The 72,089-nt window shown below is 36.2% G+C and overlaps 2 protein-coding genes across 2 annotated transcripts; one reads left to right on the top strand and one right to left on the bottom strand.

Annotated features, from left to right (window-relative positions):
• The first annotated feature begins 17,561 nt into the window (after positions 1-17,561).
• On the top strand, positions 17,562-46,288 carry LOC108666052 (transcription factor LBX1). The gene is made up of 3 exons (XM_018152857.2): positions 17,562-18,596; positions 45,321-45,505; positions 46,086-46,288. Exons 1-3 carry the CDS (start codon positions 17,843-17,845, stop codon positions 46,263-46,265), a joined length of 1,119 nt encoding a protein of 372 aa, XP_018008346.1. The 5' UTR covers positions 17,562-17,842; the 3' UTR covers positions 46,266-46,288.
• Positions 46,289-53,454: 7,166 nt separating this feature from the next.
• Positions 53,455-65,534, bottom strand: LOC108666044. The gene is made up of 10 exons (XM_018152850.2): positions 65,479-65,534; positions 65,230-65,391; positions 62,515-62,702; positions 61,983-62,090; positions 60,983-61,110; positions 60,346-60,514; positions 58,914-59,058; positions 57,574-57,695; positions 55,879-56,036; positions 53,455-55,492 (listed from the first exon to the last, which is right to left on the bottom strand). The coding sequence occupies exons 2-10, from the start codon at positions 65,328-65,330 to the stop codon at positions 54,959-54,961; spliced, it is 1,653 nt and encodes a 550-aa protein (XP_018008339.1). The 5' UTR covers positions 65,331-65,391; positions 65,479-65,534; the 3' UTR covers positions 53,455-54,958.
• Positions 65,535-72,089: the final 6,555 nt, after the last annotated feature.

The raw sequence follows: 72,089 nt of genomic DNA, 5'->3' as shown, positions 1-72,089 counted from the left end.
CCAAAAACTTATCTGACACTCATACTGTTTGAGCTAAAAGTTAATTTCCTGTTACAATCAATCTCAATGGAAATTCGCTTCAAGATGCTTCCAAAAGGAGAATTATAAAAAATATATTTATTTCACATCAAACTTGTTACATGAATAATGCCAGTCCGTCTAATTCAAGCTCCTCTCCTTTGCCAGCCATGAACCAAGGTTATCCGTCACCGACGAGACAGAATAATACGAGGTTGTTTCAATAACTGCTTTAGGATTACTGCTACTTGAGCCGTTGATCATCACCATCTGTCTCATAATCGAGGGCAGATTAACACCACATGACTGATACTCTACACCAGATTATCACTAGCTTACTAATGCACTATTGCTCGTTGCACGCAAGTGCCTGATGCTTGACGTCAATCAATTAAAATTTCTAATTAATTTAGTTTATTACAAGTTGATATGCCGAGACTTAGTGTTACTCAGCTACTTCTCCGGAGCTGATTAGCTCTTCAATACTGTTATGAAAAATTTACCCTATTAAGAGAAACTAAATACATGAGGTAAATTTCCACCAATTAACTCATCATTATTTGTGTGGTAACTATAAGAGTAACTTAGTAACAATTGAGTGTCAATTGACACAGTCCATGCTGAATTTCGTGACTATATCGGTTTCATATAAGACATTAAAAATTATACAATCATAACCCTCTGCGTAATATTTCGATTTGTATTAACACTGCATCACGTGCGTGTTATAAACACTTGGACTGAACAGACCTTATATGTTCAATGCGGAGGACATCGAAGTGGACATCGAACCCCCAGACAAACACCACCATAAACAAGCTCACTGATACCAAAACGAGGTAGCTACGACAATTCTTTCGATTTGAAGTCACATCCAAGTCAAACAGACAACTTTTAAACTTCAACAATTCAGACCCACTACCGCGGGCTCTAAATGTATCCGCGATCTACGTTCATCAATGTAATCACAACACGGTAAACGGCTCAGGGTCTGTATTTTCACCAGTAAATCTAGTATATAGTATTTCTAGTATCTAGTATATAGTTCTTTGCCCTAAATAACTGAATACAAACTAAAATTTGCATTACGGACCATCACATCTAGATGGCGAATTTGCCATGCGCCGCTCTATTTAATTCTGCACGTGTCAACAATTCCATTTTCTGTTATAATTTTCACAGATGAATTAAAGATGTTTTCATAAGTTTGGCCAGCTATTCTTCACATTTGATTTGTAGCGGCATTTTTAATGAATCATTAAAGAGAAAGTCATCGGCACGTGTACGTTGGTGCTCTCGAATATATATAATGAGTATGTCTATAATGAGTATGTCTGAACACATGAACCTTTCAATTATGCAACTGGAGCGCCACTAATAACATTTATATTTTCTAAATTAAAGTTTATTGAACTTAACAAATGTGATATAAAACTGCAATTGTTGAAATGTTGCTCGTTGTTCCTCACGTACTTGCTCTAATTTTCGGGCTTAATTGACTGTTGTTGTTCACTGAAATTCATTATTCATCCGGCAATTTTTTTTCCTTTCCGCGCCGAGTTTTTGTGCCAAATTAACCATATGCAAATTTTACCACATTTCTTAATTAATGACGCTATAATGGCGCATTGTCGCTTCATCACTTGACATGCAACGACATTTTTTAAGTCAGTTTATTCGAACTTCGAATTTATCGTCTTTTATCACATCAACATAAATTTTATTCAAGGCTGAGAACTATGAGAATTACTGTGTCTTAAATAATAAATTATAAAGAGCGAGAAAATTCTGCTGGTATTCTTCATACAGTCACTGTCAGTCCTAATATAAATATAAAGCTACTGATTGTATGATAATGAACTAAAATTTAAATATCAGTACTACATATACCTCTCAAATGGGCGCCTGAAAGTTTGCATTTCATCCAGCACGCGCATTGTTACTTGATGTTAACTAATTGAACAACTTTGCTTTTAATGTTATAAATACTAATACAAATATTACTTTATTATCTTAATACTAAGCATTAGCGTGATAAGGAGAGCACAGTAAAATTTCTCCCCGAATGAATGCCGGGCAAATTTATTCCGTGATACCCACGGCGCTCAGGTCCCATGTTCAATGGAGCCTCACAATCGAGCAGAGGCGTCGATTGCTGTCATATATTGAGTGTAATAAAGGACAGCCAGAGACCTGGCGTCAATTTATGGCCCAGCCAGACTGACACATCCTTGCTCTCGAGAAATATGAGCCCAGCGTCCTCCTGCTCTCAACAATTAGTACCAAGAATAAAGAATGGATCCTCTGCAGGCGCCATTGCGCTGATAAATTATCGCCGTATAATTGAAAGAAATCAACCGTGGTCAATATATAGCATCCTGCGTTCCTGCTCTTGCATAAGATTGTTCAAATCGATCGAATGGTCCAGAAATTTATGTGTTCAGTTGATCTTTGTGAGTCATCCAAGATATTATTAAAAAACTACAGTGAATTGAATTCTGGCTACAAAATTCTGAACTCGCTTATAACATATGGGCCTTTTGAACAGCAGAAAATAATATTTATTTTAGTCTTTTCTGGTTGGTTCTCAAATTCGTTTCAGTAATTTGGATGATTTTCATTATTTTGTTATCCGATAAATTGGTTGGACATGCTGTGCGAGTTCATCATCACGATTATCGCATCATGAAACATCGGTATAATCTAAAATTAACGAAGAACTATGCCGAAGAATCTAATAAATTTCAATCTCCTTTTTTGAATACACCGACCAAACCTCAATGCATTGCTTGAAGATCGTCGTAAAAATTATATATATAATAATTATCATATCATGTTGACTTGGCTTGTGCTTCTCGCTCCTTATATCAATTGTGCTGCTCTTTCCCTCATGCGCAAATATCATTTTCCTTATATTGTAATTCACACAAAAACTAAAACGATAAAGAATCTTGGTCAATATAGGCAATACTTACAACTACTTCTGTATTATTAATTTGAGAAATTAATGTAGCGGAAGTGTATGTGTATAATAACAATTGTGATTGATAACCTCGAAAGAGCCCCTTAAGAGTTATTAACAAATTATTTACTGCTCTGCGTAGAAATCAAAACTAAACCACACATTCCTTTCTTCAATTTTTGTATGTACAACATCTCTCAACCAGAGATTCAAAAATTGTCTATACCAACACAAAACTCGCCAGTTCCGCGAGGCCAAAAAAAACATAGACCAGAAGCTCGTAAAAATTATCGCTTAGATGCGGATCGCTGCGGCGCGGACAGAAGTGCGAAGTCCGGCGTATTGCGTCCGCCCCGCAGTTTGGGTAATGGTTACTCATTTCCTGTCGTTAGAACCGCTGCTGCGATACCTCGGATGTGAGAGTGTCACTATAGGTCGGCTAATTGCTTTATTAGGAGCAGCGGATGGTGTACGCGCTACAGCTATGGATAGTGTGTGGCTGAGGCCGCTGGTGCTGTTGTTGGTGGTGTAGCTCATGCTGGAGCAACACTTGTGATTGTTTTCACGTCGTGTCCAAGACGTGAGTGTTAGTGTGTTTTAGTGTTAGTGTAAATAAAATGTTGTTATATGAATTATGTTGAGAGACTTTAAATGCTACTCTACAGTAGATTTTGTCTGCTACTGTATCTGATAGATTGTGTTGGATACCTGTTTATATTACTCGTGCTCGTGCTGCTGAGTAGGAGAATAGAACGATTATTGCCACAGTGACTGTAACTGCACCTAATGTTGTTACTCCATGAAGTTTCAGCTTCTAATGTTGCCTTTACTCGGGCTATAGCACCTCATTAAAATCACGGAGAAGGGCAATCGCTGGCTTTACTTTTATGGAATTAGTTCGCCAATACAAATGATAGTAGTAGCCAATTTACACTTTATTTTGGTATCTCCATTTAAAAAGCAAAAAACATGTCTTCTTAAAATTAAGAATAGTGGCTTTATTTATGTTGATCCAGCTGAGGGAAATGAAGTTATCCGATCAGATATTGGAGCTCATTATCTGATTGAAGCAATCACGGTGAAAATATAAAAACCTATTTTAAAAAGAGCATTTTTTCTATTATGTGTATTAATACACCAGACTAATTTACTGAAAATCATGTTGCATTGTTTTCTTTAAGATAAGCCTACCATGCTAAATTTTCCCTGCCCAAAACATATGAATAGCTATGTTTTCACTTCTGAGGGGATCAATAAAAAAGTTAATTGGGAAGTTTTCTACAGAAGAATTTTTATCATTGATACAAGCAAGGCATGGATAAATTAAATTTTTGTTGCATTGTGCCATCTATCGTCACTATGGAGTGACACCTTCATATTGTCATCGACAAGACTTGGTGCAGGAATAACCCGAATTCTCCGTAATTGTTATTCTTCATAATTCAATAATACAACATGTTTATTCACGTCCAATATCAACATTTTATTTTCGACAAAATTTTGTACAATAAGATTGCAAATTTTATACAGTAACCTTATAATTTTCGATTATATATATCTCTATCCAAACAAATCTATCCGTAACCTTTATGCATCTTTACGTATGTATCAGCTGTCTCTGTTATGTATTTTTGCGTATATGGATCCTTATATGGTACATGCCCTTACGTATGCATATGTATCCTTCATGTATCCGTCCGTATGTATCCCTACGTGTGTAAACATATCCGTAATGTATCCGTATCCGTAAATATGTGTGTATAGCGTATCCATAGCGGCACCGAAAGATCCAGAGGCAGGCGGAGACGCGCCACGTGCTTGGCTCTCTTCATTTGTTATTGCTACCGCAGTCACGTGGACGAGCTTCCTCCCGCGCTCTCCTGGGCACAATTAAAACTACGCCGCCCTTCCTGCTAACAATGCTGCTCACCTTACCCTTCCCGAGCACTACTTATTCTGTGCTCTTTGTGAAGAAAGAACGTCTTTCTTCACGGATCAATTGCTGTTCGTGGAGTGGATTTGTCCGAAAATCGTGTTCGGACTAGTTCGAAACCCGGCTACTTGTTTTACGAAACGAACTTGGAACAATTTCGCACATTTTCTCCATATTAATTTAATAGTAAAACGTGATTCAGAAATTTTATACAAATTCAGAAAGTTCCCATGTATCAAACAATGTCGTCTAAACACGTTCAAATATATCTGACAGCTCGCGAGGAAATATTGTGTTATTATTTAGGCTTAGGCGAGGGACAAAGACAAGTACATTAATGTCTTCGTACTTATATTTTGATATTCTGTTTCTCAATTAAATCTAAATGAATACACTTATAATGATCAAATTCATACGATTAAGGTTCAAGAAACGGTAGAAAATAACGGTTGTATTAGTATCATAGGCACGACACAAAATACACAATTTATTTAAAATTGTAGGTACTTCATTTTCGCTCCTACCCGATTATCAAATTTATCAACAAGCTAATCGAACCTAACATCGACTACCTTACAAAAGGTCTCTCAAACGTAATCTCTTTGCTATTCATTTCAAATGATTTAGTAGCTATGAATTCACCATGTCTGAAATTAAATCAATTATGTATTTCTAATATAATTTCTGATCATATATGCACTGCTCTGCGGTTTCTCGTGATGTTAAAACCAATGTTAGTCCTCTAATAATGTTACAAAAAATGTAATTCTTCTTCGCTCAAACATGTGGCTTTTTTAAACTATCTTTATTTTCAAATGGTAGCATATGGAAGATCCAGTAGGAGCTAGCACCATGCAATTAAAGAAGTAAATTTTGTTTTCCTTGTGGGAGACGAATTTGGTCTTCAAATAATCGCAGGTAAAAGAGGTATTAAAGAAGTGCCTTGGATCGCCCTGCATCTTAACATCGGTGCGTGCGTAAAAAATGGGTCTCAGATTTGACCTACTGTTGTGTTTGTACTGAAAGCTGTTCACACTGATAACTGTTTCCACTGCCAACTGTTTCCACTGATAACTGTTTCCACTGATAACTGTTTCCACCGATAACTGTTTCCACTAATAACTGTTTCCACTGATAACTGTTTCCACTGCCAACTGTTTCCACCGATAACTGTTTCTACTGATAACTGTTTCCACTAATAACTGTTTCCATTGATAACTGTTTCCATTGATAACTGTTTCCACTGCAACTGTTTCCACTGATAACTGTTTCCACTGCCAACTGTTTCCGCTGATAACTGTTTCCGCTGATAACTGTTTCCACTGATAACTGCTTCCACTGATAACTGTTTCCACTGATAACTGTTTCCACTGATGGCTGTTTCCACTGATAACTGTTTCCACTGATGGCTGTTTCCACTGATGGCTGTTTCCACTGATGGCTGTTTCCACTAATAGCTGGTATAATTTACTCCATAGGTGGAATCAGCAGACGATTGCATATGGAATCTCGTCTGCTGATTACATATGTGAAATCAGCAGACGAGAAAAATCGTTTTATGTCCAGGAATTTCTCCACGATATTACTCTCCATGAATTTCTTCAGGATGTTCACATACCATTCAACCATTGTCAAGCATTGTTCTGGAGTAGATTTTAGATAACAAACCTTTACTTGGATTTGCATTAAGGGAGTTTAATTTATAAGAATATTTGTTATTAATTCAGCAAGATAATTCTTATTTAAATTTTTCATATTTATTTTGGAATTCAGTTCGTGGGTTACTCCATACTAATAATAAATTAGATATTTATCACTAGAGATAACATAGATGAAGCTAATTTAGACGCCACGTTGTAATAACGCCGTGGGCCTGTCGCTCCGCTATGACGGCATCTGCCTCCATCAGCGACGGCCAATATTGCGCCCTTGTTGTTCACTTCAATAATATTCAGGAGCCTGCGCGGCCGCACCGAGAAAACGCGGAGTGCGTGGGCAACGAAAAAAAAATGTTCGTAACTATACTAGAATTATAGCCGGATCACTCTATTTATCACAGAACGGGATTGGTACTTGTGAAGTGAAGCTGAAAAGATAAATAAACTGAAAAATGAAAAGATAAATGAAATTATGCTCGTTATAAAGACAATATTTGTGTTACGAACAAATGTTTTAAAAGAATTGTCTGGTTGCAAGATTTGACTAATTTGAATTAAAAATGTGTATATATTTTTATTCCTCTCAAATGGAATAGCACGTTTCGATTGCCAAAATCACGCTTCTTTTATTGACTTTACAGCAGATTTATACCTGATGTCTCTTGGTGTCTCTTACATTCAGCAAACACGCCATCCGTGAAAAACTGTCCTTAAAAACACTACGATTTCCTGCTCTGCGAATAAAGAGAGCATGAATTTCATGCTCTCCTTGTGCCGCATGAATTTCATCTCTCGTAGGTGTGAAGTGCGCCACGGCTTCCTGTTATCCGTTCGGTCCCCAGGGTGACTTCAAGGCAGACCGAGCTTACCTTTGCCGGCGTCGGGACGAAACGTTTTAAGAACATCTTTTGTTACTAACAATCTATTGACTTATCCTATAAAAATCTTATGTTAAAAACGTAAGAAAATCTTATATAATTGTGTTTTGTAATAGTGAAAATCTAATATTTTTGAAAACTATTCATCCATTGGTATTAAATTCACAAGAACCCTACTTTGCATCATACCTCACGAAAACAAAATTATCGTGTACCCACGAACACATTAGGTGTTTTACTTACAAAGAAAAACCGCTTATATGTTTTTCGTGTACTCGAGGAAATCGAGTGGATACCCGTCCTCTCTACATGTGTTTCGTGAAGGTTTTTCTCTCATACGAAAATAGGTATTTCGTGCGCGTGAACTTTATAGATTGCATGGGAAACCTATTTGGTATTCAATTAAAAAAGTATGCAATGAATGGCTATGATTTAGGTGATGATACCAGTCATAATAATGATGGTAAAGATTATATAAAACCTAATAACATCTTTTGGAGCATCTGAGCATTTTATAATATATCCATGCAGGAGGAAGATTTCGCGCAAGAAATTTCTTGTGTTAAGAAATTGCAAATTGTCAACTTCTATCCATTATTTGTAAAATAGAAAGTTACATGCATGTTAAATCAAATTTCACAACATCATGTAGTATATTTGCATGTTATTGCATCAGAAAGTGTATTTTTGTCCTCTAACGTTTATTAATGACCGAATAATGAAACTTCATGCCCAGTTTTCCGTCACCATGCTATTTACTAAACCTAATCATGCAATACTTTTCCGCCCAGCACCTTATCTAACTGTTACCACACCATACACTATATCTCAGACCATAATTAATTATGGTACCCTACTCCACTGTCTGCCGTTCCACACCACACCACGTCATATCATACTGGTATTCAACCATTCAACTTATCAAGCTATCCATCACCATGTTATACCATACTTTTCCTTACTATAACATGCCAAACTATGCCCAGTCATGTCATGTGCTACTATATCATTCCTTGTATATATGTCTTATCGCTTCTATACTGCAGATCGTAATATCTGACGTTTGTACACTGAGAGCTGTACAGCTATACAGGAAACGCAAATTGTAAGCAATTGTAACAACCGAAACGTTTCCGAAATACTTTCAATGTTTACGACAGAGTGGCGCCATGGTGTGAATTTTTTCATGGTGAACAGAGTAGCGCTCACAGACACTAGCTTATTCATGAATATAAATTAATCATTTCGCTTAAACATTGTGTAGCTTTTTGGGGACTAAGGTTTCAAAAATCAGGTTTATTTTTCGCCCCGGGTCCTGTTTGTAGTGTGGCGCGTGTGTGTCTGAGCACACTTGCTCTGAAGCAGCGTCCCAGGGTGACCATAAGGAAGCGGTCTCGAGATCAAGAAAAATACAAGGCAACAATGCGGCCTAGCCTCGAGGCTCGCATCCGCGGCGCCCTTCACAGCTCTGTTGTTCTAAGCGATGGAAATTAATCCGCTTCTTATTTGTGCTGGGTTCAGATCTTCATAATAATGAATTCAGATCTTCATAATAATGTTCAGATTTTCATAATAATGAATGGTTTAGTTATAGGATACTATTTATATACATTTATACCATAATAGAAATACATTTACACGTATATATACTTATACATGTATGTAAATGTTATATACTTTTATGCAAGCCTTTTGTATCATAATATAAATTTTATGTGGGATCTAGAGGATATATTCTCCTGCTGGAAACTCATTATAAATAACAGAAAAAGTTATATTCAATGTGTCACTCACCCTACATTTCCGAAATTGAATTGAAAATTTGTAATTCGACGAAAGATTTGTTAGATAAAAAATAAATAAATCGTTCCTCATGGACACGCCTTCAGAGTGAACCTTAAGCTTAATATTCAATGTTAGATATAATTGCAATCAAAATAATGCGCAAATAGTTTGTTTGATTTCACAACGATTCTTCCTGATATCTTAGGCAAAGCATTTGATCAAAATTTCAATGTCTACATTATCGTAATCAATATTTTCAATTTTCATGAAGGCAATACATGCATAATGGCATACGTGTGTGTAATGTCATTCTTCGTCCTCTTTCCACAACTCATGAAATCAGTGGAGCTGCCTATTTTATAATCAAATCATATTTACTTTTAGAGAGAAACGCCAACCTTCAGCAACAACAAAAATTACTAAATATCGAAAAACGTGCTACAATGTTCTATAAGTGAGTAAACCATCAACATCCAAAAGAAAAACTCTTTTTTCCATTTCCTTTCTAACAGAATTGAAAATTTTTTAATGTTGTGATATATATCATTTACTCTGTATTTACTCTCTGCCTAAGCAGCAAGCAGTATCGGTGCCTCATCTTCTTTTTAACTCATAGTCGGAGTAGATCTGATGGTGATCAAAGGACGTCTCTCAGTCGTTCTTTATAATAAAAAAGTGAAGTGAATTTATATCATTCGAACTTATATTTTTCCAATGACGTTGAAATCATTGTATTTCCGTTGACATTAAACCGTTAATCCCACCATCAAATTTCAAGACATTTACGGGACCAGTCGTTCTTTGATCACTATACTTCGATCTCGGGATTAACGTTTTTTTTCGACCCAATTCATTTTTGTCATTGAGACTTTGCTGGCACGGCGGGCAGTCACCAAGCACACATGAGCAACAAAAGCTCCGGTGCTAACATGGTGGTGGCTTGACAACCAATACCTATCGCAAACTACATCCATCTCCATCACCAAACAAACCTTCCAATCACACTGCTTAACGCGCAATGTCAACAAAATCACCCATCCTGATGACTTCAAAAACTCATCGGTGACACCGAACTGGTTTGGAATTTAACCAGTTTTGCGAGTTTGCCTTATGGTAAATTTTCACGCGCAGTATATATTTCATTTCAAGTAAACTTAAATTTATTTGTTCATATTCCTTTGAATGATAATTAGTTCGTTTTCCGAGGACTTCATTGCCAATTCAATTTCAAACTCAATTGAAGCTTGTAATATTCTTAGAAATTTTTACCTCTTTTTCGGTTGACTCTAAGCATACAAAGTTCTAGTGTAGTACATGTACTTCTTACATCTGAAGGCGGCAAATCTCAGTATTATTTCTGCACAAAAATTTTGCAGTGTCTTTTTAAGGCTATTTCAAAACGTTATTATATCAAAAACTTTAAAAAAGAAAAAAATTAAACCTAAACTAACTAAAACTTGACAACCTCAGACTTTCGGAGATCGGTTCACAATTCCTACATATTTAGGTTCAACTGATTTTGAATTCGTACTCAGCACAAAATTCACGGCTCCGAACCACACGGCTCCGTATTCCCAACATTACGGCCAAGCACGGCTCCGTACTCCCTACATTACGGCCAAGCACGGCTCCGTATTCCCAACATTACGGCCAAGTATTCCCTACATTACGGCCAAGCACGGCTCCGTATTCCCAACATTACGGTCCCAACATTACGGCCAAGCACGGCTCCGTACTCCCTACATTACGGCCAAGCACGGCTCCGTATTCCCAACATTACGGCCAAGCACGGCTCCGTATTCCCAACATTACGGCCGAGCACGGCTCCGTATTTACTCGACCGCGTCTCGAGTCCCACAACTCGTGCCTATTTACTGACTTGCACTGAACCAATGACTCTCATTTCGCCTGAGGTTGAGAGAGAAGAAAACAGTGAGGTCAAAGCTTCATTAGTGTTGAGTTGGGACCCAAGTAGCCAATCTTATGGAGCTGTTTACGCACACATGTCACTTAACACTTCTTATTATAGCCAATTTAAAGTGCAAGTCTTGGTAACTTGCATGAGGGAGACAAGTTCGATGCTCTTTAAAGCTAACAACTTAATGCTTCTAGACTTTGCATTAAATCATTCGCGCTTAAACCAATGTACACTCTAATTGATGTGAACTTGTTGTTTCATCTGCTTATTATCCGACACGAATTGCGGCGTCACGATTTAAAGTTTATTAAACATACAGTAAATAAAGGCACACTTTATTGGTATTAGTTCAGAGTAATAATATAAAATAAACCTATTTATAATGTCAAATAGCGACGATTCAAAAGTTTTAATTAGGCATTAAATCGTAGGGTTTCTTAACGATTTGTCACTCGTCAATATTTCAGAGCTAACAACACTAAAAAATAAATCAACTACCAAGAAAATAAACAAGAGTTCTCGCCTCCAACACTATTGTGCTTAAAGAGCACATCAAAACAAATGAAGTTCTCACAAGGCGCTTCTCAATTGTCAAACATTCAGACAGCAAATGCTTTGTTGTGGGCTTTTGCCTCGCATAACTGTTGCCATTTAGCATAAACCGCGAACAAGAACTGCTTGCGGACCGAGGCAAAACTCCTCTATCTATCTGCAGAGTCATTTCAATTAACTGAGTGTCATTTCCGTGAAGTGTTCCAAACTAGTTTCCATTTCTATTATTCTTTGGACAGTTAATTACTTCGCCTTTAAAGTGACTGCGATGCAGAGATAAAAGAAGCTGTCGTCTATAGCGAAGTGACCGCGCACATCTAGCGCCTCTCTCACGACCAGTTTCAAGAATCTGGACGAATGGATGCGCTTGCTTGACTCTATTCTAATTTGTTTAGTTTTCTGCAATAATACTTCTTGCCCATTTACAAGCGCATTCTCTGTCTACGTGCAGAAATAACATAGCTGTTATTCCTGCGCTGAAGCCCTTCAATTCATGTGAAGGATAATTGCATGATATTGATGCATGGATCATGAATGAATAAAGCCACGTCAACTCATGAACAAAAGTGTTCTATGCTAACCTTTTAAACATGAAAGAGCTATCTAAAAATTAAACAGTTTATTTAGCATATGAAATTCAAATCGGTTCAAATCAACCCTCACAAAAGGGCAAAGGTTCACGACTTATTTCAATTTATAGTCATTAAATCAAAAATCGAGGTCACGATCCCTAAAAATAAACTATTCGACACATCAAAGATGACCTTGCTTTTGAAAATATTAAGATTCTGTCGTTTTGTTTTATGATATCAAACGCATTTAAGGTTCCAATAAAATTTCAGCGCCCTTGGCTGCACTTTTTCTTGCAACATTTCCTAATCTGTATTTTTTTTACTCCGACGTGCTTCCTTGAATTGCTCCTATTTAAAATCCCATCGCAATTAACCGTGCTAATTAACTTCATGGAAAAGATCGTCTCTAATTTCGGTGGGTGAATGTGCTGAGTCAGGTTGTTTTTGAAAGATCCCAAAGCCTAATTGCTGTCGTTGTCCGCGATCACAGCCAGAGTTTCTTAACTCAAAAGCTCCTGTGAAAACACGAGACTTAGCAAGCAATCGAATGCAGGTCTCTACCGAGTTGTGAAGGAAGCTTCAAGAGCGAGACCAGTTCGTCGCTCATTTGTTTAAAATTAGACAGCATAGCTTTCAATGCTGGCTTATAGCCGAGCAATTCATCCCGTTATTCAAAAGTGGCTTTCTTACTTGATATCGAAGTTAATAGGCGTTGTGTTGGATCGAACTTTTGCTATGAGCGAACACTTCGAAACTCATCTTCGGACACTGCAGAAGTAAAGCGTACTGCAGTACAAACTGCACCTCTCATTATAGTGTTTTATTCTTAACTTGCGCTCACCGTGAACTTCGAAGTATTATGGTGGATTTGTTGATCTTCTGGTTACAAGACAAATCTTCTTCTTACCAAAGATTCATTTTTTAATACAGTATCTAAATGTCCGAAGGTATCCATTTTCGAGTGATGCATTTACCTGAAATGAAATTGCAAACGAACAGAATCTTCACATCTTTTTCGTAAGAAGGACTTCAAGCTGCAGCTTTCAACGAATTTGTCTTTACATTCTATTTAATTAATTCATTATAGCCGTTCTAAACAACAAAAATTCTAACGGTAACACCGTCCGTAGTATTTTTAAATGCCAAAGTGGCCTATTATCTTACATTCAATTCAGGGTTAAAATTAGTGAAATTTTTTTCTTGAACTACATTATAAACGATTGATCTCACATTTGAGAAACCTTTTATTCGTCTTGCGCATTCGGAGATCGCGATAGATTTATATACAACCGACAACCAGTCAACGTAACTCACAGCTGTACCGATAACGCCTCCTACGCTTCGGCAGTAAAAAAGTTACACGCGTGTAGTTATAGATACACATGGAACCCTGAACAGTAATTTGCCGCCTGAAGAACACGCTCTTTATTTCAGTGACAAGCTGCATCCACTAAATTTCAACTCCAAATAGATTTTTATCTCGAGCTAAGAAGCTTAGGAGTAAAGCAATTTACAGAGAAAGCTTTGATTCTGCTCTCATTCGCACCAACATGTGTCGCAGTCTTCTTAGCGTCGCAGCTGTAGGATGAGAGTTTCGATCTCAACTAATGAACAACTTTGAGATTTTATTGAACCTTCTAATAATAACAATCTGTTTAATTTTATTTCTGCTTAAAAAATTTAAATTTATTTCTGAAAGTAAGTTAATTAGGACTGATAGGAAGCCAGTATATCATACGCCTTTCGAGACCGCAACTGAATAGCGTTAGACAGAGCCGCATATCAATCTGCCAATATGTATATCGGTATGAAAGAAACGTGTTTCATACTCCTGATTATAGACTTATATATGTTGTTAAATGCTATCCTGCGAATTATAAAAAAGGTAAAATATATCAGAAAGTATTACCTATTGCGTGTTTAAATCATACGTGAAGAATATCTATACCGGCGTTCATGCTGTATAGGTCCTTACTTAACGTTTCGGCAAACTTGCTAGAATATTTTTATTTTCATATATACTCAACGGAACTTTAAATTTTGACATCATGCGTTGCATTTTTCAAATTACAAATTGCAACACAGCCAAAAATTTAACTGCATTCGACAGTTCTTCCTCCCGCTTGAAACTCAGCGTGATGGGAGCGTATAGACGACACCCTATATGCATTTCAACAGCTTCGTCTCCATGGTGTCAGTTCGCTATACGTCCGATGGTCAGCAATTTGAGCAGAACGAAGCCAATTTTTAAAATATTCAGTTTCAACGTCTCCAAGTTTTCCAACTTGAAACTCTCACTGCGAAGCTACAATATAACGAATGTTGTAGGAGCAGGTAAATTGGAATACATCGCTGCTGGATCATTTTCACTTTCGAACGGAATCACTGCATGTTACAGGGCATTCAATTTGATGCCACAGCACTAGTTCATTTTAGTTACATTTATAAGCTTGAATTCTTAAGTTTTAAATTATTATCATCTCTATAGACACGAAAATCGATCAAATATTTACAATTAAAAATTATATTAAATTCATTCATTTCATTCATCGGAGCTCATTTACTGGAATTGCTTAGGTTCAACAGCAAAAGAAGGGATATCAAGCAGAGCTCTATGTATAGCTTCAGGAAGAAAGCCATCAAGAATCATGCCAGACCGCCCATGATCACGAACCCTATTGAAAATGCCTGTATTATCGGTTTCCATACAATTAATGGCGAGTGCTTGGCCCTCCCTTATTCACCAGTGATTTTCAATGAGGTAGGACCTACGTTCAAAACTGGTCGCCCCTTTTGCCTATCTGATGCAGTGCACCAAAATTTGCGTCACGATCGACCGATCTATACGGAAGAAAAAACGTCAACCAGCCAAAACATCGCATTTTTATATCGATCTATTTCCCGTGATCGATGTCCGCAACGCTTCAATCGATTTCTTTGGAAGTCAGTGAGCTTCTGATAGGCGAATAGGTTTCCATTTTACAAGAAGCATTTTTTCGTGGCGTCTTCCAGTTTTGAGAAGACGAACAATGAAATAAGATTTTTAAAGAAAGAGGTCGTTCTGCAGCAACCAAATCGTGACGGGACGAGCACAACCCATGACACGTTGCAGAAAAGATCGCCATGGCTTTATTATGTATTGGGAAGCCTCTACGCGGCGGGTATCATAATTGTGGAATGGCCGTGGTCATTTTGTTCTACAGTCAAAATATTGACGTATTTTTAGTTTATATTGAAACACAATCTTATATACAGTCGGGTTATATCGTATTTTAGTATCATAAACCTAGAAGCATTTTTGGAACTGCCGAATCGGTGACGTTTTCACTTTAAACATCAACACTGACGCATCAGAGTAATAACACGAATTTTCATTTTATTTTCCCTCTAGAAATGAGCAAACGATTGTTCATATTATTAGGAATGCATCTAAGCTTAGAGATTATATCTTAATTTTTAATTAATTTATCTTAAATGAAAACACCACAAATGCCGCAATTAAGTAAATATAGATCGATGATAAAGAGAAACGATAATAATAGTACTGTCTCTGAATAATTTTCTATACATTTATCTCGGATAAAAACTATCCAAGGCTCATAAGTATATTTTACGCGGGTATTTTGATCGAAGATTTCAAATCTTACTAGATTGATCGCATTGGATCGAAATATTTATTTTCTTCTGTTAGTATCAGTGATTTGTACCTACTCTTTCTACTCAAATATTTATAACACTGAAATACACCTTTATTTAATATGATCCTTTGAGATGAAAAATAAAGGAAAATGGCTCGACTGCTCGCATGCACGTTCGTCCCCAATTGCGTCCAGCCTCGGATTCTTTACTTGTCGTCCCTCTAAAGCTCCATATTAATTCATATACATGAACAACATTCTGAATTTTAGCACATAAAATGTGTGTATTTTTGCAATTATGAATTAATAGTGTGCTAACGAGGGACTGCGTCTGTTACTTTTAACTGCACTGGTCTACTTATATTATTATGGCCAGTTTTATCTGCCTACTGAACATTATTTTAATTCATTTCGTGGGTGACTTTAAATTTGAGATTTGGGGGACGTTTCGTCGTCCCCCCAGAAGTGTTTCAGTTTTCAGGTTTTTATATAATTTTTATATAATTTGGGTGTCTTCTGGTAACTCTTTAATAATTTCCTACTGAGTTGCGAGGTACAAAAGACGAGTTTGGGACATGAATGAATAATTAACTGAAATTAAGACATTTTCACGTAATCTGAATTATACTGGCAACCAAATGGACGTTGCAGGTTCTAGGAAGAGGCCGTTCTCAAAAATTTATGCCACATTTTAAAATATTAATATTTAATTATTTTTCATCACTGAAAACTTGAATGAATTGTAGCGATTTTTAGTCCGTATGAAATCATGGAAATAAGTAGGATCTCATTAAAATTGTGATCTCTCTCACATTTATTTATGTAATGCTTCCGGCATGTTTTCGTGCTGTCTGAGGAATGGAGCGAATATTAAATGAAATTAATTCTTTATGGACATTGTTAAAATTGTAAACCGCAAGTGTTAGTAAAATTTTAACGTGAATCAAGTCAGTTTCGGGTTTAATTATTAATAATATCACACTGATTGATGGCGGAATGTTTGTTGTTGTTATAAAATCCCATGAGCCCGCTAGAACATATTTCCACCTTCGACCTATTAATAATTCAAGCATTAGCGTGAATCAAACCAAGAATTAATTATACGGTTTGGTCAACACCATTACGGCTTATTATTTGCCGTCGCTGAATAACATTTGCAGAGCCTCCATAATCCATATACCCTTCGAATATATATATAGAAATAACAATATATCTACACAATAAATCAAGCACAGCTCGTAGGGCCGTTTCACTGAAACCTGTAGTCCCTGCCTCAAGCTCCTGGCCTATTAAATTAGTTCCTACTGCCCCAATTAATTGGCTCAGAAAGCCACTTGCGAGATTCATTTATTGGTATTTTTAATGAAACGTAAACGTTTCTAATCAATGACGCGGGAGGCGCGCACTAAAGTCACCGGAACTTCTAGCCAGCATTGAAAACCAAAGGCGTGGCTTGCCACCCAGAGGCTGACGATGAAACCAAGGGCGTTCAAGAGGCGTTCCTGAAATTCGTTTGTTTTGTGAGGGTCAACACCAATGGACGTTCGGGCCTTAATATACAAGGCGGGTTCATGTACCAACTCCTCCCGCTTTTCATTGCTTGCCGCCGCATTTCCCAAATGCCGAACAGTTGGTGCGTAGAACAAATATTGGAGGATGGCTGTCGATAAAGCCTCTTGTAATTTAAGAAAAGTGTGATATAAAAGTCCGCGGGGAAATTTCAGAGTTACTACTGATTGGTGAGGCGAGTGAATGGTTCCTCAATATACGAACTGGGAAAGAACTTGCCGCTTAATCTGCTGACATTCGTAACGTTATTTGGACCATCGGTCGAGCGGATGGCGGTGTTTGTGGTGCAAGTGTGTCAATTAATTTGGTCCTATAATCTGATCTTTGAAGTTTGATGTAGCGAGGTGTACTTAGCTGACATGATGAGTGCAGTGGATACAGTGAAGTGGAGTGTATCATCATCCCCGGCAGCCTGTGATACGTCCAACGATCAGTCGGGAGACACGGAAGGAAATACCGAGAATGACATGGCCGGAAAATCGTGTTCGAATGACGACGGAGGTGAGAGCGACTACAGCGATGTTAGCGTGGGCGGTAGCCCTAGCTTTACACCATCACAAACCCCACCGCTGAATCACTCTTCCCCTTCTTCTCCGAGTACTTCGAGATTATGTAAAGCGCCATCGTCTCCTCATTCAGATGACGAATATTTTAAACCTTTAAAAAAACTAAGAATGATCCATTTGCAGAAACAAGATCTCGCCGATGAATCTTGCTCCCCACCCCAAAATAACGAATTAAATAATCGTCCATCGCCTGACCAGTCCGCTAGAATAAGTAACTCTAAGCCGCCTCCTGCCAGCGCTAGTGGAGTGAAATCTTTTTCTATTAACGACCTTTTAAGTCACGACCCACCGAGTCATAGTCACGCACAATCCATACATATAGCCTTAGCCACTAGAAGAATAGTGAGACCCTGGGATACTGACGAAGATGATGAAGACGAAACTGTGAGCTTGTGTTCATCTGAGTCTTCGTCAGCGATCGGGTCACCGAGGCCGGCGTCGGAAGGAAGTGCGTCGTCCGCTCGAGGTAAAGACGGCAACCCGCTAGACGCGCTCTTCCAGATGACAAGCAACACCTTCAATGCCCTTAAAAACGGCTCCACTGCAGGTTAGATTTATTAAAAACCAAATTTCATTTAACCATTTTTCCACGTACGTGTGCAAGTCATTGTTCTTTGCAGGCATTTGCCCGTTACTTTTTCTATTTAAGAAACGCTACTGAGCATCGGTAATATAATGTTAGTACGGAGCTGACAGAAGAATTTTCCACATTTGTTATACTATAGAAATATAGAAATGTTCCTAATAACAAACAACAATCATTTAAATGAAACACCATAATCAGGCTTAATTAACCTTAGGAAACGCTCGAGTATATTTCCATTCGGTCCAAAATGACGCTTTGCTTTCGTACAACAGCAAGATTATTATACTAACATGTAAGATTTTTTTCCTTTATTTAATCTTTGCTCCGTTAGAGAAATCATATGTTTTTCACGGGCAATTACAGCCTGACAACCAATTCACTCCAAAATTAATTTTTTTAATACAAAGAAAGCACCTAATTCTATCTGTTTCCATACAGGAAATATGAACAGATTATTGCGGTTGTTATTAATTAAGAACGATTCTTTCAGAAGCTTGTCACTGCTTATGCAAAAGTGGCTAAAATTTAATGTTGAACTGAAAGCTATTTCACTTCTTCTCTATTCCATTTCAAAAATCATTTTGTTTCCACTAAGGCAGCGAAGTAGCTTTGCAACGATATCACTTAAAACAGTTTTCATTCATTAATCGAACTGTTAGTTTCACCGCAGTATTCATCAAATGAACTAGCTTCGCATGATTAGGACACTTTACTGTTTTTCATCAAAGCTTGCTTTCATTAAAAGTGATATGATTGAAAAATTGTTTCGGACGGATGCTACACGTGTTTATGCTTAATATTTAATAATAAATTTATTAATTCATAGCATTCACATTGCCCATGCCCTGAATATATGTGCAACAATTAATTTATTCTCCAATGTCGCACTGAAATTGAAGAATAGTCTGAAGTATCAATGATGTTTTGGTCATTTTATAATAAACTCCGAGGTTGGCTTTCTATTAGCACGGTATTATGCGTATCATCGCTATGTGGCTTATTTCTAAACCAGATTCCTGATTCCATACAATTAATAATGATGATTTTGATACATGATATCAAAATAGTTTTGTGGTATCAAAATGATTTTGTAGTAAAAAATGATTGTTTATAATCCTGACAAGTACGATGCCACACAGAGGTTGATTTTGTGCAGAAAATAATTCTATCATGTTTCTATTTGATACAATTTTCAATTATTAATAATTGTGTGTTTATCATGTAGGTTATGCAATTTATTAAGTTTGCTATTTCAGTACTGAAAATTATCATTCCGATGATGCTTTCAAATGAAATAACATTCCAACTTCTGTGAAAATAATTCAATTAACATTATTACTCACTCAGGTTATCTAATTGAAATATTTGTTTTGCTGTAGATTTTAAAGATTTTTCTCTCATTCCATTATACTTCTCTATATAATGCCCTTGTTGTGTGAACATACAATTTATGTATTTTTAGATTAGCAGGGAACATCTAACAATCATGGTAATTGTGGCAAATTCGGTTAAATTATTTTATTAGCTTCCGGTTAGTTATATTTCTCGATTGATTTCCTAATTGTGTAATAACACAATTCACAATTTCAACACAATTCAATCAATCACAATTTTGTGTAATACTAACAATAACTTTCAAAAATAAGAGTTTGTTTGACGGATAAATATTCACATACAATTAAATGCTATTTAAAACAATTTTCAACTGAAACAAAATGATGTTACGTGTAAATTTGATTTTACGAATAATTAAACTAGCAAACAACAATACAAAATAAACTAATTTTTATAATGGAACGGTGTACACTAAAAACTCCGATCTAAGCTTACAAAAAGCTTTAATGCCTGTTTATGAAATTTTAAAGCCTTATGTTATATCATAAGGAAATTCATGTACGAGTATGAAAATTTTCCTGAGATAGGGATACTAACTCTCCATTAGAAATAAGGTAATGGCAAGTAAATTATTGGGAGTTCAAGTACCAAGTGAAAGTAGATCGATTTTAATTTCATCACCTGATGAATAAATAAGACAGAGTTAAATCATGACATTAATTCGATTGTAATTTCCATTTTCCATTTTCCGGTCTCAATTTCACTTGTTAATTTTTCAATTCTGTATCGATTAAAAATTCCATCTAATTTACATTTAACAAGTGTGCTGCCGAAGATAAGATTAATGTCTAGATAGTAATTTTAAATTGATTTGCATTGTGTGACACTTGTGTGCAGAGACGAATTCATATGCCTTCCTACCTTGTGTACAGTTCCAGGGTTTAATTCAAATGTAAACAGAATTAATTGTATATCATATGATTTTTATATTATCGCCGATCGCTGCGCGTTTCTCTCGTTATATGAATGCAGAGATGGAAATTTCCATTTAGTTGCGAGTATTAGCGACCGTACCATCAACTAAATAAAATATCCGGTTTGAAAGTTATTCTTTTGACAGAAGAGTAAAATGCCGGAATTAGTTAAAAGATTTGTGTCTAAATTTGAATTCATCATGAAGAACGCTTGTGTTTTGCCTCAATTTTGAAACAATAAATTAACTTCTGGTGACAGTCATGCTACTTCAGTTGCTATTCAGGCACCATTCGATATCTGTGATACCTCGACCTGCTTCAAAATTTTTCCGGACTCAAAAATTACGGTGATATTTTATAATATTATTCCATGTAATTTATAACAAATATAATATTCATGCAAGAGTATTCCTGAAACAAAAGATCGCTAAACAATGGCAAATATTTGTTGAACTTGATTAATAATCATAATTAATCGTTCGCCATTAATAATGTTCAAGATTTTACAAGAGTTTATAGGAAACAAGTTATTCAAAACTTGAAAATTTTAATTCAGGTTTCACAATGCAACTTTTATACTTTTGCAAGAGAGAGAAGCATAATTGAAATTACAGTCCCTGAGGACTGTCAATTCTTTATTTCATTTACCAAAGCTGGAAAATATCTTGCACACGATTGTTAACGGAAGCGCCCCGATATATGAAAATCAATGCTAGTGCATCAAGAATATTTGTTTTAAGCTGACGATTATAGCTGATCACTTTCATGCTCCATACTATTTTTTAAAACATGCACATCGTACGTAACAAAATGAGATGAAAATTTTCAACTCATTTTCTCTACAGCTTTCACTGATATCATTTTCTTCTAAATACATGGGGATTAGAAAAGTTGAAACAATATTGGAGTTTATAATCTGAATGGGAAAAACAGTTTAAGCTATTTCATTTGTTTATTCACGAGAATTATAAACAAAAAGACTGCATTAAAAGGATGATTCGACTAAATTACTTTGATCAACAAAATTTGTTTGATGGAAACTATTTTCACGTCTACGGGTAACTTGACCAACATGGCCAAACCATTCTGTAATTATTATTCAAGGTTTAGCACCATCTATTTTACATAAACCCGGTATACATTGCAATTTGCAATCAATTTACCGCAAATTTCTTCATGGTCACTAAAAAAAACGAGAATATTTGCGAGAGCAGCTGACCTAACAGCAGAGGTAAGTCTCGCTCTCCCGACGTCGGGCGAGGTGACGAGAGACGAGCGCCAGATGAACCAACTCGTGTCGGGTTGCCGCGGCCGCGCACGCTTCACTCGCCTGTAGTCGTGCCACCTAACCTCTGGGATAACTCTTGCTCCTTCCTTGCTGGTGAACTCCTGCCACAACTATTTCACCTCATCCATTGGGCTTCGTTGATGCATTTTGTTGGTGTTTGTATACCTAAATAGGTAACTTTAGACCTTCCCTGCAGCTACCCTCTTACAGCATGCAACTATTTCACCTCATCCATTGGGTTTCAGTAATGCATTTTGTTGGTGTTTGTATAACTAAATAGGTAACTTTAGACCTTCCCTGCTGCTACCGTCTTACAGCATGCAATCATTTCACCTCATTCATTGGGCTTCGTTGATGCATTTTGTTGGTGTTTGTATAACTAAATAGGTAACTTTAGACCTTTCCTGCTGCTACTGCTACCCTCTTACAAAATTATTTAATTCCGAACATTAGCGACCGTACCATCAGCTAAAAAAATATCCGGTTTGAACATCCGGCATTCACTTTTGCAACCATTTCACCTCATCCACTGAGATGCATTATGTTGGTGTTTGTCTTCCTAGAAAAGTTATTTGCACCATTTCCATTGCTACAACACCATCCTCTAAGAAAAAAATCGAAATAATTAGGTTATTTTTATTTGTGCTTCGTTGTCATTGCGGTTCATCTTACAATTCTTTCAGGGAGTAGCTCTTCCGTCATTATTTCACATTTCCATAAGAATCACATCGGTATTTTCAACGATATATCAACTAATCATTCACCAGCTTTCAAATATATTCGGAAGTAATTCCGAAGAAGCTTCTCCAATTGTGATACAACATAACTCTAGTTCAATAATTGCAATTAGCTAATTGAAAACAAGAACTAGAGAGTGAACTCTATTGATTTTCTTCGCATTGCTAGTGGCAGTTTGACGAGCTCGTGCTCAATTTGTCACCATGGACATGCAGCAGGCGCAGGTGTACATGCATCAGTTAATCACGGCTCCTAATTAACTTCAGCTTCTGAATGCTGCAAAATTCATTTGCAGTCGAGGCTACACGTGCACCTAGATTTTCCATGACTGATAAGTTTAAAATGCGCGTTGTTAAAGCGAAAGATTTCATTCAGTGAATATCAAACTTCAACTATCATTGCATTTTCGTCCTGTTCCATAAATCAAATTTTAATTTTCTAATTAACATTTATTATTGCCCAAAAAAGTGTTATTTCAACATTATGAACTACTAGCAGAGGAACCTGGGGTTGAAGTGGGATACATAATTCTTGCATTTTGTGGTCTGGTCATCAAGAATTACGTTAACTATTCTAAAATTAAACTACGTTAATTTAGGAAAAAATATTCAAAATCATGTATAGCATTGAACTTCCGTTCAATTTCCAATTTAAAAGTAGTGGGAGACATTATTTCAGTTTTTTTAAGTTTACTCGTGTAAAAAGAAAGATGGTACTTCAATTTCAATTCACCCTTATCAACCTCATTTCTCAATACTTTCCCAACTTGAAATGAAATTCCAGACCCATTTAAAGTGCGGCCACTGGAATCTTATTTATTCTCGCCAACAACAGCAATGTTTCAACAGGTTTTAAACGCGACTACTTTCGCAACTATATAATAGTTTGTTATAAATGCATATAATTTAATTAACTTTATTTACCAAGCGTCTTCCATAATGCTGGCACATGTTTTTAAAGCAGTCCTTGCATAGCAGCCCATTTTCATGTAACTGATTGGATGTAACATCAATTTGTCACATTTTCATCCAATTTGAACTCATTTTCATGTAACAAGCCAAATGCAGTTAAATACATGCTGTAGAGTAAAAAATATACTTGAAAAAATTCGAAGCTAAGACATCCAACTTTTAAAAACTAAAAATATACATTTCAGTATTGGCGACTCTTTTTTCACGCCTAAAGGCTCGTAATTCTCATTCCTTTGTGCCCGCTTTACAAAGCCCTATTCCCCTGAATTTTACGTCAATATCAAGGCGTTGCAAATAATTCTAGAAGCCTCGCGCTCTGCCCAGTCTGCTAACAGAATCAATTAGGCCATTGCATGGAATTCCTGAACCATAAATCATCGCTAACTTACGAGGCCTCAGTCCATTTGCTATAGGAAACGAGGTGAATAATCACCCTGTGGTATGTTTTTTTCTGAAGTGGTTGGGCCTTATTACGTATTTATTCCACATAGAGTGCAATTTACGAGTAATCCATTGAGTAGCAAACCATTTCTCTTTCTTATTACCCCAATTCATAGTCTCCAGAACAGACGTTCCGTAAATTTACGTTGAAGAAATGTACGAAACACAATATTTTCATAATTTCGCATACGTGCACAAGCAAAACACTTGAGATACATTCACTGTATTTTAAGAGATACATTCAAAGCATTCAAGTTGTTTGTATATGTCTTCCTGAATTAATGGAGAGAAATCACTGTTCTAAATTATGAAGAAAGAGAATCATTGCCATGATTGAGATGCAATTAAAATGACAAGAGAAGCGTCATGCATTAATAATGACTTCTGTGATTTATCATTGATTTCTAACGAGAACAAACACGCCCTCGACTCTTAATGAGACATAATTACACACAGGTAATTTGAAATTAATTTTATCGGAATTTAGGTCAATCAAAATGCATTTTTATCGAATAATAGACGATGAATGAATCCTCAATGACTATTTAATAACAATCATTGACAAAATTAATTATTAGAATCATTAGCCAGTTAATTGAGGTCATTAAATTTCTTATCATCTATTCCTTAACGGGAGAACCGTGCTTGTTGTTAAGGAATAGATAAGCGTAATTCATTAAGGAATATAGACTTAGCGTAATTCTCGGCCTTGTTTGAAGTATTAATTTAATTAATTATCTTGATCAAAAATAAATAATCATTAAATTATTTATTAATATAATAAATACGTAAAAATTTTTTAATATCAATCAATACACTAAACAAATTAATAAGTATTTAATTGATAACCTTTGTTCTTTAGAAGCTGAGAATCTGGACGCGATTAGTACATTGCTCAGGCTTACGGAATCCAGAGGAGCTTGTGGGTGGACTGATTTATGATTAGGCTCAATTATGTACTTCAGAAGAGCCTATGAAGATGAATAGAACTTGGCCGACTAAATATCAGGGTGATAGCTTCCTGCCTGAGTGCTACACAAAAGTTATTCCCCATTGTTTGAACCAATTTTAATTTGAAATATATAGAGTTTTTTATTCCGTTAATCATGAGTACATTCGTTGCGCTAAATTTTTGTGCGAAACTAAAATATGAAATTTTTCCAGCGGCTTTTAAAATATTTTCAATATTTTTATCTTTTATTCTCAAAATAGCTTCCAAAATAGCTGCCGCGCATGTTGTGAAGCTGTAGTCTCAGGCGTCAGAACCCCGCGCATGTTGTGAAGCTTTAGTCTCAGGCGTCAGAACCCCGCGCATGTTATGAAGCTTTAGTCTCAGGCGTCAGAACCCCGCGCATGTTGTGAAGCTTTAAGCCCCTTTCACACAGGACGTGAAATGCCGAATGCGTCAAAAAACACGCAGCGGTATTTCACGTCGAACGTCAGCGGACATACGTAATCTTTACTGCTATTCACACGCGACGGCTTTTAACGCAGCTTCAAATTTGACGCATGCTGCCTGCGTGTGAGCCAACTGCCGCGGCATTTGCCGCAACAGTTTAGCTTGCAATGGTATTCAATGTAATCTTTCACACTGTGCGGCTTTTGACGCAGCAATTTTTTGACGCACATCCAAGTATGGTGCAGACAGCGGTTAGTCTGGTACAGACAACAATTCTTCGAAACTTTCTGCCGACATACGGAGAAATCCAAACAAGACTAATTTCAATAATTCAAGAATTTGGCTTCATGTCCTCTTCATTTTTTCAAATAGTGTGGCAAATTCTCCTTCTTTGCATTGGGTCTTAAATGTACTGTATAGTGAACCCAGTACCGCGTTCTTTTCTTCCTTTGCTGTCTTTCCTGCAGTAAGTACTTCAGAAGAGCCTTATTATTTCTTACTTATAAGTTATAACAGCGGCAACAGCCATTTATATAGAGCTCACAAAAACTGATAAAGTTAGAGCAGTTATTTATATAGAGCTCACAAACCAATTTCGAAAAACGCCACTGCAATACTGATAGATTCAAGCGAAAATATCCGTCTCTTATGATATGTGAATGATTGTGCGATAAATACCGATGCGTTTTTCTGACGCATGCGGCATTTGCCGTCCGGTGTGAATGATAACGCGGCAAATACCGCGGCGTGTTTGTCGACGCATGCGGCATTTCACGTCGTGTGTGAAAGGGGCTTTAGTCTCAGGCGTCAGAGCCCCGCGCGCGTCAAGAAGCTGGAACCTCAGGCGCAAGAGCCTCGCGTTTATCGTGAACCTGTAATCTCAGGCTCCGTATATCGTGAAGCTGTAATCTCAGGCTCCGTATGTCGTGAAGCTGTAATCTCAGGCACCGTGTGTCGTGAAGCTGTAATCTCAGGCTCCTAATGTCGCGAAGCTGTAATCTCAGACTCCGTGTGCCGTAAAGCTGTAATCTCAGGCTCCGTATGTTTTGAAGCTGTAATCTTAGGCCCCGTGTGTCGTGAAGCTGAAATCTCAGGCTCCGTATGTCGTGAAGCAGTAATCTCAGGCTCCTTACGTCGTGAAGCAGTAATCTCAGGCTCCGTATGTCGTGAAGCTGTAATCTCAGGCTCCGTATGTCGTGAAGCAGTAATCTCAGGCTCCGTATGCCGTGAAGCTGTGATCTCAGGCCCCGTGTGTCGTGAAGCTGAAATCTCAGGCTCCGTATGTCGTGAAGCAGTAATCTCAGGCTCCTTACGTCGTGAAGCAGTAATCTCAGGCCTCATATGTCGTGAAGCAGTAATCTCAGGCTCCTTATGTCGTGAAGCAGTAATCTCAGGCTCCGTATGTCCTGAAGATGTAATCTCAGGCTCCGAATGTCGTGAAGCTGTAACCTCAGGCTCCATATATCGTGAAGCTGTAATCTCAGGCCTCGTATTTCGTGAAGCAGTAATCTCAGGAGCTTTATGTCGAGAAGCTGTAATCTCAGGCTCCGTATGTCGTAAAGCTTTAATCTCAGGCTCCATACGTCGTGAAGCTGTAATCTCAGGCTCCGTATGTAGTGAAGCTGTAATCTCAGGCTCCTTATGTCATGAAACTGTAATCTCAGGCTCCTTATGTCGTGAAGCTGTAATCTCAGGCTCCGTATGTCGTGAAGCTGTAATCTCATGCTCCGTATGTCGTGAAGCTGTAATCTCAGGCTCCGTATGTTGTGAAACAGTAATCTCAGGCTCATTATTTCGTGAAGCAGTTATTGCAGGCTCCGTAAGTTGTGAAGCTGTAATCTCAGGCTCCGTATGTCGTGAAGCTGTAATCTCAGGCTCCGTATGTCTTGAAGCAAGCCTCGCCTACCAGGGCGTCGCTGCGCTGTAAGCCAGTTTTCCTTTAGCGGTTCTTGTTCGTTCGAGCGCTTTGATGCGGAGCATCCATCGGGGCGGGCTGACGTTCATGGACGATGTTTTTGGCTTATTAATTCAATCTAATTATCATAGTGGTGTTTACGGGACGATAATGAAGGGTTTGCCGGATCTCTTTATTAACTGTTAGCATAAGCACCGGGCCGTGATGATCCAGCGTACTGAGGTGTGGCGAATGCGCTAAACGCGCCTCACTTCTATTTTCCGGCATACGGGCCGCGCATTTCACAACTCTTGCAACAAGATGTTTACTCGCGCAAAATGTTTTATAGGTTCACCGGTTGATCGATTGGTTTCAGAAACAAGCAGGAATAGAAAAAAGAGAAGAATATAAAGTCGCCTAAGAGTATAAAGTCTACTTTATTAATATAAAGTCGACTTTATTATTATAAAGTCGCCTTGAGTGGAAAGTAATAATCAATTTTGATTTTTGATTGATTGTTCTTCGATAGTTATCAGTTAAAACACTGACGACGCGATATTACAAAATTAAAATAAACATTCAGATCACGAAGCATGCGTTTTTTATTCTATTTTAAAAATTATAATTCTTTTCGAGTTGTGTTCCACAGCAAATTACATTTGAAACGTTACAAAGTGTAACGGCAATTATCAATTCATTCCTTGAAATCAGTACTTCAATATTGTATGCGTTTGTATGAGTCCTTTTATGTCTGATTGTATAGTTTTATTACCATCCCTCAATGTGGCATACGCTTCAAAATATGACCATTTATTAATGGACCGACTTGTAAATTATCATTTTTTGTAGAAACATATAAATGAAACTCAAAATTGTGTTTTACTTTTTGACGTCACTGTCACTGGAACTTTACATTAATGAATTTTCTAAATTATCCTCATTTAAATGTATCATTTAATATTTATATCAAGTGTATTATGTAATTCATTTGATAAGCTTGTTAATTCAAGTCAGAAAATGACAGTTTTAACGCAATGTTAAAAAATATAACTCAGTACTCACTGCAGTGAGTGACAGAGAGCGCATTTTCTCGTCGACGAAAACTTGAGGTCACGGACAGACGGACGGACGGACAGACGGACATGGCGAGCACAATATAGTGCATTTTTTCCATAAATGAGAAAATGCGCTAAAAAGTGAAGGTGTCCAGATCGAGCGATAACATTCAAGCACATCGGCCTGCGCATGCAGCACGGAGCATGATTAGGTGTTAAGAATGCGTTGTAGACTTGATCGACGACATGCCTAATTAAGCACATGTGTGCTGCTTACGGTGAAGCGTCCTCCCTGAGCAATGAGACTCATTTATTCAATGATGAGCACAGCAAGTTTCCATGTCAGTGCTCCATGAGAGTGGAAAAACGCCGTTCTTGTGCGGTCGTGTAGGAGAGTTAAATGAATTCATGACGCTGAAGTATTTTTTCAATAAATTATCAATCGGCAAACAATTGATCAATCAATCAAGCGGCAAAAAATCCCTTAAGTGTTCAAAAAATGAAGCAATGAGACAGTATTGAACGCAATGAATGATCCTGGATATAGAGGTGGATGGGAAAAAATTTTTGTTGCGATTAATACTTGAATGTTTTAATACTTTTCTTCCTTTTATGCTCGCTTTTACTCATTACGGTATACTTTATATCACTTGCATCGTAAGTAAAATTAGAAATTTCAGGAGTTTGAATACAGGAAAGTGAAAAAATATAATTTTTCTAGCTGCCTTCACTATCATTAATTCCTCCTACTCAAGCTTACAACCAACCTCCCTAAAAATGGCTATTTGCGATAACATTAATAACATAACGTGTCATCCCATCCACTAAACTTAACATAATGATCCCGTTCAATGGTTCTTGGTGTGATATCGCGCCTGGAAGCTTATTTTCTCTATTAAACTTTCACAGTTGTCAAGCTAATTACCGTGCGCTATCAAGAACACAGTCTATTTTGATCGTGTTGGGTGAGAGCAAATTTTGACAGGCAGGTGGAAGGAGTCAATATTGCCGTAATTGGCGCTAACGGGAGAGGAAGAGGAAGCTTGATGAACGAATGCCAGCCCTGCTACTTCTGATAAATTACTCCTATTTATCTGCAGTAATTTAGGCACTTTACGTGCGTCAATTGCCTTCTGACGACTGAATTGCTGCTTTTGTCCATCAAAATACCACCTTTTCTACCCAAAGCCTTCCATCTGACCGCCCTAAGACAAAACGCAGCCCGACCGCAACTTGTAAAACGTTGCCTGCATCATCACATTTTCGCACATTACGCGTACGTGAACAACTTAGCAATTACACTCACTTGTCGTTATGTCTCCTTAGCTGACCACGCCTTCTAAGGTATATAATAAGAAACTTTCAGCTCGATTCACACAGTGAATTTCAATACAAAACCCATCTTCTTTTAATATCACAATTCGTGTCTCGATGTATATTCTAATCTACTTAGACTGTAAAGTATCACTAAGATACATTAAACAAAGTATTTCTTAATTGTCTACAGAAACATTTGACATTTGATCATTATAAAACTCGTTTCATTTGTCTTATGCTGACTGTCTAAAAATGCAAATGACTCCTGCAGTTACGTGCCCTGCATTAATTAATCTCTACAGCATCATTATTATTAGTAAACGGCACCCGCATCATTAGCGGTGTTGCTGGTAGAGCACTGAGCCTCATTAAGGCCTCACGACTTGAATAGCCGACGTGACCTCAACAGAATCGCTTTGATTAATTTGTTTGTCTTATGGACAAATGCATGGGACAAACGCATCGAGGTATATCCTGTTTGCCACGAAGCTAATTAGAAGTCTGATTAATCAAGAAGTTGTACTTCAATACCTCTTTATTTTATTTTTTTTACTGCTTTATTTCCTTGAAATTTCCCATCAACCATCTTAACTGTTATTTCATGGTAAATACTTTACATAAATTTCAGATATGAACCATCACGACCACAAGATTCGTTTATAGCTATTTTTGGGTAACTCGAAAACAGTTATTCTCCGAAAATAGAAGCAGAATACCACTAAATTAGTTTTATCATTATTAAAAACATCATAATTCAAGTAAAGATATTCAAAATCGATTGAATTCAATTACATTTTTAAAATTGATTCAGCATCGACGGGGGTGAGCCTGCTCATATATTGAGGAACTTCTCAACGATATCGTATTGATATTATACAATAAAATTGTACACGGCCTCTAAGCTAGTTAATGCTGATCACTATAGAAGCTCTGCTGAAATCTCTACTTTATTCCTGCATGTGTGCAAATGAATACAAAAGTTTTTGAACAATAAGTTTGTTGAATTTATTTGTAAATATTTCCAATATTCTTCTTTCCTTTTCTAATTTCGCTGCATCCTAACAAACTTCTCTTATTTAAGATCTATTAAACTAACAATGGGATAATAGAAATGTTAAAATAGTCAAAAAGCCATTCCATGCTTTATGAAACGGGCATTTTGTGGTACAGTAATATTAACGTAAAAAAACTTCCGCGAATGAAACTCCACAAGTGCTGAAAAGTAGTTCATCGATACAGATAAGTGCTCGGGACATTTAATTGCATGAAAAAAGTGATTCATTATCTAAAAAACTTCGATCGAATGATAACTTTCTATTGTTTCCTTCTGTTAAATGCACGGTTTCTATTCATCCATGACTTAATTAAGACACTCATGCACAATTTTCATAGCGAGCACAGTATGAATGGTTTTATTGTTGCTTGATTGAAGAACAAAAATCTAATCAAATTATTGGACTATATATTGGTGCAGATCGCAGTTAATGAACTACAGTTAGTGACAGTTTATCACAGACGATGACAACCAAAATCAATAATTTCATTTTCGACGAAACCTATAATGCAGAATTCCTATCGATTAAAGTTCCAGTACATGGAAGACGATGCTCTATAATGCTACACTATGGACCCAAAAGGAAATAAATTTCAATTGCAAGCTGCAAGAAATTTGCATGCAGCTCACGCTGACGCTTCATAATAATCATTTTAAATTCTTATTCTCTGCAAAAGTTTCATGTTACTGATACTCACTCAGTCGCGTGTACGAGAACAATATCCAGACACAATTTGTTATTGCCCTAACGAAGCCCAGTAGCCACGTTATGGCTGGCTGTAGCAATGACAAGCTGTTGCCTTTATGACGCATAATATTATACCTCTAAAGTGTTATCGAGAACACCCGATACTTTAGCAGTTGCTGCTTGTGAAGATCGAGCTACCGCTGTGTGTGTGGCCGCTCGACTTACAACTATGTTTTATTGTTCGTGCAAAATAGTAATAACGTGAAGTTCATCGGTGTCCGGAGCATGATGACATCTGATCATGGACAAGTCATAGAAGCGAAGTTAGAGAATTTCAAATGCACTAAAAATATTTTTAGTGTCTCTCGTAATTTAACATTACGGCATTATAGTTAATTAGCAATTATTATGTTACCATTAACATAATATTTGAGAAAGAATACTTGAAATTAACATAATATCTGAGAACGAATATTTTCTGCAAAGCAAACTCACCATTAAAGTTAGATTTTTGAGGGCTTTTAAAAATAGGAGTTAGGTAAGTTTAGTTTTCAACACCAGTAACCAATGTGATAAAAAAATTAGTGAACATATGTGAGCTTCACATCTGCGTCAGTGGAGCAAATGATTCTTTGAGACAAGTCTGCTTCAAAACATGTGACTTCATGAAGTAAAATATAACAGAAATAAAACATTTTGGTATGAAAATTAAGATTTATTCAGTCTATGTGATATTTTTACTACTCCACAAGCCTGGTCTTTGTCTTTTAAATACGTTAAACAGGACATAAGAAACAATTCAGGCAGCATTTTAAAATTATGCGTACTTCGTACTTTCCTCTGATCACATTAATTATCCGATCCAAAACTCGGTATTTCTTTTATTTTTCTTAAACTCTGTATTTTGAGCCCACTAAAATTTGAAATTACTCTCGATCATAAGCTCATCCACCCATTCAAACTTGCCTCATTTTACGCTTCATTGAAGCCATCGAACGCTGGCTTCAAATGAAGCAAGCTCCACTCACTAGGACTAGAGTGTCGGCTTGGCAATTTCTCGCCGCGGTTTTGTGCAAGTAGCTTCCTTTTTAAACCATGGAACACTTATTCTATGGTTTTAAAACCATGGGTTTGGCTTTAAAACCCCGAAAAACCCTTATTCTATGGTTTTCAAACCATGGAACACTTATTCTATGGACGTGAGGAGGCAAACCTCCTTCCTCTAGTATGACCGGCGCTGTCGGCACCCCAGGCTGTGAATCATTGCAAATTGTAGCCCGTACTTAGTAAATGCACACCTTATGCTCACTAATTTGCCACCACCAATCTAAATCATACCGGAATATCCCATTGCTGCTCCGCGTGGACCGACAAGAGCGGCGGTTATGGTGATCATGTTACGTGGGTTGTTGCTCTGGTGGTACTTGGTATATTGAATTAAGAACTTTACAGCTACTTGAATGTGATTTTTCAGAACTTAATATCCTATTGCTGTCTCAAGTAAGGGCACGAAGCTGGGAATATCGGAGTTGAACTTGAAACCCTGCCTTTTGTATGGGAGTTAAACTTAATTGCAACCCCGCCTTTGTTTGGGTTGAAGTTATTATACGAAGTATATTGTTTTTACATTAGTATTGCACCAATTTTTTCAGTTATACACCAAAAGTTTCCCAGTTTGTTTTTAACTTAGAAAATTGCCTTCAGAAAGCTCAATGATTCATTTCCTTTCTTCCAGTTTTGATTTAATTTTATGTCTGATCAAATATGAATTCATTTAAGAAATGTTCTTCCAACAGTTGAACGATTTCTTCGAGTTTGAAATAAATTTAGTATCAGATTAACTTCTAGAGGGCCTTGCAAAATTTAATTCCATGATATAAATCTATTAATTTATTCCCGTGATTAACGGGAACATTATTTCACTTTTTCGTTGTCTGACTGCGAACTTTGTAACGAGGCCTTGAGGCCATCAAATCGTTCAAATATACGAATATTTGAACGATCCTATACGACTGACGATAGCTGAGGCCCTCATCGTTAAGGAGAGGACTCCAGCTATCAACCTTCAAACCACCGGCTTCGTCAGAACTTTGAGATTGTTTTCCGAGTAGTTTTTTGCGCTTGTAAAATCTTCCTATAGTATCACATTAACGAAATTTTAGCATTATTTGAATGGTATCCAATTTACTTGATTTCGTACATATGTCAACCCACATTTCGTTACTCAATGCGTCTTTAACTTGAAAATGAATGTTGTACATTTGAAACGTCGTTCAATATTAAAAATGTCTATCGGTAATTTAATTTTCAATCTTCCAACACCTACGAAGAATTTAGTACGACTTATTGAAAAAAACTAACAAGAAGCTAATAAATAAAACTAATTCTCTGGTCTTTAACAAAATTTGCTTGAAAGAAGAAATTCTGCCAGCCTACACTACACTAATATACGAATATGCGTATATACGAATACAAAAATACGAATTGTATACGTATATACAAATATACGAATAAATTGGGGTTACACTTATTAATGGGTAACAATACCCTTCATTAACTGCAGCGCTTTTAAAAAAAATCTTAATTTCTACTATGATTGAATGAAATGATAACCCATCTAATATACCGATTCAAGTAATGTTATAGCTAACTGCAGCTTTTTAAAAATTCTGAACTTTCACTGTGATTGTTGGAAATGAAAACCTATCTAATATACTAATGTAAGTAATGTTATAGCTATCGATTAGAAGAAAACGACGTATGGCGCAACATAAGCCCGTTTATTGTATCAGGAAGATTAACAAATTCGCTCTCAGGATGTGATTAAGGGAAGCATCATTTTTTACTACACATTATGAGTACGTAGTATAAAGTAATTGAAGGAAATCACACATTTCCCCCTGTCCCTTCTATCCATTCTACCAGTCAAATCGCGTCATCCATAAAATATCATTTATTCTGATTAATGTAAAATAATCTGATTTTAGTCACCTTTACAATTTTTGTTTTACACAGAATAAAAATATAATGGTGTCATGCATTAGATTTTTTTTACTAATTTTGCAATAAAAAATTAAATATAAATGCGTGAGCGAGTGAAATTTGTTGATAACGCATAATATGGTCATCATTAACAATTGCATCCATTTGCCTGGCTTTTACAACCTCTGCGCTGTTAATACAGTAAGTAAAATTTGTCATATTTATTTCTAATCTAGTATGAAATTCTGATAAAACTAATCGAACTGAGTGGGTTAATATAAATTCAATGAAATTTTTAGATCACGACTCACTGTATAAGGATTTCTATTGTCTATGAAAAAAAATATTCCTTTAGGATAATTTGGTAAAATTAATAAACTTCCGGTGTCATTTCCGCTAGCGTTAATTCACGTGTTCTCCGCATCGATAATTATATTTACCTTTTAAACCTATTTAGTGACATTATTGATCACACAAGCACAGAATATCTGACTTCACCATAGAAACGGGAACAAATTGTCAATTTTGCGAACGAAAGCGACATTTCTGCAGGCGCCCGTTCTAATCATGCATTTTTCCTTGTTTTGGCGTCGTAGGGAAATTTTTCAACACTCGACATGAGCGAGTGTAGGTTTTTTTTCGGAGCTTTTGCATGGTTAGCATTTATAATCGCTAGGTAGACTTGCTTGAATTGTGCAGGTTTGACATCCTGGATAATTATTGGTAAATGTGATACACTATTCGCCTAGGCATTTTACTTGCTTTCTTTAACACTTTGGGTTATTGATCAAGTGATTATTATTATTGTGGCACCAGAGCTGGAGGATGTATGATATATTTATTGACAGATAGAAACAATTTGCTCATATTAAGAGGTCAATAAGTATCTCTAATGACGCTGACTTGCAAAACAAGAATTAACAAAATATCTCTTAACATTACCTTTAGGTTAATATATATACAATATTTATTTACAATATTTATTGTATTTATTTATTTGCATCAGCATGGATGTACTTGGATGAATTTAAGTTTCCAACGCTACAACGAAATCTCCCACTAATTTGCGCTTATCGAGAGTGGCAATTAGATATCAAGTCGTGAACGACTTCTACAAGTGATAGACTCGTAATTGATAGAAGTCCCAAGGGCTGGTACCGTCAAATTACTTCGGTTGTAAGGAGCCTAAGCATGAGAGACCGGACTCTTTCATATGCACCATCTCAGGGCTCGTTCATCGATCGTTGTTGGGAAAGCAGCTCATCTATATAAGCGCTATAGCTTTTTCATATATCGCAACGAATTATATTCTCCCATAGAGAAGTGATTCATCGCCAACCCTGTGTAGGGACCTCTCGAGGATGCTAAATCACTCGTTTAGATAGCGAATAGGAAAATGTTTAACAGTACTCAGAGTTGACGATAACGAGCGTGACGGTGATTGGCTAGCCTTTCAACGAGCCAAACGAGCGGACGATTACAACTCGGACGTTCATTGGCTGCCGGGCTTGGGAAAACGCTCGACGCAGCGATGTGAGGGGAGCTCGTTGTGAGGGGAGCTCGTTGTGAGGGATGTGAGGGGTCCTCGTTGTGAGGGATGTGAGGGGAGCTCGTTGTGAGGGATGTGAGGGGAGCTCGTTGTGAGGGATGTGAGGAGAGCTCGTTGTGAGGGGATGTGAAGGGAGCTCGTTAGCCCTGTTGAGGACCCAGCCTACGGTTTTCACTTCGATGTCTCATATATTTTGTAGTTTATGGGTTTAATGATTAATTTTTACTCTATGGGTTTAATAAAAGTAATTTTTGCTCTATTCCATTAAGTCGCAAATCGCTAACGCATTCTTGGTGGCTGTAAATCAATTATAGGTACTTAGAACTTAGGTCATTCTATGTAGATGTTGTAATTGCTTCCGGGTCGGTTATGAGCTGGTTCAAATAAATTTCTTGACCAGACACATGCCTTCAAGTCGAAAATTTTAAATTATGTATTAATTTCATTCATTTTGAATATGTTATATGTTTCGTATGCTCAAAATTCCAATTATTTCCAAAGATAAAAAATGTTGCCTCCTATAGAAAATTTTCTGTTATATTTATTCAATTATCAACTTGTAATACTTTTATAGCAGTAATTCGTTTAACATTCAGAATTATTGCTTCAGAAACAAAAACACTAATGGTTTTTTAAACGGCAGATTACATAGTTGCAAGTAAAATGAATTGGATGCATTGTATTTAATTTTGCATTTTCATCATATTAAATATCCGTAATGGTTATCAGCACGTTAAGAAATTATCAATATCTGCAAAGGAATAAAGATCTTTCGTTCATATCCGCCTCTAGGTTTTTACTCGGCGACTTGCCAGGCTCGTTTGTTGTTCGTTTCAGCAAGCGCCCATTTGCAATTCATTTCACGGAGTTATCGCCTCGCTCGGCCCAAACAAGTCAAGTGTTGGTGAATATATCGGCGCCAGTGCGACCTGCAGAGCTCATGTTGGTGGTGTGGTTGTTGATCATACGTGCAAGAGGGAAATTAATTTCGTTTTAGCCATTACTGCCTCGCGACAACTGGTATAAGACCAAGAATTCTTTTTCTACCTCTTGAAATTTGATTGCATAGTTATCACTTCGCTTTTCAACTCCTAGTTCGGTGTTAGGTCGGTTAATCAAGTTAACCAAAATAACGCTCAATAATCATCTTGCTAACTTCTAGGTCAAACTTATGAGCCGGTTTCTTAATACTTTCGTTAAACCGGTTATTTTTGTCTTTTTGAAGATTACAGTCAGCATCTATAAGATAAATGACCTACCAAATATTATCGCAATAACTTCGACGGATACAATCTTCTATAGGATCCATGTTTAATGTTTCCTGCAACACAACGGCTAACTCATTTGAACGCTGCAATTAATCTGGCATGATGTTTACTAACGTCAACTTTTTTGGAAGGCTCGCTCACTCGTACTGTGCGTGGCGAGTTACATGGAAAACTGACTCTCGTTCATTTACCACTCTTTGCCTGATAAATTTTCCTATAAGATACCCTAAACCTTCCTGTAAGATACGCTAAATCTTCCTATACGATAAACTAAATCTTCCTATAAGAAACCCTAAACCTTCCTATAAGATACCCTAAACCTTCCTATAAGATACCCTAAACCTTCCTATAAGATACCCTTAACCTTCCTATAAGATACCCTAAACCTTCCTATAAGATACCCTAAACCTCCCTATAAGATACGCTAAATCTTCCTATACGATAAACTAAATCTTCCTATAAGAAACCCTAAATCTTCCTATAAGATACCCTAAATCTTCCTATAAGATGCTCTAAATCTTCCTATTAAATACATAGACAATATTCATGAATAAAAAATAAGTACAATGACTATTTTCCGCATATGTGATAGTTTAGAGCGAAGAGAATAGACAATTAAAAATTTGAATTGAGTAAGTTAAATGAAGTTTAGTTAGCAGTTAAATTGATATGCGAAACATCAAAAACGAGTGATAGTAATAATATTGAAAGATAAATTTTGAAATTACGTTAGCATGAGCGACAACTTAATGATTTATTATTAATTTTCGATTATTGGATTGTCCACACAGAAGACTTACAGTTTCTGGTCGATTTGCAGACTTCATTGGTTTGCTAGCATAGACGTTTAATAGGAACTCCGAATTACGACTTGCGAGCGCGTCAGACTAGAGTGTTTCTAGCGCGATGCAGCAATAAAAGCTTGATTAGGTCACGAGCTAAAAGTCTGGAGATTGACTTACGCCCCGAAGCAACCACTTCACAGATTTTATTGAGTGAGGGCTTTCAAAAACACATAAACTCTGAAGCCGTTCTACTGAGGAACTCGGGTAATGGTGTGGATTTTTATGAATAATTTTTCGTCAAGATGCGGGCAAAAACTTCGTTTCATGTTTCTCCTCAATTGAAAGCAAAATTTTAGTAAGTATTAACTAAAAATTCAAGTTTACTCTTTGTGAAGAAATTTAATGCATCACACTTATCAATATCATGATCAAGTTATTCCAAATAACGATATTTTCAAGATTCTTTGCTGTTAATCATTTAGACATCGTGTTCAGTTAAAAGAAGTATTTTTCTGAAGCTAAAGAAGGTTTGAGTTAAGTTTTTCAAAATCTTTTGCAATCATTCACTCATCAAATAAATGCATCGTTTCATACTACGATCAGCAAGTCATATCACGATCGACATCTCGTAGATGATGAAAGCCATGCTAATTTTGTTCTTTTGAAAAAGTTTAAGTTATTTTGTCACTTTAAAAAAAGAAACAAAATTTTTTTACTTACGTTTAAGCACACCCAGTCCAACTTTAATCAGTCGCTGCTTTGCAGCAGCGAGAAACATCATGAATTTTTATCTCAGTTTACCATCAGTCATCAAATTTTATGATACATGCCAGACTCGTGTCAACAACTTGCATCGAACCGATGTCATACTTAAATTCGGGAACTCTCTTGTCAACATTAAGAAGATCATGCTTATCAGAATAAACTTGATTAAAACAAATTTGGGTCAGCTCAAAAACTTAAACAAATAACCTTTATATATGAGCTCTTGGGAAAAATATTGTTATGAAGCTTAAGGTATGTTTCTGTAAACAAACTTTATGAAAAATCCATGTATATACTATCCCACTGTAAGAATGAAACTGGCAGTGAGTTATTTAATATAGTTAATATCTGTCAATATAATTAATAATAGTTTATTAAAAAGTTTAGTTGTAATAGTTAATATCTGCCAAAACTGTGGAGAAGCAATCCTAACTTGACTGAAATATCTTCTAAAATACCAATGAATTCATTTATATAAGAAAGATTTTTAGATTAAATTAAAATAAACAATATTACCTGCCGATGCGACACATTCCGGAAAACTTTTTTGTTCGCTTGACATGATTAACGAATTTGACAAATTCCCCTTTATGACTTTTCCCCGATTTTATTGCTCTGTGTGTTAATTTTCCTGTGTAGCGCATCTTGATGTACATACATTTATTGTTTAGTTGTGTAGCGCTGATCATCGAGTGGTCCTTAGTCCTTGTCAGAAGGCGTTAGTCTTAACCGTAAAGGTTTGTGCAAACAACCCTTGAAGTTCAGAACCAACACCTCCGCTCTGTCTAGTGTATTTTTACTGGCATATTTAGAACGAGAGAACAGCTTGCCTGTTCGGGTCACTTTGCTCAAATATTGTCATGTTTTGAGTTTCGTAATATATGTCCGCATGTAAAGACTTTTACTTTTTAAATTTCAATTTTTTTTAATCGTTATCTGAGTTAATTTAAAGTAAGTAATGTTGATTGATTTTTTTATGTTGATTTATATTATAGTGGAAATGGTGAAGCTGTTCAGAGGAGTTAATATGATTCGATACGGTGCACTCTTTGATGCAATTTCCACGCTACCATCCCACAAGCTTTTGAAAATTTGCTATCGCTCAGGTCTCAAAATTTCATTTTTGATATGCGGACGAAATTGTCCTGTTAAATGGATTAAATTATTCTTTGGGTATTCTTAAATCAGAGCTGCGCTCCTTGAAATTATCAGTGCAGAAACCAGTGATGAGTACACTATAATGATTATTATATATACAAATTGACATTTATGTCTAGAAGAAACGTTGAAGTGAAGAATACCTTACTATTCTTTGGATCCAAACGAGATTGAACTCAGAGGTCATGTTCTCACGAGTGTCTTGACCACTTCAGTCCCTCACTGACACACGCAACAGGTGACTTGAAATTCGAACCCTCGTCTGCTCCAAGAGTCTCATCCATTGCTACGGACCGCTACGCCACGAAAATAATGACTTGTCTTGGGGAAATTTTTTATGAGAAGCAAGCAAGGGTCACGAGTGTGGATGGAAGTGAGAAATGTTTAGAAAGTGATAAAGCATTTGTTATTTTAAATCCTCCCCCCCCCTCCCCTGCCAAAAACAAAATACCATCAGACAATTTGTAGACTTTTGGTTGGTCGTCAAACAGAAGGTGCGTATATCTGGACATAATTACGAAAGTAAAGCGAGTATTCGGAATGAATTTTATTCCTGCTACTTATGCTGTAAGAAAAAGCAACACATTGAATTAACCCCATCCAAAATATATATTTATAAAAGCATTGATTTTGCTATTTATCTTTGAACGGAAGAATGAGATTTTGAGAACTTTCCGCTGTAATTTTCCAGAGCATTTCAGCTTAGCACGCTCAGCACAATATTTTTGACGTAACGCATTAAATTTCGGCACAACTGTTTGGGAAAGACAACTCAAAATAAGGCCACGCGTTTCCTGATCTTTAGAAGCACGAGTCACAGGCTCTACAGAAAATCTCGACTGCCTCTCATGTGACTTGTGGTCAGCAGAAACTATAACTCCATGACACGAGTGTCAAACATGGCGCTTCAGTTTCCACACCCTCATAAATCACATCAACTTTCTGCTTCACATCACCTTCTGCTTCTCTTAATTACCAATCCTTCTTCCTATATTCAAAATGGTAACTCTATATCGGAATTTCCGAATTAAATAAGATGAATGAATTCACTATGTTTGGAATTGAAAGAAATAATACAGTTCTCTATTCTATGATCTCCAACTTTATTACATTGTGTCTGCTTGTCTGTATTACATATTATTCAACAACTATTATCCCATTTTTTTGTTATTTAAGCTAGGAAGTGAGCCATGTACAGTTCAAATTTAATTATAGTTTTCCAACTTTGAACATAGCAAACAATTTCACCGAGTTACTTCTGCGCATAAGTAAATCTAATTCTCATCTGTACAAATGTTTCCAATACAATACGACGCTTGTGCACGCTAAAAAATGGCCGTGAAATCATTAGAAGCTATCATTTGTGATTTAACTCGTAGGCAAATGTCTGACTCATGATCAATCTTACGTTACGAATCTTACGTTACGAATATTCCTTCAAAACAGAAGCTTCCTCACTTGTTTCCTTTTATATGCAAATTTCCATTGCTTCTTACTAGCTATAAAGATTTATTAATAACTTTAACAATTTGCTGAATAGTTCTTAAAAAATCAGTGACAGCTGGAAACTGGACTGCTTTTAGCACTCGATTGAATTATTATTACAGCGTATTGCATCATATCGTTCATGCATGATGTCGGCTGCATGCGAGTTCGTAAATAAACTTCCAACCGATAACTCACCGAGTCCTCATGCATCCATCGCAATCGTACATGCTTCAAAAGTAACAAATGATTCTTTCTTACCATCTTTCATTTCGGTGCAAAACTTCGAACCTTTGCTTCAGTTGAAAGCTTTTTGGTAAACGGACAGTTTGGACAGTCTGCTGTCTATCCTTATACCAGCCAAGTTATTGCTTGGCAGATTTCCGTTGGATGTCAATAAACAAAAATAAATTGAAATGTGAGAACAATATGTCTCAAGTGACGACAAAACGAACACGTAACTGCCAATAGCAAAATAAAAGTCTTTCTGTATGAAATACAGTATACTGCATTTGATACACAAATAACATCTACAATGGGTTGCTTCGCTTCCTGTACTGACGAAATGAATCTTATTGAAGTTTTACTCTGAAATTTAGCTTACAATTAAATTTCATAGCTGAGCAATTTCTGCATGAAAAAGAATATGATGTCTTACATGCCGATCATACGAAATTTTTTTGTTTTTGAGGTGTCATTTACGTGCTTAACTGTGAAAAACTGTTATTTAAAATTTAATCTGGATAACATACACATTTTGCGGCTTAAATGCATCATGGATTTTCGAAATAAAAACATTTAATTTTCCCACCGTATTAATTGCGTGTCTAAATGCTCTATTAATAATCTTTCTATTCAATCTTTCTATTCCAACAGCTTTACTGGCTGTAGCCTAAGGAAAATATATTCTCGGTACAACCTATAAGTAAGAAAAATTATCTTCTCCCATCGATGAAAATAATGTCCCAAAAATTGTTCCAACAAATGTTGAACAAGTGGTGACATCTTCAAACCGCTTTCGTCAAAACGAAGAAGTTTATTGTGCCACTGACAGTTTTATTACGAGCTAATACCTTTCAATGTCGGCGATAGTGCATAAACATCAATGCAATTGATTTCCCGACCCGAAAAGTGTCCCTGTTACCAAACATTTAACACATAGCTCACTAGACGTCGTGGGATGATGACTTATCTTGTCGAGATGCTGAACGAACTCTAAATAAATACACGATATCGTAATTTTACTTTCGCTTCTATTTATTTTACTCAGCAGTCGTGTCATCGGTATTCTTCAATCATATATTTGTGGTGCAGATCGTTTTTCAAAAAATCGATTTTCACGACCAAGTTTCATTCGTATTATCATGCAAATACAACACGTGTACATATATTCCTGAACATCATGCTCGTAAAAACTTTGATATTGATTCATTTAATTATTTTTTAAATGTCGGTTGTAAGATAATGTATTAATTGCGATCTTACTCGCAATAGAGGAAGTAATTGTAAGTTCAACATGAAAGTCACCGAAATACATTATTACGGGTGAACAGTAAACGAACAAAATATTAATATTGACAAGCAATATTATTCGTTGTAATGAAAATTTATTGATTTATATCCAAATTAAGAAACCCAAAAATGAGTTTCATTGTCCCATGAGGAGTCAGTTCATCGTATACATGGTCTAAGGTCTGTAAATAGTTGCAATTTGATGTTTCACTGGTTGATTGAGAAGTCAATGCGGTATTACTGATCAAAATACTATACCTAGTAAAAGGCTGCTCAACTTTCTCACCAAAAGTTTGGTCATATTTTGAGTTATACTCAGACATTCATGACAATGTGATCGGTTGCTCTAACACACTTTTGATAGCTCGTAAAAATCTGCCTCGGTTTTATCTGCCACCAGGCAATAAACTGTAAAGCGTACTTATTTTCAATTGAAATCGATATTATTTCTGAATCGAAATGTATCGATATGTTTCTATCTATGATTTCATCATCGTTGGTGTGCAATTGAGCTCCATATAAAATCATAAATCTTATTTTCGTAAACTACTATTTTGAAAGCTGCATTATCCTAAGCATTCAGAGTATCCTGAGTATAACAATTTTCTAACATTCCAAGATCATTTTCCTATTCAAATATTTATTCCAAACCAAAAACACTAATAATGGCGTTAATAATTTGTCGGTATCAATAATTCGCCGGTATCAATAATTCGTCGGAATCAATAATTCGTCGGTATCAATAATTCGTCAGTATCAATAATTCGTCGGAAAGATGTAAATAACTGTTCGGTATCACGAAGCGTTTGGAGTCCATTTTCGTTCGCCGCGTGAGCTCGCGTTGTCGGGTGCCGGGCGAGACTGACAGGACAGAGCCTTCGTTGTCTGCGTAGCACCGCATGAAATGGACAAGCCGGCGCTGGTATCTCCGACTGCCCGACCGATGTGTGCACCAGCTTTTGTTCTGTTGAGAACACGTCGCTCTGTTATCACATTTTCTGCTAGAAACGTATTTTGAGTATTCGAATCATAAAATTGTTTCTTGTTGAATATCTATGACAGGCGATTAAATTGAAGTCACCATGTTATTGATTTTTTTCATTCGATTATGAACAGAGCGATCATGGGCAGATTAAATAATGAACAAAAAGTGGTCCAACAATCTTATATAAACGTAATCTTATTTTAATTTTATTCTGTACTTAGGTGTTTTTTAATTATCTTCTTCTCATCAAGCGTTACAATTAGGAACGTTTACTTTATTTTAATAGCGTATAATTGACAAATATTGATATCTTCCAGCCAAACAGTATTTAAATTTTAACAATCCCTACATCAAATTATCTCAAAAATTTGAAAAATTTCACCGCGAACTTTGCTGACGCAGAGCGACCACTAAACTTTTCTCACGTAGCTTGAATTACGGCGCGCATGCCGCGCTAGCCGAACACTGCGCAGCGGCGACGGACAAATGACACTCGCGTGGCAGCTTTGCTATGTTAAATCTTTCAGCGCCTGACGCAGCCTCCTCCACGACACCAAATGATGAAGATGGTCCACCAGCGGCCGGTCCCCGGTCGTATTTTTGGACTGGCTTTGGAGCCACGCGTCCGTGTAGTGTATCTCGACATCCGTTTCTTATTTTATGGGGTGTCTGACTTTATGCAATATATGTTATGTACGAGATTCTATTGTACATTTAGGAATACCACTTTGCCAATTTGGAAAAAACGATACTAGTTAGATAAATAATAAATTTATCGTAATAAAATCAGTTAATTCATCATAATTCCATTCATTTCAGCTCTTACAATAAATTAATTCCTCTCTCATTACAACAATATCATAAAGAACTTGATGCACCAAATCTTTTCAACCATAATAAAATATTTCACTTGAATTCATGTTAATTTCACACAAATTAATAAATTTATTCTACATTTCAGACGGTTCAGCGAGTCACCGGAACTTCTTCAGCAGCAAGCAGCCACCAAAAAATTTTACATTAAATCTATTTTACATTTCAGACGGTTCAGCGAGTCATCTGAACCTGTTCAGCAGCAAGCAGCCACCGAAAAAGAAGCGTAAGAGCAGAACCGCCTTCAACAACCACCAGTTGTTCGAGCTAGAGAAACGTTTCCTCTACCAGAAATATTTATCTCCGGCTGATCGAGACGAACTCTCTCAGACGCTCGGGCTCAGTAACGCTCAGGTTAGAACATCATTCATATTATGTTTTATTGCGGGATAATTTTAGACTTTTGACGGTACAGGCTGCGTGTGTGTTCAAAAATTGCTAACAAATTTTAAAGATTGTAAAAATTTTGTATTATTCTATATCTCCTCATTTATTTTGTTCTATATCTATACATTCATATTGCCTATACAGGTAATCACGTAGTTCCAAAACTAACGCGCCATGCATAGAAATATTATTATTATATATCAACACATTTGTATAACTTACAGTTAATCACGTGGTTCCAGAACCAACGGGCCATGTATATAAATATTATTGTTGTATATCAACACATTTGTATAACTTGCCGGTAATCACGTGGTTCCAGAACTAACGCGTCATGTATAGAAATATTATTGTTGTATATCAACACATTTGTATAACTTGCTGGTAATCACGTGGTTCCAGAACCAACGCGCCATGTATAGAAATATTATTGTTGTATATCAACACATTTGTATAACTTGCAGGTGGTAATCACGTGGTTCCAAAACCAACACGCCATATATCTAAATATTATTATTGTATATCAACACATTTGTATAACTTGCAGGTAATCACGTGGTTCCAGAACAGACGCGCGAAATTAAAGCGCGACATGGAGGAGCTCAAGAAGGACGTACACACGGCGACGTTGCTGAGCGACCACACAGTCTTCATTAAGACCATGACACAGATGGGGCTACTCAAAAACCGGCCTCCCGATCAGCTTATAAATTTCAGTAAAAAATAAAATGTGTACAGAACTTTGTTAATATGTTATTTAATATGTAAAAAGCTGGAGAATTTTATTTAAATAGAGTTTAAAACACTTGATGAGGCCCACTTTAAAACGTATTGAATTGAATAACGTAGAAAAATAAAACTAGCATTGTTTAAAACTATGTTTATGTTCTGTTAAATACTGTGAAATAATTTGGGAAAATTTATTCAATAGAAGTTCAACAGCTAGGACACTGGCGAATCTACGCAGGAACGTCGGACTAAATCACAAGCCTGTCAACTTAATTCAACATATTCTTTGAAACTTTGAACGTAATTCAACATATTCTTTGATTAACTATGTTTAAAAGAAAGAACATGGCACTGTTTTTGCATAGATGATAATTTCCAACTTTGCACATCTCCTCCAAATAAAATTAAATCTGACATTGTACAAAACCACAGCTTTAAATATTGCTTATAGTATAACTTTTGGATGCATTTAAATAAAGATGCAGCGACTTATTGGGCAAGCTTTTAAGATTGGGGCCCGAAGACGTACATATTTGTCGTAACGGTCTGATCAAGACTAATACTTTTTGCTGTTTGGGTTTTCTCTCAATGTTGAAATTGGTATCTCATAATTGGTAATGGAATTAAATATTCAGAGAAAGCACTGGATAAAGCAATATAGTTGATATAATAAATAAATTACGAAGTGACAAAATACAGGGGCCCATTATCGGATTGATGTTCTCAAATTGGCTGTAAATTAGGTAGATGAGGAACTGAAGTATGGCAGTTTGATGTTAATTGAGTCATTTGGGCTCAGCAGAATCTTCTTTAAGGAAACGATGTTCTGGAAAAGAATCTAAAAAACAAAATCGTCTTGTGTATTTTAAAGAGAAGATTTTCAGAATTTTCAAACTGAAAATAGACTGCAATAAATTTGGGTACTATTTTAATATATGTGTATTGCGTAATAATAAAAAATCCATGTTGAGCTTTAAAAAATTAGGCAGATCAAATTAAATTTTTCAAATGTAATCAATTTTTTAAAATTAGATCAAATTTTAAAAATTAATCAAATTTTAAAAAATTAATCATATATAAAAAGTTTAATTAAATTAAAATTTTCAATTATATTTTCCAAGCTGAACAGTACCCTTGATTATTGCCTGGAAGTGATTGCCGGTTGCATGTCAAACTCAATTATTTGTTTATTATTTGCTGAACTTAAATAATTGCTTCATATGGATTGAATATTTTGCTGTATCGAAAATTTAGGGTAAATTTTTTGTCGTGTAAGTTATTTTCTTTGTTACTTTGTTGATGCGGTTATTAATTACTTGCTTTGAAACAATCTAAAACGCTACACATATACTCTTCATCATCCATCATTTATACCAATTTTATAAGCCTTATACTATCTCGTATCAATAACATTGCAGAATTTTGGTTCAATGAATCTAACTAGGCTGAAACTTTTTAACGTTCGTCAATACAGGGAAAATAGAATCGCCTTTCTAAGAGTATCTTGGGTCAATAATATTGCAAATTTTTGGTTGAATGAATCCGACTAGAGTCAGGTTCTTCTTGCTATAGAGTCGTTCAAATAATCTTTGTTCCTATTTATCTATAAGTAAATTCACGAAACTATTATTTATACACTTGTAGTAAAGATTAGACAAAACCTTGTAAAAGCAATGTTTTCACTTGTTTGTTATATATTGAGGAACGGCACAGCATTTTTTTTTCAATTCATTCTCTTTAATTGTAGGATTGAAGCCTTTCCTCATTCATCACTAAACATTCATTGCTCATTTCAGCAGTTCATTGCTAATTCGTTTCAGTTGAACTATCGTCAGAACCTGTGCTAGAGTAAGCATAGTTCGAGATAATCAATTCCATTTTGAATGCGATTCATGATTGTTGATAACATTCCTCATCAAATCTTCTACTTGTTAATTCAGGATGGTGAATCATTTAATGGATAGCATAAGCATTAGATGAAACGGACGGGACGCGCTTGCTTTCTACTTGAAGCCAATTTTAGAGCCAGTATTGCACAAAATTGATGCCACAGCCGCGAGCGATTTTATTTACATACTATGATATATCGTATGGAGGTTCGGTGCATTTGGTTCGTTTATTTTTTGCTGAATCTTATGTATAAGATTCAGCTCATATATAACTCATATACGTAACGCTTTCGTGCACCTGTGATGCCTTTCACAAGTCCGGCACGTCTACAAAAAACGCCTAATATACGCCTATTGAATGTAGGTTAATGCGCCTAAGTAAGTATTATTGTACAACTTCTAGAAATAAATATTATTTTTATGTTATTTTTAGCTGGAGCTCATCACCGCGTTTACCTTTTGTTCATCCGTAACCCAAATAATTCTGCGATGAAATTCAATATTTTTTGTAGAATTTCGTCGCCATATAAAGTAGATGTATGAAATTCGTTTTGGAAAACAGGCAATCATGAACAGATGTAGCTTCCGATATTGCATTGGAAATATGTATTAGTTTAATTTTTAGGTTCAAACCATTCCAAAATTTTCCCAAAAATTAATTGAGCAGCAACCTAGTTCTGAGACTCTTTACACGCTCTAGTATCCTATTAGATTTGTGAAGATTTTCCATCACCTCATCAATTCACAATTTACACATACAAACCTAATTGCAGGTTTCTTTCAAGTTACATGCAAGTATCTCACGCAGACAAATTTTCCTCTCATTAAGTAGACTGAATTTGGTTAATTCGATTTTGCTTACAAAAATACTTAGATAAATTTATACTGCATTTATAGTTGTTAACGAGAGAGTATTACTTCAAAAAAATTAAATACTTTGTGAATGTTTACAAAATATTAGTTTCGTATTCCAGTTTGTCTTCCATGATCAGAACTCAATAATTTAGTTGTAGTTCATTAGGTGTCAATAATTCGGTTCTATTTCTACTAACAAAACAAGTTAAATTAAGGAATTGATTGCACTAGCTTCTGGTTCACTAACGCAGCCTCTTCTATGACAGAAAGGAAAATACCTTTTTTGTGTATTCCTGTAGGAATTTCGAGCATTGGTTCTAGACGAGTATTTTTTTTAATGACGATAGTTGCAAATTACCGTGCAATTGGACCGGCACATGCATTCAGGACCATTTAATTAATTATTGCATTCAGTTCATAAATATGTTAGTACGATTCATCCTATTTCATTGTTTGTGTTCCTTCCTTATCCATATTTTCTAAGGGAGTTCATGAAATCGATTTTTGACCCTGACCTCTCTCCAAATCTGGGGGTCATACTTTCAAAAAAAGTTAAGAGATCGTAAGTTCATCAGCCAATCATTGACGGCCTTTCGAGCAAAATCCACCAATCATAGACAAGAAAATAGAGCGTAAGTACTTACGTTCACTTAGCGAGTTTTGAAAGTATGGCCCCTGATTACTTTATTTCTTCATTTCAAGCTGTATGCGATTTGAAAGTCTACGGGGTTTAGTTCTAACATTTCACTTACTATTTCAGGGCGGATATAAAAAAGTGTAACCTACATCTCTCTTTTTCCTTCTCTATATTAAATAGAATGAATATCTTCCACGTAATTGGCAGTACTTGCATATAATACATTATTTCATAGCTTTTCATCTTTTATCAAAAGGTGTATACCTAGAGCCAAAATATGGAAGCTTATAATTAATATGTAGTTTAACTAAGCGCAAGGCTCTCAATGTATATATGCAAACTTTGGTGCAATATCTAGAGCAGTTCCAGTAACACCTATTGGGTTTTTATTTGCGTACAATTATGCAGCAAAGAAAACATTGACTAGCTGTGAATGAAAAATTTTCTAGTGATCTGCACACTTTCAAAATTAGGTTTTCACTGAGAAAATATGGTCTGCAGTGTCTCCCGATAAACATCCAAGAATCTCTGCATAAAAATTGTAATTTATCTTGACTCAATGCCAACTGCTTCTCTAAAATCGAAAAAATTTACTTCCTTCGTGACGTTTAATGGTGAATATTTTATTATTCTCATATATGCTAGATGCGTCTCATATATGCTTGACCTCGACTGCGCCTAGGAAAAATTCTGCTCTTGAAGAGTGTTTTTCACTAAATACAGGCTAACAAACTTACAAATCCTTAGTGCTGCTTTAATTTCGCGCGTATCAATTGTTCAAAGTATCATCTTCAATTACGTGTACGTAATCTAAGCAAAGATCATTAGTCTATGTATATTATCGAAATTACTTGAACTCATACTGAACACTACTTCAATCTGAGATATTTTCTTAATGAATCTGTATTCTCGAGCAAAGCATTGAAGGCTACTGATATCGCGACATCTTCCGCTCTCGTGTGATGGCCGTTTTTTTAGCGTTTCTGCGCGTCAACTTTAGTATTATTTTGTTGTCAATTCAAAGCTTTAATGCCAGCTTGGATGGCTATGGTATTGAATTTGGGTAAAAATTCGTAATATTTGTAATTATCTCCAATGCAAGAAAGCATTCCTTTCTTTGGTGAATAAAGCTGGATTTCTGCGCAATAAATATAGCTTATGTTACGCTGGACAGCTGTTTACGTGATAAAAGAAAAAATAAACTCTAGATCATGTGTTTTATTTTCAATTTTATCTCATTTGTGCTTCAGTCAAGTTATTCCTCAACAATAAGCAATGTTTTTAGCAGACTACAACTAGAACCTGATGAAAGACAAAAAGTCAAATATAACTTTTTCATCGCAGAGAAAAACAAGCTGCAGCACAGGTCATTAATTAACGAGCGATCTGCAAAGCCTTTCCTTTCCGGCCCTAAATGACAAAAACAAAAATATTTATCACACTAAATTCTGGTAAATTACCGCCCGAAACGTTGCTCCGAAAAAGTTTTATAGGGTCTAGACTATTTCAATTTTAATTCATTTCCAGAGCTGTGAAATTTCATAATTTTTATACTAAAAATTTTTAGCAGCACAAATTTAATTATAGCAAATCAAAGAGATTAATGGCACGAAATATAATGAATAAAAATTTCCGGCATGCTGACCTTGATTTTAAATTATCCTACTCTGCTAAAAGAAAATATCATTTCAAAAATTTCATTAGTTCACCCAAACCCAAGAACTTTCAAGAAAGAGTGAACATTTCCACAAAAATTTATTTGGCTCTCGAATTAAAATAATAATAATCTCAGCAGCAACATTACGGGAGAGTTACGAGGTGAGACATACATGCAGGCAACCCGCCGGGGAACCTAACACGATTAGTAGTAAAAGACTACGCATTTTTTACATCATAAATTCATGCACATTACAGTAAGCTTTACTTGAAATAATCCCAATAAACTTCAAATCAACAACGTGCACTTGAACGTTTTCAATTTCAGGTGCAGAACACCTGAAACACAAATATCGCAATTTTTTCAGGAATTTAACAAGATATTTCTAAATAAGTAGTTTTAATAGTTGCAATAAAAAAATAGTTTGAACGGGATAAATACAGGGCATTTATCTCGTCCCATAATTTGAAAAAATAACTAAGTAACAACTTCAGAAAGTTATTAATGCAGTTTCTAGTCTCAGGGTAAACTCTTTTATTTTATTTCTATGAATCCGGACTGGTTGGAAAACAACAAATGTACTGTTACAGAAGAGCGAAATACATAGTTGCAATAGCAGCCAAACTGATGGAAGTGATAGTTGAAAACTGAATATTTGCACTCGTCTAAGCGATTTGGTTTAATCACGTCACGTGATGTTATAGAAATAGGATTTCAGGGGAGGTAGATCGCCAGGTTCGTCAAATGAGAAAAGGTGAGCAGCAAAAGTTTTCATTGAAATTAGGTAAAGTATAGCTTTGAAGACAAAACACTACAAAAAGAGTCAGGACCCACATATAAGATACAAAAATATATATGAAAATGCAGAAAGTTAGAGCCTAATGTATAAAAACTTGAATACTGAATTCTAATCACCTCCGCGAATACATAACCTTCCACATGGTTAGGTTAAACTTAATTATATTAGTCAATATCAGATTCGCTCAACCGAAACAACAGGTTGCGAAAAACCGGCTTGACAAGGAACAAGTGAAGAGGTCCACGGCATGGTTGAACTATATAGTAGTAGTAGTATAATAGTTTGCTAGCGCTTCAGCTATCAAGCTATTTGGCACCGGAGGTCAAAATGTAGCATCGCCAGCGAGGCGGAAGGTCTCAGTTATTTAATATCTCAAATTAATCATCACCCACAAGCGGCGGAAGGTCTCAACTGTCCAGCCCGCTGGAGCTGGCTCGAAAGAAGCAGCGTTAGCATCTCAAAGGTTGACAAGCATCTTATAAGGTTGACCCACGAGAAGTTCCGTCTTTCAGTTCAGCTTTCTTGTTACGTCACTGAGATCAAGAAACGTAATCAAACCCGTCATTCCCATGACGGATTGGTTGACTGGTTTGATCACATTTCGGGGAATGGTTAATGCCTGTGACGTCACTGAGATCAGCGAGGTCACAGGCGAACAACGAACTACATCCGCAAAAATGAGCTTCTGATGGGTCAACCTTATACTAGTTCAACCATGGGTCCGCTGAGCCTAACGAACAATACGAATAAGTACACAGGTGGCTTGCATGGTAATGTAAACAGAAAATGAATTAGCGAGCAATGAACGTTACTTGTTTGCTCAGTGAATACATAGAAAAATAATGACAGGAGAGCTGCACGCTATAGTCATACCAATCAAAGAAGACATCCCAGTATCAATTTCCATTAATTAACTTCGATCCAATTTTTCGATATTTTAGAGATCGTCGAGTCAAAAGTTTCAAACTTGGATTTGCAACAATTGTGATAATTGTTGAGTATAGAAATTTCAATAAACATTTATTTATTCAGATTATTCGGGCCAAAATATCGCAAAAAGTAGTAGTATTTACTAAACTTTTTAACATTAGGATAAAACATAATTATTGTTGAATTCCTTCATTAAAATATTAAAACCGAATAGTTTTGATATGAACACTAAACTGTCAGGAGCAGCGCATAATTAAATTAACAAATTCTTCTGATAAATGGCTCCTCAAAGGCCCTCATTTAATATTTTATATCCTGCTCAAGAAAGTACCCTTAAGAAAGATTGGCTTCTCTAGAGAACATGCAACAGTGATAATAACGGTCAACATTTTTCGCAGTTAAATATGAATTCTTGGCGTGTTTTGTGAGCAGTAATAGGTGCTGTTAATCTAGGGACGCCTTTAAGCAAGCGTCCAGAAATATAGATTATACATCTAATATAATTTACGAACTTTACAGTCAATTATGCTTTAAACACGTACCCCACTAAACTAGATTCAAGACACTAAAAAATTAATCTCAATAGTTCATTATATATCAGTGAAATATATATTCATATCTAAGATAATGTTTACAGGAGTCACCTGCAAGCGACTAGTTGGTGATTTATGTCTTCAGTTATCACATAAACATTGCCCCAAAAATAATTAATCAAATCCTATACGTTAGCAATGCCAGCAAATTATCATAATATATCTTATCTAGTAAGAGTCAGAAAATTCGTAAATTCAAAGAAAATATACAAACGAAGATGTGTGAATCAAATTTTAAAAACTGATCATCTTAAGTTTTGGAACGCGATAAAGTAGGAATTACGAATGTTTATTAGGGTGTGATTTGGGGGAGAATGCGAATAGCAAGATAGAGGGCGAAGCAGTTGTTCCTATTCATGGGGAAAACTCTGTTATTGTTTAGGGTGGAATCAAAGCGACGATACATTGCGGATTGAGGGTATTTAAGTATCTGGACGTGCGTCATAAGGCTGTTAGAGCCAGGCAGTGGGTCTTGAGCGAGCGAGCAAACAAGCCAATTAAACGGCCGTGGCATAGGTAGTCGTCTGTACTTGGACGTCGTGACCAAGTTGGTGGTCAGTGTAGTGTTGATGTGCGAGACGTAACTGCCAAAGAGAAAACATAATGAAAGTGAATGACGACACGACATTCTGCGGAGAATCTTCTGTCAGCTCTCGCCGTTGTAAGAAAGATTGTTGACCAGCAGCGCATGACCGAGGACAGGATTCTGAAGATACCCGCGAACACCAATATGCGCTGGAGCGAAGACTGCGGAGAATACAACAGCGGATGCGTTAGAATCGATGACGACACGACACCCTTCAGTAAATCTTCCATCAACACTCGCCATAGTAAAAGGGGACTCTAAGCCACGGAGTCACGAAGATCCTGCGAGGCCGTCAATTAACAATAACTACGGCGGAACAAGTTGTAGAGAAGTCAACCAGCCCTGTGTCCGGGGTCTCCGTCCTAAACCCGGTGATGTACCAGTCTGGGGAAATTTAAGTTAGGTAGTTCTATTATTTTTGGAAAAGAGCGTATTTTACCAGAGAGTGACCAGTCTGTCTGATTTATTTCAGTGTTATAACGTACTATAGACGATAACTCCGTTCAATTTCTGTGCTTAGGTCTGTGTCGGATTTTTCTAATAAAGATCGTGTTAAACATTCATTGTGTTGTTATTCTTCATCCTCGTTAGCTTTGTTATTGCCGGATCGAGAACTTTATGTGACATTACAGCCACTACGGCTGGGATACCTGACAAATAAATCTATGAAGTCCCTCTAAAGAAAAAGTTCAAAATACTAATATCATCATCCCCCATCGTACATAAACTAATCAAACGAAGCATTTCAAGAAGAAACCTTCACTCTCTTTTTGGCATTCCGGAAAATTTTTGAAACAAGATTGCCCTTAGACTTCTTCTTCCTAATGTCGGTAGAAACAGGAGAAATTTCCTGCGAAGGAACATAGTTGGATGGAACATCAGGAAGAAGTCGTTGCAGAGAAGACGAAGTGTGCGCCGAATTCGTGGACACATTTGGATGATTACTTGACGAATTTGTTGCGCTCACTGACATATCGGGTAGATTTCTCGCTGAATTGGACAAGCAAGTCTGTGTAGCAGAATTCAAGGGAGAATCGAACACGATTATATTATCACCACCTTTATCATCATGTGTGTGTTTAGTACTAAACTTTTCTACTTCGTTTGATTCCTCATGAGAATCTATGGAGATGAATGACACATCGGTGATGGTGCTGGAGGAGGCGATGGGTCCATTGTTATTTTTACATAACCCGTTTGGATGTTTCAGGGACTCGTCCAACAAATCTTCCATGGCAGATTTAGATGTAACAGGACTGGATACGGTCGTATATGGAACCTGCATAAATCAGACACCATTAGAATTCAACAAATATACGTGGCACAGCATGACCTATTTTAAAAAAATCTAGCAAATAGGAACTACCATAATGCCTAACCAATGAGTGGGTTTTACCTCGGTGATGGTAGCAGGAAAATTAAGCAAATAAAACATCAACCTTTGTATCCACGCTTGCAGGCACTGATTCAATTCCCACACGAGTGATGAATCTATTAATCATACACACTTCTTTCTACAATTCAAATTAAAATACACATTAAATGATCATAAGTTTGCTATCTTGAAGTTCTATCTGAACACAAATTATTTTCATTTCGGGGATAGAGTTCCAACAATACACTTATGATGGCATTTGTTGTTCCGAAATTGGACCCAAATCGCACCTCATCTTCACTGGACGGCTTCCTGTCTCGTCTCCTCCACTTCAGGAGGCCCTGGTGGAGCATCCGGACTGCGTTCTTCTGAGGCTTGTCGTGAGTAGCTGGATTTTTGTCGCTGGTTCGCGGTTGCCCGTTGATCTCTAAACTAGCAGCTTGATTATCTGAAATTTCAAGGTATTCAATTTTGCTTATAATTGATGGAGAAAACGATAATTTATACACGAAATAGATACAAATTATCCTTGGGAGATCACACAAACCATTCCAATGATTGGAAAACTTTCAAAGTGTTAGAGATAATTGGAGATAATTCAACAATGAGGCACGGCGGTAGATAAACGAAACAAAAATTTAAACGGCTGATCAGGTAAACTCATTATATTTGATGTTTTGAAATTCTAGTTAGAAGGAAGTAGCATCGTTATTCATCAGTTCTGGCTTCCATATAAAAATAAAATGAGCGTACAATTTGTCAGAGCGCTAAAGCTAGTGAATAAAGAGCTGCTGCAGCATTTCGGCGAGACTAAATACGAAGTGATGCAGCAAAGCACCAGGTGACTCTCATATCAGATGATGTTTACACGAAACGTCAGCCGTTTACACAAAATATACAAGAAAGAAGTACAATACTACCAACCAACCCCAAAACTGAAACCTGCAGTCACACATCTCTAGCTCTGTGTTGGGCGGCTCAAGAACAATGAAACGGAAAACGAAACCCGTACTTCTAACAAAAAAGAGGCGCAGAAGCCTCCGTGAGAGGACATTTCCATTAAGGATCATCGCAATTATATTACATCCACAATATGGCATATGCCACTACACATAATGCACCTGCGGCTGATAAGAAAATCTAGTTCGAAATATATTGGAGCAATTGGAGCAACAGTCAACATTTCACGAAAATCAAAAATGGACAAAGCGGCAATGTCTGAGATTGATCCACTTGACGTCAAACGATCCATACGGTACGTTTCTTACCAAAAAATGATAAGCAACTAGTCTCTTTTGAGGTGTTGAATGAATAAATAAGTAACCATAGATACTCCAATTATACAGTAAATACTCTAATTTTACAGTCAATACTCAAATTTTAGTCAATACTCCAATGTCACGGTAAATACTCCAATTTTACAGCAAATACGTACTCCGATTTTATAGTAAATACTCTAATTTTACCCAGTTGCTCTCAACTCTAATTCTAAAATGCATCCTCTTGTTGTGAACTACGTAAGCAAAAATAAAATGGAAATTAATTAAGAAACTGATAATTAAAATCACTCATTATATTTTCACTTGAACCTAGGACAGATCCTCAAGTCTCACTTCTATATTAACCCTCCAGTTGTCTTCGTTTCCGGTATTTGCCTTTTACTTTCTAGGCATAGCGTCGGAAAAGCGGTTCATTTGACACGAAGACTACAGGAGATTTAACTCATGGTTGAACTATACAAGGTTGATCCACGAGGACATCCGTCTTTCAGTTCAGCTTTCTTGTTACGTCACTGAGATCGAGGAACGTAAACAATCCCGTCATTCCCATAACGATTGGTTGACTGGCTTGATCGCATTTCGGTGATTGATTAATGCTTGTGATGTCACTGAGATTAGTGACGTCACAGACGAACAGGCTACATCCGCGAAAATGAGCATCTCATGGGTCAACCTTATACTAGTTCAACTATGGGTTAAACTCACCTGCAGAAGGAGGCAGCGCGAGAACGTGAGGCTGAGGAACAGAACTATGCAGACGAGAAGGAAAATCATCTGCAGGCAGCTCCGTGATCCTGGCCATGGGCGCATCTATGGAGCGTGCTGGTCTGTAAAGTACACGAGTATTTCAGTATTTAATTTTTTGTGTAATATTCTAAAAAGAACATGGAATTTTTTGACAACAAATAGATTCTAATGCCTGTAGGGATTAGCATGAACTTCATCAATATTAACTATGAGTTTTAAATAAAAGAAATGATCCAGTCTAACAAGCAATTTAAACACTATGCTTTGAGTGAAGGTAGTCTAAATGAAAATCACATTCAACTTGATCCAAGAACATATCCAAGTAGAACAGAATATAACAAAGTGTGCGTTGTATTCATTAGGATGGGCCTGGGAGACTTCTATCATGTATAAAATTGCATATACTTCACTGAAGTATACTATGCAGAAACTAAAGAAAACCAAATCAGCATGAAAAAAGTGACTCCAAAGGCATTACATTTAATCAGATCAGTTTGGTGTTGGGGATTAGTCCCCAACAACAGAATAATTGCTGAGAAATGTATATTTAAAGTCAAAAGCCATTAAATGAATTAATTTTACTACGGAATTTTAAAGCTTCATTTCAAATTGAAAACTCAGCGCTAAGTTTATCAAGTATTCTAACTTATGAAATATTTATTTAAAATCAAAAACCATCTAATTAACTAATTTTAATACGGAATTTTAAAGCTTCATTTCAAATTGAAAACACAGCACTAAATTTATCAAGTATTATAACTTGTGTGCTATGGAATTTTAAAGCTATTTTTCAATTTAAAAACTCAGCACTAAGTTTATCAAGTATTCTAACTTGTATGCTATGGAATTTTAAAGCTCCATTTCAAATCAAAAAATCAGCGCCAAGTTTGTCAAGTATTCTAACTTGTGAAATGTTTATTTAAAATAAAAAATCATCGACTGAATTTATTTTAATATAGAATTTTAAAGCTCCATATCAAATCAAAAACTCAGCGCTAAATTTATCAATTATTCTAACTTGTGTTCTATGGAATTTTAAAGCTTCATTTCAAATTGAAAACTCAGCACTAAGTTTATCAAGTATTCTAATTAGTGTGCTATGGAATTTTGAAGCTCCATTTCAAATGCAAAACTGAGTGCTAAGTTTATCAAGTATTCTAACTCATGAAATGTTTATTTAAAATAAAGAACCATGGACTGAATTTATTTTAATATAGAATTTTTAAGCTTTAATGTAGAATTTTTAAGCTTTAATTTTAAATTGAAATCTCAGCACTAAGTTTATCAAGTATTCTAACTTGTGCACTATTGAGTCTCGCAGCTTCTTCCAGTAGTCCCAGTATCCGTGGGCGCGGAAGTAGTCGAGGCTGTGGCAGAACCTTATCACGGCCGGCCGCTCGCACGGCTCCAGCATGCATGGGATCAAGATGCGCTTGCGTTGGTCTGAAAACATTTTATTTATAGTTAGTGTATTTTACGAATTGTCTATAAAATTATTTTATGAGGTTTCCCTTCATTGTCACTTCGGTTCTAATTAAGGGATCATTTTGTATACGATTATTAGTATTATATTATTAGTCGAGTGTAATTTAATATATCCCAGAAAACCTTGGAACCTTTTAAAAATTAGGCACATTTCAAAAAAAGATATTCAATTCAGCCAATTATTCAATCATGAAATTTACATTGGCTGGAGCAAAGCCTCTCTCTCTCTCTCATATTTAATAATGAAATATGAGAAAGGCCTTTCCTTTCTTCAATTAAAGTTCATTATTTGATAATAAAGTTTGAGAAAGACATTGAATTCAAGCCTACTGCGTGCGATCTTCAATTTTTTTTTCTGGAGTTCAAGGTAAAAAAATATTTATTATATATAGAACATATGTACCTCAAAAAGTCAGAGTATGAGAAGGCTCGGTGGCTTTCCATAACACTGACATCAAAAACCATCACTTCAGCTAAATTAGGAAAAATTTTTTGTTAAATTGTCGGCTGTAAAAATCACTGCTCAGTTTGGCCTAATTTACATGACAAAGAAGAACTGGCCTTCCTTAGCGATGAAATAAATCACAACAAAGGCATCCTATGCTGAGAAGAATTTATGATATAACACGGCAAGAGATTGTACTTCTTATCACCTAGTTAAAGCCTAATGGTTTGTTACCCGATCTATCGGGAATAATTAGAAATACTCACCAAAACTTCTCTTAGTAAGCAGTAAGAAATAAAACGAATCAAATTAGATCAAATAATTCGACTGCAATATTTTTATCATTTGACATGAAGAATCAAACGACCTCATCCTAAAGAATGGCAAATGCGGCTTCTAAAATGAACAAAATCCATTAAACTCCTGTGAACAAATGTGTACATTTTTGACGAATCGACCAAATTGTTAAATGAAAACACCTCACTACTGGCGGTGACACTTAATAACGGAAGTAGAATAGTATCTCTACACAACTGAGTCAGAAAAGTTGACATTAACGTTTTGTCTGCCTTAAGATTGTCTTTTCGTCATGTCCTACCAAAAGATTAATCATGAGAACCTCATAAATTTTCAAGGCATTTATAAAACCCATAAATCACAACTTTCCCTCACCAACATAAATATTAGGAGAACCTCACCAAGGCTAAGGGTGCATGAAGTGTATTAAGATTGCGAAGTGTAGGAAGTATTGGTTCTGTGGCGACGCAAGGAAGTTGTTACTGAAGATAAGAGCATCTCACCTAAGCTAAGAGCGTGTGCGAAGTGCAGGAAGTATTGGTTCTGTGGCGAGGCAAGGAATTTGTTACTGAAGATAACCACGACGCGGGAGCAGCGTTCGGTGATCAGACGCACCACACTCGAGCTCTCAAACTGCAGGCCTCCTATCAGGTCGCGGTCCTTCACACACAGCTGAGAAAATATATAAAAAAATTTAGCTAGGTTGCACACACTGCCGGTCAATTTCAATTGAAATTGAAAATTTGTAATACTATTGACGTGTTATTAAAAAGTATACATAGATATTCTATAAACCAGAGAATACTTATCCAAACGCGAGCTCGTGAATATTAAAAACGTGCAAGTATAATTTAAAACTAGTTTGAAAACATGAACAATTCATTATTCCTTACCCAGACATATAATAAAAAATTTAAGTTTCTTTGTGTATTGAATGGGAACATTTATCAACGGATATAGATGGTGAATGGATTAGTCCAATCTTTTGCTGCTGTAATTTTGCTCCTACATTTAGGTCACGCATCTACGCAAACTACTAGCTAAATGTAGCTGAAGAAGATAAAAGCATGTCCCTTATCACACAAGACTCACTTCAATTAAGACCCACAACTATTATACATCACCTGTCATATAACTCACTCTAAGTCCGTACTCCCCTTCTAATTTCTCAAGAAGAGTGTGGACAAATGGCAAGTCTTCGTCTGCATGCAAGACCAGGGCATCGTAGTGCATTAGGCCTCCTCCTCTTTCAAGGCTTTCTTGGTCATCTGAGGTGCAGGTTTACAGAGTCTATATTAATTTTTATCCACAATTCCAATTTAATAATCACAAAAATAACCGAGAAGGTATCAACATTACGTTTAAACTTCCACAAGTAATGCATATTATACATTAATTTCTTCCATGATCAAAATAGTTTTCAGATGTTATTTTATATCCAACACTAACGGAATTGTCTCTTCCTAGGACAAAAATGTCATCAGCCCCAAAATCAGGTACGTAGCAGTAAATCAAATGATTCAAGTTAAAAAATCAATGAAATTCGACACATAAAATCCAACAAGCTGAGCATTGTTAGCAAACATTATCAAATATGCATATAAAAACAGCTAACAAATTAAGAACGTAAAAATTTAAGAGATTATTTATGGAAAATGAGATACAGGGGCTTATATTTTGTGCCTATTGATATTTTTTATTTATATTGATACTTCTAGTTTGATTGATATAATCATGTATCAAGATGCACTTTACTCAAATTGACAAACAGATCAAACACACTTCAACCATGACAACTTGGAACACAATGGATGGGCTTGCAACCCTTCTTGAAAACATTAGATGCATGGCTAACAAACTCACAACAGTAAGGATGCTGTCATCTTCAAATGAAAGGATGCATGACACATCATCTCACAGACAGTGAGGATATATCATCTTCAAATGAAAGGATGCATGACACATNACTCACGGACAGTGAGGATGTTATCATCCTCAAATGAATGGATGCATGACAGACTAACTCACGGACGGTGAGGATGTTATCATCCTCAAATGAATGGATGCATGAGAGACTAACTCACGGACAGTGAGGATGTTATCATCCTCAAATGAATGGATGCATGACAGACTAACTCACGGACGGTGAGGATGTTATCATCCACAAATGAATGGATGCTCTCCTGTTGCTGCAATGATGGATGCAAGGCAGGAAATCCCTCTCGATTGATGCGTTCGACGTCATTAGCTGAAAAAATGAAGTCAACAATGATATTTGTAAAAGGTGGATAATTACATGAAATTTAGTGGTAGGTAGCAATTTTAATATCTAAATAGAAAATTTCTCAGATGCAAATCCAGAGAAATTGTGAATTTCAACAATAACTTTGTGATAATTTTTCTTTAAAACAGAAATGAATTACAATTGCTTTGGAAAAATGTTATTTAAATGAATGCAAGGAACAATGCTAAAATTTTAAACCATTAATTTTTACAGATTCTTTGGCAGGAATTCTAATCCTACAATCTTATCATATGGGTACGTACATATTAGATAAATTTGTTATATGACAATCTACCACTTGGTACCTTCAATGCCAATAGAAGTTTAATTTGTTCAAAAAGCAAATATTTTACTTAATTTTCCAGCATATGAAAAGTAGAAAATCTACCAATTAGATGCATAGTGTCGTGTATGACATCATGCCGATCCATGGCCACAAGAGCAGATGTCAAGTTGTGCAGTGTTCCTCCAGCCTGGCCCCACAAGTGGAGACAGTGTGAGGTGAAGGATATGCGAGACGAGGCCCCAATCGATGGTACATCAAGGCGAGCATATTCAGCCAAGCCTCTCCAGTCTCTGTAAATCAAATAGCAGATTAGCAATGAACTTTAACAATAATAAAAAATATCAGGTTTTTAGTCAAGATTGTGAATTTCAAGTGTCATATAAATAAAAATAACTTGACATATTCCAATAAAATTCATTCAAAAAAGGCAGTTTTCCAATGAGCATATCGTACAATCAGGAAAAAGATCTACTCTCCAATCAGCAACTGAATTTTTTAAGACACAAGTTTATCATTATACATGTCAGTTTCTTGGTGCATTGATAGTGAATATATTCTGGTAGGCTTTCCAAAGATGGCAATCTACCTATATATATGTGTCATTAATGGCATTAAAAAATTTTGTTCAATTTTCTATCTAATAAATTGGTGTTTAATATAAATATCCTAATTACACAGAAGGGCAAGAAAAAACTCTCGTGTTTAATACTATGCTAACAGGCTTGGGCCCTGGAATATACCTATTCTTCAAGCCAGAACTTAAGCTAAAGTTCTCACCATTTTTGGATCTACAAGATTACTGCTAAAAAGTAACCTCCTATCTAATTTTGCCATTTGACATCAAAAGTGCATAATAGGGCGTAAAAAATTTAGTTGGAAAATACCTATTTTTTCTGAAACATATGGGCTCTAATATCACATAATTTTAGTGGGTATGAAATCTTGCTGCTGCAATGTTATGTATTTTTGTTTGATTGAAGAAATTGCAGTTCACAAATATGTCACTTAACAAAATTTCTAACTTCCACAGACCACAGTCAACACTCCAGTACCACGCTCCTGCCAAATATCCTATAAAATGAATGAACCCAAAAGGCTTTTTTGATGATTGCATAGTTACAAACGGTCACAACAGACAGCAGGATAAATGCATTTTTTATTTAAAAATATTTATTTTTTTTTTTTATAAATGCATTTTTTATTTAAAAATTATCACCTGTTCAGACAGTTCAGTTGCCTCTAAACTGAAGACAAATGTTCTTGTTATTGTTTCTAGGCTTAAATTAGAAATTTTGAGGCTTTGGGCAACATATGCACAGAGATGCACAGAACTTTACAATAAAGTTTGTGGCTCAAAAATAGCTTGGACCCCTGGATATGGTATTTATGGTTCAAAGAAATTAAATCATGGCTTGCAAATAAATACAATAACAACTTGGCAGCTTGCAAATTCCTTAAAATCCTAGCTTGAAAAATCTAGTTGCAGTTAAGAAAGTACTTAATTTTTTTTCCTCACTTGAGCAAATTTAAATTAAAAAAACAATTTTAAATATATGACTTTGGAGCAATTAAAATTTGATTACAAGGTTGGAATTTTCTAATCTAGGGTAGAGCAGGGCAGGAAAAGTCCTATTTTTGTCTGAAATATCGCGGCTCTAATATCATATAATTTCAGTAGGTATGAAATCTCGCGGCTCAAATGTCATAAATTTTTGTTTGATTGAAAAATCGCGGTAACATGTCACTTCATAAAATTTTCAACTTCCGCAATCCGCATTGCTTTACCGTTCCTGCCAAAATATCCTGCAGAAAAAACATAAACATCGTAATGTAAACAAATCAACTAAACGCTTTGTTGAAGATCGTGCATAGTTGTGGTCATGTCAAAGTGGTCAGACTGCATTAACATGTGCTCAACTTACAGTAAAGACAAATTTTATTATTGCCATTTGACTGTTTTAGGGTAAAATTAGAGATTTGGGTAACCCGTGCATGGACTTTGTAAATAAATTCGTGCCTTGTAAAGGGCTTTTCATGGCCAAGATATGGAATTCACGGCTTGGTGAAATAGAATCACAGCTCGAAGAAATGGAATCACGGCTGGCAAATCCATAAAACCACGGCTCAAAAAATTCAGTCGCGGCTCACCAAGCAGATATATTCCATGCCTGGGGTAGAGCATTAAGATGATTATATATTTAAAAAAATTATATGAAGTTTGTCTCACAAACTTACAAATAATACAATATCTATTTCCTATAAATTGGATTTTTCCAATCTTCAATGAATTTGACAAAAAATGCTAGGCTGGGAAGTGGGAGGCCTGAACTAGAAGAGAAAGAAAATTCTTCTAGAAAATTGAGCAGATTCATCATTTGAATCTAATGTGGAATAAATCCAGCCAGTGATCTACCTACTCTCCAAAGCCACTGTCCAAACTAATGCTATAGGCTAACTGAATTTTTAGAGCTAGCTATGAACTTTTACATTTTTGAGCCGCAAGTAAATTTTATTGAGCCATGAATCTCTATTTCCCAAGGCTTCCAAGCCAGAAATAATTTTTGGAGCCATAAACTTTTAATTCTCTATGCCGTAATTCAAATTTTTTGAGCCATGAATCCATTTTGTAAGCCATCAAAAGCAATTTTTGAGCTTCCAACTCATTTGCCAAACTTAGACTCAGAGCCACTCAGTTGGTCTTGTTCTGTAGGTAGGCTACCTGAATTCAAGATTGATGCTACAAAAAAAACTATAAAATGTAGATTCAGAGAGTCTTATACCTTGTTCTAAAATAATTGAACAAGCATATGTACAAACCTGTGCAGTCCATCAGCAGAGAGGAGAATTTTTTGGCCATCTAAAGCAGCAGAAAATGACGAGTGAGATAGTGGACCCAATACTCTTATTGAAGCTGACATGTTGAAATTTGAATGTTGTTGAAGCAATCTCAGAGGACTTTCTACCGTAGTTCAATTTTACCTGTAAAAAAAATTATTGCTTCCAATTAAACACGTGCATTTGACAACAATATAAAAATTTCATTATTTAGAGCATTGTTGAACTCACTTCCTAATATCTTCTTCTTCTTTTGGAGCTGAGGGAGCTCTGGAGACTCGTCCAAGGCAGCACTTCCTAATATCGCAATAACACAATATTCTGAATATTCAACAACCTGTTCCTAAAATACGGAAAGACAGATCGAGGTTTCTTGGTTGCACTGGGCATGGTTGAACTATTTAACTACCGGTAGTAGTTCATTAGTTGAGTAGTTCAACCATCGCACTGGGTTTCTATTCAAAGGTTTACAACCAATTTTAGAAGTTTAGACATATTTTTAGCCCACACAGAGTAATTGTCACCACACGCACTTCATTTTTTTGTAACCATATCCCTTGTACCCGTATTTTTTAGCATATCCTTCGATTTCTAACCTACGGCAAACACTAATTAAGATGAATTGAATATAAAGAAAATAACATGAATATAAATATCCCCATTGAAAACAGAAAATTTTGTAAAGTTCCTAATATATCAAGGTATTAGTTAAAGAAATTAATACCATGCTTGAATTACCGTTACCTTGATTTTGCTCAAAAAATCAAAGTTAACCTACGGTAATCCTATCTGATTTAGGTTTGCAGATGTGAGATTTACATGCTGGAGATGGAAACAGCAGGACGCAACAGCTTCTTCTGCCGGTCAATGGAATTTTCAAATCAGTTTAACTCAGCTTGTATTCCGGCAGTGAGTTCGGTATTTTTCGCATCCCGTTTATTTCTTAACGTTGTATCGATAATTCCCAAAGCATAAATGGCAATGATTCTTATTATCGTTATATATCATATGGAGGTAACTTCATCTGACTTGAAATATTTTATGTAAACATTTCTCATTTATTCTCCGTTTCTATTTTAACAAGTATCTATAGTAATGATCATGGATTGATTTTAGGTCTTATCAGAAAGTCGTTCTTTCAATCTTTGTGCCTTCATTGGCTTGCATCGCGATGGATTCACGATTTGTTTAAAATCTCCGGTTAAATTATTAATAAAGATTTGATTTAAACTAAACCTAAGATTTCTTTTTCAGATTTTCATTCAAAATATTTCATTTACATTTCCTCGGTGAATTGAGCAGATTGCATACTCTGAAATCTGGAGTGTTAAAATGTATCGGAGATCCGACTGTATTAAAATTCCAGAAAGAGATTTTGTTAACTCGGTTATATTTCAGGCAAATCTAATATTAACCTTCATATTAATTTCAAAGAACGAAGACAACTTCTCCAGCCTAATTTTATGCATATTCGGAACTCTGTGTTAATTTTTATTAATGAAACTCAAGTTGTGCGTAGAATTTTAATACGAGGGGGCTTCAAGTAGCTGATTGAAAATGTACATAACTGAAAATTCTATGAAAATAATATGGCTTCGATGCAGCAGAGCGATCTTGTATCAATTTTTTATAACGTGTTCACACATGAACCCTTAAATTAATGTTACAAACGCGGGGCGCTGCTTCAAAAGCAACGACCGTTCATGCAACGTGGCATCTGCTGAAATCGAGGCCAGGTCCAACATTAAATTCATGGTAAAGCTTGGGTGGAAGACCTGCCAATTTTTTACTCACTGGAACATGTTTATGGTGACAGTGGCTCAAATAAATCAGCAACCGACAAATGGATTAATTGTTCAAGTAGCGAAAGAAATAAGACCAAAGGTGACTCCTGCAGAGGCTACCAAATAAGCTCCATCCGACTTCGTTTTATTTCCAAACTGAAAAAAAAAATCATAGAAAGGTAAGCAGTTTCCACCAATTAAAGCAATAAAAAAAAAGCCCTAAATGGTTAAAATCACGTTACTCTCGATTACTTTTGCAAAGATGGACTTTCTGGTTAGTATCTGCGTTCGCAGAATTTTATCGACCTAGATAGAGCATATGTATGGAAACCTTATTAACTTGATATTTTTTCAAACGGTTGTTTTTCCACGATCTTTTTGAAGCCCACTGATTTATCCCTTGTTGATGCTATATAAAGGATTTCACTATTCATTTGGATTTTTTCTTTTAACTTAAGCAAAATTTTTTCAGGTTCGCAAGACTGATATATTAATATAATTATAAAAATAAAACTTGAAATGAATTATGAAATATGGAGATCAAGATCTACCCGTATTTATAGTTAATTGAAGCAGGAAGTAGGTTCCTTGTTCGATTGAAATTAGTTAGAACTAAGATTATCTAGGAAGGCGTTAGTCAACGTCTCTTCCCTTTAGTCATTGCACTTTTCTTCCTTATTTTCACAACTTAGCATTATTTCAGCAGCATGTTGACATATATATCGTTTTGCTTAATCCAAACAAAATATGGATAAATTCATTTTCGTCCGGTAGTCGGATGGTCCGATTGCGGTTACAAATCATGCCGCACTACCACAAACCTATACATAATGTATGTACTATAGCGCGTTAATATTTACTGTAAATGATAAACTTCATTCATACCTGAACATTTTTTTATGTTCCCAAGTGTGCATGTGTAATCAATTTCTTTGAAATGATGCATTTCTTCGTGATTTTTCTAAAATAGTGGCCATGAATAACTTGAATAGGTCAAATATTCACGTTATTCTGTATGACAACATTGAATCAATATTTCACATATGAATAATGCACCATGTATAACTAGCAAACGTAAAAATCAGCTGAATGAAATCAATGAACAAAATTCAAGCAGAACTTTTCGGTAACGCAGAGCGGCAGAGGCTCGGTAACGCAGAGGCTGCTTCAGTAGTTTTCCGCTACTCTTGAATTTCGTTTATGAACTTTGAAATCGTTGGCTCGCCAGTCTGCTTAACGACATTCATAAAAATTTCGAATATTGAATCAGCAATTTTACGAGCGAGTGCTTGGTCCACGAGTTGAGTGTTATAATTCACGTTGTACAGGAGTTGTCCATTGAAAGTGTGGATGCAGCTTATCAATTCAATCCCCAGCTCCTGTGACGCTGGCATCCAGTCGTAGTAGAGGAGATCTACATTCTGCCCACAGTTACTTAAAATCTCAGTGACGTCTCTCATGTTTGAGGTTGCGTAGGTGGAAACCTTGGGAGGAGGTGAATCCATGCCTTGAGAGTCAATGAACACAAATGGGTTTTTTCCGGTCAGCTTATTTATCAATTCAGGTTCCATGCTGTTCATTCGTTTCTGTTGGTCTTTAAATTTGGCGTGGTACTGCTTAGCGTGACTCCAGAAGTTTGCAACAATATTCGTGGATACATCAGTGGTGACATCCATTGTACCAAAGGCGCAACCATACGCGTTTTCAACATCGTTAAAGTAGCTTCGCTGGTCGATACAGTGAAGTCCTCCAATGGTGTATTCATCCTGCAGAAAGTTAGCGTCCAGCAGAGCTTGGACGATGCTGGCCTCGATCACCGAGCTGAATCCTGTGTGAACTGTAATGCCTTCTTTCTTGCAACGGCTAATAAAGTTTGCCGTACTCCTACTGTCAAGAATGCGAGAAAGGCATACTATTTTTGGTGGCGTTTTCGAAGGCTGTGGGTACGCTCTGCTAAGCAAGGCCTCGGGAAATGACTTCATCAGAGACTCTACCCGAGCGTCCATCAGCTTTGGGTCAGCCTTGAATGCATTCTCCAATTCTTGTGAAATTAAATCTTGCCTCTTTATGTCGAGCATTTGAGCATACTGCTGGCTATCATCAATGGGGGTCTCCGAAATTACATCGTTTAAAAGCATCAAGATGTGTCGTATGATTCGCACGCAAGTGTAGCCGTCGGTTATGCCGTGGTGGAAGCTCATCACAATGTGACAAACGTGAGGCAGTGTTTTGAGTTTTTTATCCGCGTTTTCCATGGTTGTTCGCTTGATATAGTCCTCATTTTTTGGCGAAAGAGGAAGGAATCGCACAGCCCATGCCGGCCCAACATCCAAGTTGTACCTGTAGCTCGCCATGCCTTGGTATACATCGTTGACATCTGCATCAGTGAGCGTCTGGAAAAAGTGCGCCAAAAAATTTCATTCGTGCAATACATTTGAGTACATTACAGTACCGAATGTCCCTAGTGTTGACCAGATTTCTTAATTTTTCTTTCTGAGCAACTGAAGCAGTCTACAATGAAAAAAAAAATAGAATAAATTATGTTCCAGCAGCCAAACCTGAAAATCGAGTGCCTCATGTTGCATTGTCCTCATCCAGAGCTGGCCGTCTCTCATTCCAGGCAACATTCTCAAATTGATCGTCTTCCTGTACATTAAGCAAACAGTGAATTTTTTCATCAACACCAACTTTTTGTAGCTATGATGTAAAGATGTTCATATTGCTATATTCATCGCCTGTCTATTTCTGTCGAAATAAAGTGAGTAGAATCTCAACGTTTTTGAGTTTAGAACTTATGGATCACTTAATCGAATGACAACACTTGAAGATTACTGCATTTCTAACGGCGATGAAAGCCGTTACATTATTGCTTACTCCATAAAATGATGAAATTAATTTCCTTATGTGATATTGCATCATATTTCTTGGGCTGATAAATTAGCCTTGAAGTCAAAAATAAATTAATATGTAAAGAGTTAAACAATTGTAGGCCAAAAAATAGGCATATAACAATTTTGTTTATTAGTTTTATGGCGCGTATTTCATGATATACCTTCTGAAAAACGTAAGATAATTGCGATAATTGTGAAAGATAATTCAACACGCATCATGTAAAATGAATCCCTCATACTATAAAAGAGTTAGTTTGTTTCAGCCTAACTGAAGGTATTTGTAAAAGAAAGGCGAACATGAACCGTGAAATTATTCAGATATTGGACAACTAGAAAAATATTAAAAATTTCTAATCATCAGAAGGAATGCAACAATCACCTCATATACCAGCAGCGATATGTGGAGGAGTTTTTAGAGCATTTTCTCATTCATGGAAAAAATTCCCTATTGTACTCGTCATGTCCGTCCGTCTGTCTGTCCGTCCGTCCGTCCGTGACTTCACGTTTTCGTCGACGAGAAAATGCGCTGTCACTCACTGCAGTGAGTACTGAGTTATATTTTTTATACTACCACACAATGTTGCACCACCAACACACACCTGAGGAGGTGCGTGAAGACTTCCTTGACATCGCATTCATCGACTCGACGGGATGTTGCAATTCGAAGAACGTAGCTGATGCCGAAGTTGTGCTCAGCGTACAATAGAGTCATAAACTGCTCTGAATATCCTGCTTTACGTAACCATCCTTCCTTCATGGTGGTCATTTCCGCAAGCATCTACTAATACAGTACTAATAATACTTAAAAGAATAAAAAATAATAGTTGAATAATAATAGTTAAAAGAATAAAAATAATAAACGCAATTCTGTGCGAACTGACCTAGTTGATTTTGAAGTTGACCTAGTTAGATTTCTGTTCTAGTCACAAAATTTTTTCTTAAATTTATGCATGCTATACTGTCTAGGATGAAGTGATTATTGAAATTTTATTTCCTGCATTGCTTATGATATTCCAGGAGACTTGCAACTCAGAAATTTAAAGCACCTGTCGTCGAAATAAATCAACACTCATACATACTGTGTATTCCGATCCTATAATCTTCCCCATTATTATTCGCATTATTGAGTCCTACCACATGATGCCACATGAAAGGCTTTTATTCACCGTACGGAACACTTCGGAAATTTTTGTTTAAATGTAATAGACCAAGAGCGAGTCGTGTGATTTATCCTTACCATCATGGCGCGATCTTCCTTTCAAGTGGAAAACATGATTAAATTCCACCTAAATAGTAGTGGAAACAAAACGCCTTAAAAATGAATTTGATCAATGGGATTTGAGTTCTGGAGAACACAGCAAAATTTTGCTTAAAGTCAATTGGCCCGAGCTGCTGCCCGGTGGAGTTAGTAATAATAATAATGGCGGTTCCAGCGTTTATTAGGCCATAGGCCTGTCGCCGATTCTTAACATCGCAGAACATTCACAGCATTTTGCGGTCTCGAACTCGCAACTCACTGCTACAATTCTGCTGTGCTCAACCGCCCGGCCTCCTTGCCGATTCTGACCAGAAACTGGCACACAGAGCTGGGATCGAACCCGCGCCTCTCTGCGCTAATCCTGGTACTCTGAACTTTTAACCACTGGGCCACCCTGCCCAGTAAAGCACCTTCAACTTAATTTGGGGAAAATAAATGCGCTTCTCCAATTTCTTCAGTCTACGTATTGAACCCTGTATAAATAACAGATCGCTAAAAGTTATACATATATAAATGCACAGAAAACAATAATAAACAATCCAAATCATTTGAGCTATCGAACAAAAGTGTAAGTAGTATACGGGTTGGCAGTTCCTACACTTGAGTACTTACTCTAATAAGAAGTTCTGTCTCATGCAATGAACAATAATAATAGCAGTTGGAATGAAGTCAACTATTGTTCAGGGTGGTGACGTTTACATTCAGACAAATCTAATTTTCATGTTTAAATTTTATTTTAAATATTCCTATTTTATTAATTCGGTATCTTGCACGTAGACGCTACATTAGCTTCAATCTTCAAATTTGGAAATGAGGAAGGTTGCCCGTACAGAATTGTCAAAAATGTTGGGAATTGCAGCGGGCCAAATTGAATCATGAATAACTAAAACCTAAATGATAATTTTCTTC

The sequence above is a fragment of the Hyalella azteca genome, unplaced genomic scaffold (genome assembly GCF_000764305.2).
Source record: "Hyalella azteca isolate HAZT.00-mixed unplaced genomic scaffold, Hazt_2.0.2 contig11415, whole genome shotgun sequence".
Lineage (NCBI taxonomy): Eukaryota > Metazoa > Arthropoda > Malacostraca > Amphipoda > Hyalellidae > Hyalella > Hyalella azteca.
This window is presented reverse-complemented; position numbering and strand designations above follow the sequence as displayed.

What these genes read in the sequence shown, in the direction of transcription:
- LOC108666052 (XM_018152857.2), top strand. Translation starts at nt 17,843, where the DNA reads ATGATGAGTGCAGTGGATACAGTGAAGTGGAGTGTATCATCATCCCCG. An exon ending in TAAAAACGGCTCCACTGCAG is followed by an intron (nt 18,597 to 45,320) that starts GTTAGATTTATT and finishes TTTACATTTCAG; the next exon opens with ACGGTTCAGCGAGTCATCTG. An exon ending in TCGGGCTCAGTAACGCTCAG is followed by an intron (nt 45,506 to 46,085) that starts GTTAGAACATCA and finishes TATAACTTGCAG; the next exon opens with GTAATCACGTGGTTCCAGAA.
- LOC108666044 (XM_018152850.2), bottom strand. Translation starts at nt 65,330, where the DNA reads ATGTCAGCTTCAATAAGAGTATTGGGTCCACTATCTCACTCGTCATTT. An exon ending in CGCACACGCTCTTAGCTTAG is followed by an intron (nt 59,059 to 60,345) that starts GTGAGATGCTCT and finishes AAATGTTTTCAG; the next exon opens with ACCAACGCAAGCGCATCTTG. An exon ending in CGAGACTCAATAGTGCACAA is followed by an intron (nt 57,696 to 58,913) that starts GTTAGAATACTT and finishes TGTACTTTACAG; the next exon opens with ACCAGCACGCTCCATAGATG.